Source organism: Schistocerca piceifrons, chromosome 7, assembly GCF_021461385.2.
Source record: "Schistocerca piceifrons isolate TAMUIC-IGC-003096 chromosome 7, iqSchPice1.1, whole genome shotgun sequence".
Classification (NCBI taxonomy): Eukaryota; Metazoa; Arthropoda; class Insecta; order Orthoptera; family Acrididae; genus Schistocerca; species Schistocerca piceifrons.
In genome coordinates, this window is record NC_060144.1 from 85,250,826 (window position 1) to 85,322,914 (window position 72,089).

The window sequence follows — 72,089 nt, forward strand, 5'->3', positions numbered from 1 at the left end:
CATCTCGTGTCTAGCGGGTGCGACACACAGGAAGCTCAATGTACTTTAGACAACTAGAATGGGCACAAAACGCCCGATTGGCGGAAACGCACTAGGAAGGAGAAAAATACTAAAGTTTCGACGCAGATCGATAGAAGGGACATGGCTTGGTTCCCCTTGTTTGTAACGAATACATTTTTGACATATGTACAGTAATTCACATCAGATGGGATATAACTGATAAGTAAGCCATATTTTATAAACAATTTTCTACAGGCATACATAAATGCATCATGTTTATTAGAGTAATATGGAGAAAGTAATAATTTCTTTTTTGTGTTCTGTTCTAGAGTGCAAAGGCTGACATTATTGTCAGTGATGTGACGCCACCAGTACTTTGATGGCTGGAGCAGTCGAAGAAATGGTGTACAGACATTGTTAGAGGTTTTGCAATCACCTGCTAGAAACAAAATAATACTAAAAAGTTAAATAAAGAAGTATAGATGTATTCCTTTGTTTTTGTATGATTTTTACCCTCTTATGTTTTGTCTTGAATATCACATTCAGTTCATGTCCATACCTTAATGTGAACCAATATTCACTTGTGGCAATGTATTTACATCATTCATGGTCACATGGTCATCTCACAGCTGACCTTTTCTCAGGTATTCTTTGTTTCATATTTTCCATATTGAAATTTTCATTATGACTGCAACCTTTTTATCATTCGAAGACTCCAAGTACTTAGAATCTAAGTCGAATGAAACCATATTCATTTTTATATAAAAAGCACCACAGACGTTGCATAAACTGTCATAAGTGTGAAAATGATTTCCTTAAAGACTGATTGCACGTTTACATGATTAACTAACATATGTAAAGTTATATGTAATATGTACTTGTACAGCATTTGCTTAACATCACATTTAATATTTTAGATTACTTACACTCTTATTCAGAACTGTAGAAGAACTTTCTTTTTAACCAAGACTGCAATACAGTTTTAAATTTGTCTGGTAGCTCATTTACATTTTAGAGAAATATTTCTAATCAAGTTACCACAATGTGCACAAAATGCTTCTGATTCTAGATGATCTTGTCCAGGACACACACACACACACACACACACACATATATATATATATATATATATATATATATATATATATATATATATATATATATATAAAGTTTCTGGTGTTGTGTATATTGGTGTTGATCCAAGTTAAATATTTATGTGCATTCTTTTTGACATAGCTAGAACAAGGAGTATATACAAGTTAGCAACATTATGTACTCATATTTTGTATTAAGTAAAGTCTTTTGTGGAAGCAACAGAGCTCTGAAATTCAAAAGTACATCCCACGATACCATTCTGACAGTAAAGTAACAGTTATGTTAGTTCATAATTCAGATAAGTATTAAAAATGCCACAACAACACAATAAGTTGTAAAGAGGAGGTAATGAATGTCACTATTTCTAATATTCCGCCAGAAATACGCTACCACTAATAATTTATCACACATCTCTTCTGTTTGTTATTTTGTAAAGCTTACTATTGAGATGGGAGTCCAGAAATTTGCCGACTCTTCCGTATGACCATGTACACCAGTATCAACATTGCTGGGGAGACCGGTGGGAAATACAATAATGGTCACTTTTATCATTTAGCTTTAACTGATGAACCATGAACCAATCGATTGGCTCTTTCATTGTGACATAAATTATTTGAACCACAGATTCGCAACTGTGACAGATGTGATAAAAAAATTATCTTATACATGCATCACCATTTTTAACAATAGACCGAAAAGCCAAATCATTAATATACACAAATAATGATCAATGTCCCAGTATAGACTTCTGTGGGGGCAAGTGCACTGACTTTTATTCTGTAGTGATCAGTTATATCTGTTGTATATACTGAGTAATAAAGTGTCAGTGGTCCTGTACTTTGTTACATAATGTTTAAGGACTTACTAAGGTTTACTAGAGTCACAAGGTGTTTCATTATTTTGGATAAAATACGTGACAGATAGAAAGATGTCTTGAGTTGTCTTACCCGCACATATATAGAATGTACATACACTTCTATATCCATACTAATTTTTTATGGAAGTACTTAGATTGGTTTATCATCACCATTTTTATTAAGTTATTTACTTATTTATTTTTGAAGTGAGATTCTGTCTCCTTTCTTATGCATCAGCTGTACAGTGGTTGATCTGAAATTATCGTTACTTCCGACATCCGAATTGTGAGGAAAGTCAATCTAATCGTAACTAGTATTTTTAGGGATAAAATTAAAGAAAAGATAGATATCCTCTGCTCTAAAGTTGAACCGTTTGGTGAGTGTATCCGCTATGATCTTTGGATAGCTAGTTTTCCAATGTAAAATACCTCTGTTTACCATCATTCTCGTGAACCACTATAAACACTAGGCTGGATTTTATTTTCGATGGAAGCTTCTGAACAAAGCTATAAAGGAATCGGCGATTATACACACTAGGTAAACACACTTGATGAGAATGCCATTTTAGTTAAAAAGGGTGGGAAAGACCTCAGAACATGAGATGAAATTACCAAATAAATTACTTTCCTTCTATTAAGATACCGCATCATGTTTGAATGCTGCAGAACAGTTTAAACACACACAAGGCATATTAGATATATACATTGAAGATAAAACTACTTCTTTAATCTCTATAGAAGGAAAGTAAGAGTCTCTTTATAAACAAACATTTAGTTTTGTACCACAATACTTCTCTATCTTCTGTGTAAATAGGAGGCACATGTTGCCGTACAGTACAGCTCCTTGAAATATGTCATTTCTGTTTCACATTCAAACTACTACATGAGAAAAACATTTGGATACATATATTGGGCTGAATAGTTCATGTTATGCAGTGAACACTGTACTTAAAATATATTGGTACACTACAGCAAAACTATTCGGATAATGGTTTACTTTCTAGTATTTCTTTACAGGTGCTTGATAGTGTAGCATAATCACTAAAAAGAGACATTGGTTACCAATTTTTATACATGTTGTTGTTGTTGTGGTCTTCAGTCCTGAGACTGGTTTGATGCAGCTCTCCATGCTACTCTATCCTGTGCAAGCTTCTTCATCTCCCAGTACCTACTGCAACCTACATCCTTCTGAATCTGTTTAGTGTATTCATCTCTCGGTCTCCCTCTACGATTTTTACCCTCCACGCTGCCCTCCAATACTAAATTGGTGATCCTTTGATGCCTCAGAACATGTCCTACCAACCGATCCCTTCTTCTAGTCAAGTTGTGCCACAAACTTCTCTTCTCCCCAATCCTATTCAATACCTCCTCATTAGTTACGTGATCTACCCACCTTATCTTCAGCATTCTTCTATAGCACCACATTTATACATTGAAAAATGAAATTGCTTGGTGTACGTTTCCATGTGAATCACTAATCAAGGATTTATACTTCTATGATACTTTTTCAAACCTTTTCTACTGAAAAATTCTTTAAGATACCTGGATGAGGAATTCTGGTAATCTTATATGGTCCTGTATACAATAAGTGTCATATGCTGTTAATTTTTTGTAGGACAGAAGATTTTGGGCGTGATTTAAGCAATATGGTTTCCCAAACTAAATATTCCTGCATGTGTTCTAACTTTTCGTCATAGTTATTCTCTTTAATGCTGTCATGTTTGGCGAGTGCAGTTACTGGATTCTTTACTTTTCTTCCTCCAGTGCACATTCTGCTTTATGTAGGCATGGCAGTGGTTTCAGCCAATTGGTGACTCCTTACTGTTAGCTAGTATCTCTGAAGGTGTATAATGGGTTGTGTAAATTGGCAAATTATTCACTACATGTTCAAAATGCTCAATAAATTCCACCCAATGCTTATGCTATGTACTTGCATATGTGCTCATAAACCGATTAAATTCTCTGAAAATATGTGCAATAGGATTACTTTGTGTATGAAGTTTTGATATCAGAATGTGTTTGATATTACAGTCTTGCAGAATATCTTTCCATTTTCATCATGAGTTTTATACATTAACTGTTACGAATCCAACAGTCTTGCAACTGTCAGCTGTCATGTCTAAGAATTCTCCTAATGAGGACCGATACTGCTCTTAACTATGTGACATGTACCTTGACATATTCTAAAAAAAAGATCATAAAGGGTATCAAGTACTTAAGTCCACTTCATGCAGAGAGTACTGAACTGGCACCACTGATGGCTACCATTTGTGAACGTTGTGTTGACAATATGTAATGTACCTCTGTGTAGCTGCACTTGTTTGTGGGTTTTGTTTTCTACCATATCAGAGAAGGTTTCAACACCTGTTCTACATATATGCTATTAAGTTCTATGTTCTTGTGTGAAAGCCATTGCAAAAAGTCACTAACAAAGTGCTTCCACTGATCATCAAATTGTTTCTGAACTTCAGCTCAATACTCTTTGATGAAAGTACCGACTTTGTTTCCTAACTTTTCTACATTATCTTTTAATTATTCTTGTTCCATAGGCAAAGAATGTACAGCTTCCAGAAGACCATTGTAGGCCATCTTTAGTTGTGAAAATTCACCTCTTAAAGCATTAAACTGTGTTGATAAACTGTTAAAACTGTAGTCAGTTCTGTTAAATCGTTGAATGGTTTTCTTAGTTCATCCAACATTCTTGTTGGCACATGCTTTGCTTACATAGCTGCCATAATATGTTGTTAAAGTTTGTTTGTTGTACAGTCTTAAGACTTTTTATACTTTCTTCCATTGCTTGAAAACTTCAAAACAGTAGTGTTTGGTTAGTTATTTGCATGCTTGATTAACATGAAGTATTGTCCACTGGAACATTTACTTCACTTAAATAAATACATGACCTAAGTGTGTATGTTGTTGTTGTTGTTGTGGTCTTCAGTCCTGAGACTGGTTTGATGCAGCTCTCCATGCTACTCTATCCTGTGCAAGCTTCTTCATCTCCCAGTACCTACTGCAACCTACATCCTTCTGAATATGCTTAGTGTATTGATCTCTTGGTCTCCCTCTACGATTTTTACCCTCCACGCTGCCCTCCAATGCTAAATTTGTGATCCCTTGATGCCTCAAAACATGTCCTACCAACCGATTCCTTCTTCTAGTCAAGTTGTGCCACAAACTTCTCTTCTCCCCAATCCTATTCAATACCTCCTCATTAGTTACGTGATCTACCCACCTTATCTTCAGCATTCTTCTGTAGCACCACATTTCGAAAGCTTCTATTCTCTTCTTGTCCAAACTGGTTATCGTCCATGTTTCACTTCCATAAATGGCTACACTCCATACAAATACTTTCAGAAACGACTTCCTGACACTTAAATCTATACTCGATGTTAACAAATTTCTCCTCTTCAGAAACGATTTCCTTGCCATTGCCAGTCTACATTTTATATCCTCTCTACTTCGACCATCATCAGTTATTTTACTCCCTAAATAGCAAAACTCCTTTACTACTTTAAGTGTCTCATTTCCTAATCTAATCCCCTCAGCATCACCCGATTTAATTCGACTACATTCCATTATCCTTGTTTTGCTTTTGTTGATGTTCATCTTATATCCTCCTTTCAAGACACTGTCCATTCCATTCAACTGCTCTTCCAAGTCCTTTGCTGTCTCTGACAGAATTACAATGTCATCGGCGAACCTCAAAGTTTTTATTTCTTCTCCATGGATTTTAATACCTACTCCGAATTTTTCTTTTGTTTCCTTTACTGCTTGCTCAATATACAGATTGAATAGCATCGGGGAGAGGCTACAACCCTGTCTCACTCCTTTCCCAACCACTGCTTCCCTTTCATGCTCCTCGACTCTTATAACTGCCATCTGGTTTCTGTACAAATTGTAAATAGCCTTTCGCTCCCTGTATTTTACCTCTGCCACCTTCAGAATTTGAAAGAGAGTATTCCAGTTAACGTTGTCAAAAGCTTTCTCTAAGTCTACAAATGCTAGAAACGTAGGTTTGCCTTTTCTTAATCTTCCTTCTAAGATAAGTCGTAAGGTTAGTATTGCCTCACGTGTTCCAACATTTCTACGGAATCCAAACTGATCTTCCCCGAGGTCCGCTTCTACCAGTTTTTCCATTCATCTGTAAAGAATTCGTGTTAGTATTTTGCAGCTGTGACTTATTAAACTGATAGTTCGGTAATTTTCACATGTGTCAACACCTGCTTTCTTTGGGATTGGAATTATTATATTCTTCTTGAAGTCTGAGGGTATTTCGCCTGTCTCATACATCTTGCTCACCAGATGGTAGAGTTTTGTCATGACTGGCTCTCCCAAGGCCATCAGTAGTTCTAATGGAATGTTGTCTACTCCCGGGGCCTTGTTTCGACTCAGGTCTTTCAGTGCTCTGTCAAACTCTTCACGCAGTATCTTATCTCCCATTTGATCTTCATCTACATCCTCTTCCATTTCCATAATATTGTCCTCAAGTACATCGCCCTTGTATAAAACCTCTATATACTCCTTCCACTTTTCTGCCTTCCTTCCTTTGCTTAGAACTGGGTTGCCATCTGAGCTCTTGATATTCATACAAGTGGTTCTCTTCTCTCCAAAGGTCTCTTTAATTTTCCTGTAGGCAGTATCTATCTTCCCCTACATCCTTACATTTGTCCTCTAGCCATCCCTGCTTAGCCATTTTGCACTTCCTGTCGATCTCATTTTTGAGACGTTTGTATTCCTTTTTGCCTGCTTCATTTACTGCATTTTTATATTTTCTCCTTTCATCAATTAAATTCAATATTTCTTCTGTTACCCAAGGATTTCTATTAGCCCTCGTCTTTTTACCTACTTGATCCTCTGCTGCCGTCACTACTTCATCCCTCAGAGCTACCCATTCTTCTTCTACTGTATTTCTTTCCCCCATTCCTGTCAATTGTTCCCTTATGCTCTCCCTGAAACTGTGTAGAACCTCTGGTGTAGTCAGTTTATCCAGGTCCCATCTCCTTAAATTCCCGCCATTTTGCAGTTTCTTCAGTTTCAATCTGCAGTTCATAACCAATAGATTGTGGTCAGAATCCGCATCTGCCCCTGGAAATGTCTTACAATTTAAAACCTGGTTCCTAAATCTCTGTCTTACCATTATGTAATCTATCTGATACCTTTTAGTATCTCCAGGATTCTTCCAGGTATACAACCTTCTTTCATGATTCTTGAACCAAGTGTTAGCTAGTTATGCTCTGTGCAAAATTCTACAAGGCAGCTTCCTCTTTCATTTCTTCCCCCCAATCCATATTCACCTACTATGTTTCCTTCTCTCCCTTTTCCTACTGACGAATTCCAGTCACCCATGACTATTAAATTTTCGTCTCCCTTCACTACCTGAATAATTTCTTTTATCTCGTCATACATTTCATCAATTTCTTCATCATCTGCAGAGCTAGTTGGCATATAAACTTGTACTACTGTAGTAGGCATGGGCTTTGTGTCTATCTTGACCACAATAATGCGTTCACTATTCTTTTTGTAGTAGCTTACCCGCATTCCTATTTTCCTATTCATTATTAAACCTACTCCTGCATTACCCCTATTTGATTTTGTATTTATAACCCTGTAATCACCTGACCAAAAGTCTTGTTCCTCCTGCCACTGAACTTCACTAATTCCCACTATATCTAACTTTAACCTATCCATTTCCCTTTTTAAATTTTCTAACCGACCTGCCCGATTAAGGGATCTGACATTCCACGCTCCGATCCGTAGAATGCCAGTTTTCTTTCTCCCGATAACGACGTCCTCTTGAGTAGTCCCCACCCGGAGATCCGAATGGGGGACTATTTTACCTCCGGAATATTTTACCCAAGATGATGCCATCATCATTTAATCATACAGTAAAGCTGCATGTCCTCGGGAAAAATTACGGCTGTAGTTTCCCCTTGCTTTCAGCCGTTCGCAGTACCAGCACAGCAAGGCCGTTTTGGTTAATGTTACAAGGCCAGATCAGTCAATCATCCAGACTGTTGCCCCTGCAACTACTGAAAAGGCTGCTGCCCCTCTTCAGGAACTACATGTTTGTCTGGCCTCTCAACAGATATCCCTCCGTTGTGGTTGCACCTACGGTACGGCCATGTGTATCGCTGAGGCACGCAAGCCTCCCCACCAACGGCAAGGTCCATGGTTCATGGGGGGGCTAAGTGTGTAAGGGAACGTCAACTTCATATAAATTATTATCTGTTAAAGTTTTTATTGCTTTTAGAGTCAAATTGTAGATCATGTTCTGAAATGCATGAACTTTTGGTTTCTGTGTTAGTGAATTTGCTCTACTCTGTGTTAAGCTCCATGTTACTATTTTCTTGCATAGACATTTTAGTAACCTTCCCTATTTTCGCGATAACACTAATATAAGTAGAAAATGCTTAAAAATTTTGAATGAATTATGATCTGAAAGGCCATCTACTCAGTAACAGTGTTTAACATTCATGCTTATCTGAATCAATAATTGACATGCATACAAAAATGCAACATGACTTCACCATTACTTATTTCATATCACTAGAACAGCCATCTTGTGACTAAAGAATCATTGAATAGTAAAAATTATATTATTTGAAGTTCTTAATATTAAACACTGCACACATGTGAAAGACAAGCAAAAGAAAACTGTCATATATATCTTACATAGTGATGTGTTGTAGATTCTGGAGAACAGTTCCCTTTACTTCTTTTTTTAATTTCGTCATAAATTATTTTCTTTCCTTTTATTTATTGTCTGCCCTATTCAGTTGTTCTTTAGTATTTATTCTGCAATAAACTATCTCCATCAATGTATTGGACTTGAAACATAGAACAGACAATGTAAGATATCTGTGATGCCTCTTGCTTTTGAACTGAATATTAAAGATTGGTTGTATTTAACTACTATCAGGAAAAACAGGGTGGTAACTGGCAAAATGAGTGACTGTTGGTTTGTTGCTAGTTGTGACCATTAGGGTGAGAATAATGATCAGTAATTCAATGCTACGATTTGGTCTGCATTGCTGTATTTCTTTAAAAGGTACCAGACTTTGTAATTCTGATTTAGAGTAAATGCAGGTTCTTTTAGTGATCCTGTGATGTATATTCAAGTCTGGAGCAAATGTGGCTGATCAATAGCACCACCATTTTAGTTACATCCAGCTTAATTTGATGCTCACCGTTACAAGAGGTTGCAAAAACATTTAAAAATCAAATTTAGCAAAAGGTATTATGAGAATACCAATTAGAATCTTTCAAATAAATATTATTAGTGAAATTAACACAAATAAAATTCGAGACAATCTTATAACAACACTTCAGAGAAAGAAGGCCAACAAGAAAACGTAAAGAGGAATGTGACCAAGATTTTCGAATTGGTTTTTAAATATTTCAACCGAAATTCCGATCAACTATCTATATATTCTACAAAATTTTTTAATACTGTCAGAGAACTTACTAATTTTACATTTTTTGTATATATTGTTGTATTGTAACATGGAAGATAAGGTGGAGTGCATGATCTTCGAGCATTCAGAGGGAGTGGTAAGTGTTTGGTGGATTCGGACTCTAAACTACATTGGCATGAGAAAAGGATTGGTAGGATAGAGTCTTTGTAGGTGTGCAGTGTGGTGGAGGATGCAATCTTGATGTTGTGTTTTTGGTAGGTGAGGTTCCCATCTCAGTTTGATGTTAGGGATTAGTCGGAGGAGTTTTGGTGTGTTATTTAGTCGGATAAATGGGTCGTAAATGTTGATGTAGAAATCATGAGGACGGAAGGTGTGGATATTTCGTCCTATAATTATCTTTGCATGCGTTTTGGAAAGCTGTGTTACAGGAACCACTGTTTTGCACCAGCGAGTGAACTGGATGAAATGGAGTTGCAGGGATTGGTCGGGTTCGTAGTGGGCAGGGTTTAGGGCTATGAAGGCGGTGTCATTGCGGCACTGGAGGAAGTGGGCAGGAAGACTGGGGTTAGGTTTATTGGCAGTGTAGGGGCTACACAGGAGTGGAGAAAGGACTGAGCCTCAAGCTACATCTCTGCTGAGTACAACTGAGCCTTTGTACGTTTGTTCGAAAGTAAGGAAGGCCATTAAGTGGTAAACTTTTGCTTCAGAAACACAGCAATTTGTTTCTTCTGTCAGTGTCTGTGTAAACGTATTAGTTATTATCTACGAAAAGGTTAAAGCGTAACAATGGAAAGCATTAAAAATGCCATATTCTGGCGCACAGTACACCTGTGTGTGGCGAATGCATACACAGGAGCATCGCAACTGCATATGACCGTGTTCGCCGAAACTGGCTGCAAGCTCACGGAGAAGAGACTACGTGCGAGCAAAAAGGAAGCTCCAAATGACGTCATCAGCGTACGGAACTCCGCACGAGGAGACAGGCTTTTATAAAGAGCAGGTGACGCTACAGCTACCGCAAAGCGCAGTGGCCACCGCAGCTATGAAGTCGCACACACTGGCTGTCCTCGGTAAGTGAACATGTCCTCTCGTTAAAACGTAGCAGTACGTCTCTAGTGCTGTGTAAAGCGATAAACAACACACGGCATGGAAGTTGCTTTTCTTTGCTGTTCGAGTTCGATATTCTGCACCAGAATTTCGAATGACCCTGGAGAATGATTCACAATAAAACAGCCTTCAGTCAAACTTCAATTATTCTTTTCGAGCACTCATTTCTTTATCTCCAGACGGCGGTAAATTCTCACAGATTCATCGATTAAAAATTCCTCCTGGAGATACAAAACGTAGCCGTTAATCCTCAACGTGAAAGTGACTAATGGCAGTCTAATTGTGATATTACACGAGATTTGTTTCCCCCTTTTAGCTTAAGATGTCTCCTCTTTACTCCAAATAACACATGAAATATCCACTCATACATGCTTATGTATACAAGATAAGAAAAACAACACAAATGCTTAAGATCATCTTTAAGGACGCCTTTTGAATTCTTCTATTGAAAAGACGTCTAGTCTCTAATTGAATTGCGTGTAGTGTTTCTGGATGTACTGAGTGACTCATCATATGACGGTGATAATAAGATGCTAAATGATTGTAAGCCCCTGCGTGTATAGCTGTCATGAGTTTTCTTAAGTGTGGCAACTAGAATGTTTTTGGTGAGTATAATTTTGTGAGCAAACTGTCGCAGTTCATGGTTCTGCTGATATCTCCTTGCGTGTAAAAGTAATTTAAATAAAAAGGGGCGTAGCTATTGATAATATTCCCGTTAGTTCAAATACGATCTAGAAGACGCATCACCTCTGACGTAAGAAATGTGTCTCATCGCGTTTCTTGCCAATTAAGATTCATTTTCCGTAGGGATTGCTCCGTAACAGAATTCAATTTGTTGAGTGGTGGTGGAAAAAGGTATGGCATCTACCGAAGAACATCTCAATACATTTTTGGTGTTGTAGCTCTCACTGATCCGGTGTCCGTATCAGTCCCCCATTAGATGTAGAAGTTGGTAGCTTTATTATCCTCCAGTCCCCAGCCCCTCCCCCGCGCCTTCGTCCAGTATGAACTACTGTAAACGTATTGTTAAATCCACGGTTGGAAGCCACGCTGCAGACACTCTGGAACAGAGGTGACACAAACTAAATTCAGTGACACGAAATGATTGGACTCGCTGATGAAATGATTGAAATGGAATTACACCATACGATACCAGTAAAGTACGCTCGTAAAATGCCGATCGTCATGAATACGTCATGACTATCGGTCCGACACATATTTCCCATACTCAGGACATATTCATTACAATTGCCATGATGCATGGCTTTGTGAATTTGGATGAGACCACTCCCTAAGTTAAAGTAAAACTCTTGTTTCGTCATCACAAGATGTTAGCAATTTATGAACATTCCTCTCGTATCGAACCAAAAGTGCATGTACAAGTGCCATGCTTTGTGTTTTGTTCTTCACGGTCATGTTGCACGAAGTTTTCATTAAATGACTGATTCGGTAACTATAAGGTACAACGTTACTCGGGCGTCATTGGTGTTTTATAGGCTTTAGGTCGCGATTCAAGGTGTGTTTTCCTGCCTGACTTTAGGTCTGCCAGTGCTAGACAAATCATCGGAGGCTATAAACACTGAGAAAGCAGGATCATCAATGAAAAAATTCAACAAACTGAACTGCTTACACATATCCACGAAATAGTCGGTTCGTGACGTCATCAATGGCTCTCAGAAATCACGTAGTCGTGCCGGCGAGTGTTGCGAAGTTTGCAGAGGCGGAGAGTTGGCACTGTTTGCTTTATTTAGCACTAAGAGCCACAATTCGTTTAATTTCATTTCATCTTCATTTCTATTAAAGTTTGTGCTTCTGAGTTCCTATGGCCTCTTGTATGTACTGGCATTGTAAGGATCAGATCTCGAAAAAACCGTAATATAGGAGAAACGAATTTGTTGGTTCCCTGTTGCCAGTGCACGATGTGATACTGCCAATTTGTCAGTATTTCCCAGAGAAACAGCCTTCGGAGTGCGACCTAAACCTATAAAAGAAAAATGACTAATGATGCAAATACCGACCGTGAAAGCCTGTATTGATACTCAGCCATCTATGTAAGTTCCAGTGTAAGTTGAGGAATTGTGAAACCAGGATTATGTAGAAGCTTTTCACTCCTACGACCAACTCGTAGATCTTTTCCCTGCAGGCTAGGCTCTTCCATTCTCTCTTCACACGTCTGCGGGCTTTCCCAGTTTTAATCGTTTTCTTTACGGTTCCTTCGCTCGTCACGTAACGGCATAGGTAAATAGAACACAGTGGCGTGCTGAATGCGAACTGGGATGTATTTCATCATAAGTCATACGAAACCCAATTTCCGCCTTCTCCCTGAAAGACGTGAATCAATGCAATCAGACGGATGCAGTTTTTACTGACTTTGAAAAAGCATTGACACGAACCCTAATTAAAGACAGTACGTTCATATGGCATATCAAACTAAATTCGTGACTGGACTAAGGATTGCTTGGCAGGGCGTACCCAGTACGTTATCTGGGGCACAGAGTAATCGACAGACGTAGAAGTAGCTTCAAGAGTGCCTCAGAGAAGTCTGTTGGGACATTTGCTTTTCGTGTTGTATGTTAATAACCGTACAGGCAATAACAATACTGTGGTGTAACCGCCAGACAGCACACTTGCTAGGTGGTAGCTTTTAAATCGGCCGCGGTCCTTTAGCATACGTCGGATCCGCGTGTCGCCACTATCAGTGATTGCAGACCGAGCGCCGCCACACGGCAGGTCTAGAGAGATTTCCTAGCATTCGCCCCAGTTGTACAACCGACTTTGCTAACGATGGTTCACTCACAAAATACGCTCTCATTTTCCGAGACGATAGTTTAGCATAGCCTTCAGCTACGTCATTTGCTACGACCTAGCAAGGCGCCATATTCAGTTACTATTGATATTGTGAATCATGTACCGTCAAGAGCGACGTTCATCATTAATGGATTAAAGTTAAGTATTCCACCAGCTACGTCCGTTTTTCTAAATTCTAATTTCCTTGTCCTGTTCCAGACCTCACGCCAGCCTGCGTGAGCTAAAACGCGTGCCTTTCGGCCTCCTCTAGTAACACGGTATTGGCTCTCCTGCCAACCACAACAAATAGTAATCTCAGACTTTTTGCGGCTGATGCAGTTATCTATAATGAAGTACTGTCGTTAGATGTTGACAAGATTTCAAAGTGGTGGAAAGATTTTCAGTTTGCTTTAACTCTTAAGAAATGTAAAACTGTGCACTCCACAGAACGGAAAAACGTATCAGTAACTTAGTTTTGGTATCAGTCAAGCCATACAAATACATGGGTAACAATCTGTAGGGATATGAAATGAAGTTATCACATAGTTCGAATCATAGGTAAAGAAGATGACAGACTTCGGTTCATTGTTAAGATAATGAGTAAATGCATTCAGTGTACAAAGTGGATTGTTTACAGAAGACTGATGTGTCCATCCTCGAGAATGTGGCCCCATATCAAACTGAAGAAACAGGACATATTGTACATGTGCAAACAAGAACAGCACGAGTGGCCTCGGGTTTGCTCGAACAGCGATACAGAGATGCTGAGAAACCTGCACTGGCAGACTCTTTAAGACAGACCCCAGACATCCAGCGAAAGGTTATCAGAATTACGTGAAGATTCTGGGTATGTACTATGGATCCCTATGTATCGCTCGTGTAGAGGCTGCGACGACAGGTTTAGACTAATTACTGCGGGCACAGAGGCATTTGAGTAGTCATTCCTCCTATAATTCCTAAGCGAATAGAATGGTGAGAAAACCTACTACTTGGTAGAATTGTAGGTAATTTGCTACGCTCCTCACAGTAGTTTGCATAATGTTGACCGTACGAAAATACTCTCGTCGGCACAACGATGGGGTCTTTGGTTTGCTACAGGAGATGATTGAGCGGAACTTCAACATATTAAATATTAGTTCACTTTATTACAATATGGATATGAAGATTTACTTAACTTTGTACAATCCATTTCCTCAGGCATGTTCTAAGTATTTACAACTGTCTCTTAGTGTTAAAGTATCACGTGATACACACAAATTTACAAGACTCTCCACTTGGGAACAACTGACATGCACGTTAATGTTCTGCCAAAGACATTTGACACACTGACGGCCTACCTAAGACGATGCTGTCCACTTGATCACTGACTGCCAACTGGGCCCAGCGTTCCTCTGATCAGTCTTAAGCAGACCGTCGACTGCGGCGACATAGCGAACCTATAGCGCAGTAGTCTCCGACGTGGGTGTAATTACCCCCTGAGGGGTAAAATGAAATTTTCTGAGGTGTAAAAACCAAACCATTCGATTCTGTTTCAGTCACGAAAATATATGACTTACAGAAGATCATTACTATTATCACAGTTTTGAAACACTCTAATACTGATTGTTTAGGTCATCAATAATTACTTTTTTCGATGAATAGCATTAATGCGGTGGAGGTTACAGGTTCCTCACAAACTCCATTCACTACACACATGTTGTGATTTGTCCTCTACATCGCTGATGATAAAAGTGAGTGGCCAAACAGGCAGAAATTTCCAAATTAGATTCCGAGAACATACCATAAACAGCGACACAAACCCATACACAGTATTTAACCATGTAAAAACTGAAAATCACAACATAGACAAGAATGAAAATTCGATGCAAATTCTCCACATAACACAAAAGGCCCAATGTTGAACTTTCTGGAAGAGATAGAAATATATATACACACAGAAAATATCCAGAAAATTTTTTAAAAGAACAAACCGATTTAAAACATATAAACATTTTTGATAATTTTGTTGAAATTATTGACCACGGATAATTTCATAAAACGAACACCAATATACAGCTGCAAAGATTGTACTATCACACATCTTCATAGATTTATAAAAACGAATCTGTAGCCATGTAACATCGCTGACATAACTCATATAGTAAATATCTCTGGAGTGAGTATTGCGTTCTGCGCATGTTGTCAACATTAAACCAGGATTGTCACGTGATCTCGGGACTTCGCTGTGCCTGTGTGCTTTCTGCAGCGTTTGAAGTTTATAATACCAAGAGTTTTTGTTGTGTTTCACAGTTTGTTGATAGTGTAATAGCGATAGTGAATTACGTTGTTGCTACGGATGCAAAGAAAAATATGTGAAAGGAGGGATAGTAACTTTTCATGGGTACATTCCATATAGCTCTAATTATAGTTTTCATTTTAGTAAGAGACACTGTATACGTTTAAAAATTTCGAGACGCATTATAATTAAGACTTGATTCTGTAGACCTATTTTTCTACGATTTTATGACTATATAATAGATATTACGGCTCGTACAAAAGCTTACAAATAATCGCTTCCTCTCGTAAATCTGCTAGTAGAACAGGAAAGGGAAAGGTTAGTTGATTCAGTAAATACTATCCTCCATGCATTTATCAGTGACTTGTCAATTATGTGTATAGATTACTCCGTCTACTATTTATTTAATGAACTGGGAGCAAGTACTTAAAATGCGTAAAATAAATACCTCAAAGTGCCACCAGTAAGAAAAATTGTGCTTTAGGTCGCAAAAACGAGAAAATAAATACGCAGATATACAAGAAAAATGGACGAATTAGCAGGGATATAATCTAATGTGTGGTAAATTCGGTGTTTTTCGGACACTTGCGAAAGTACTAACGTACTGTCAAGTCGTTTTGCAGGACCATCACTGCAAAAATGTACTTCAGGCTCTGTAATACTATAAAGTGCGGTATCATACCAAAAACTACCAAAAATCGAGTGCATCTGAACTATGACACCTATCGCAAAGAAGCTGAATGTAATATCACTTGCCCTTAAAAGTTACGTAACTGGTTTATTCCCGGTATCAAATGGATACTGTTAAAATGTCTGCGCAACATATATAAATAATCCACGACACGTACGAAAAGAATCCGTCTGTACTAGGGATGTAGTGACATTCTAAATATACAGGGCGCTATACGAACAAACACACGACGTCCCGAGATTACGTGACCAGGCCGGCAATGTGTGTTGACAACACAAAATCTGTTCTGCGCATGTGAGTGCTCACTCCAGAGATATTTACTCTATGACATAACTCGAAGCTGTCAAACTTACAAAATGTTAACAAGATCTTAAAGATACTGGCCAACAAAGAAAAATTCCACTGCTCAGACATTAGTTGGCGAGGAATTTATAATTTCGCCTGTGCTTTGCTTAAAAACGCACCAAGTAAGATATCTGACAGCAAGAGCGTCAACGACGTAATATGGAAGTAAGTCTTACGTCAAATATACAGAATAATTATTTATTACGTAAACTCACAGATATATGATCTAAGTACCGTACTAATGTTGCAGAGTGCTTGAATATGGCCTTTGAGCCGAAATAGGCCTATAGCCAATGAAAATAAAGTCACAATAATAACTGCTACACAAAGCAGAGTTTTGGCTTAATGTACGCATAATGTCCTTACAAGACATATATAATGCTGCAAGCCCAGAAGAATTTAAAATTATTATTATTATTATTATTATTATTATTAGAGTGGTTACACGCAAAACATTAACAGCCTGAAGCCGAACAGTTTCTGCCAGTTCAGAAGTAAGGAGTGCAGCAATGAAGTGATTTACGAACAGTAGGTATAGTGCACGTAGCTGAGCTTGCTTAATTTTAAACGTGCAGTGTGTAGGCCAACCAAGTGAGCAATAGTGAGGAGTAATGCAGGGGAACTATATTTTGTAACAAGTGTGTAGCTTCACTGTGGGTAGTTACGAGGGTGCTTTGAAAAGTGCTCGGAGATGAATAGAAAAAAATTACTTAAATCATTGAAACTTTTTTTATTTTTCAATATTGTCTCCTTGTAGATTAATGAACTTGGTCCAACGATGTTCTATTGTCTTCATCCGATCTCGAAAATGAGTTTCATCCAGGACTGCAAAATAGCTGTCAACTCCAGCTATCAATTCTTCGTTTGAAGTGAATCTTCATCTACGAAGAAAAATTTTCAGTTTTGGGAAGAGACGGAAGTCTGACGGAGCCATATCAGGTGAATAAGGCGGGTGTGACAACAATTCATACCGTAGTTGGTGTAATTTTGCATTGGCGACGACACATGTGTGCTGCCACGCATTGTCTTGATGGAAGATGACTTTCTTCCTACCTAAACCTGGCCTTTTTTCGCGTATCTTGCGTTGCGATTTGCCCAGAAGGTTAGCATAGTGTTCTCCAGTAATTGTTTGCCCAGTAGGGAGATAATCTACAAACAGAATCCCCTTCGCATCCCAGAAACTGATGCCATGACCTTTCCTGCCGAAGGAATTGTCTTTGCTTTCGTTGGTGGCGGAGAATCATCATGTTTCCAATACTTTGACTGCTGTTTTGTCTCTGAGGTACAGTAGTGCACCCAAATTTCATTGGCGCAAAACATCTTGTTTGTACTCCTAAAATGGACAAAACATTGTTCCGATATGTTCATTCTCATGCGTTTTTGGTCCTCGTCGAGAGTCGGGCTCCCATCTTGCATATAACTTTTTCATTTCTAATTCTTCAGTTAAAATGTGATATACCCTCTCAGGTGACATCTGGCAAGCGTGAGCAATTTCACGCAATTTCGATCGGCGATCCTCCATGATCATTTCGTGCACTTTCGCAATGATTTCTGGTGTAGTGACATATCTTGGTCGACCACTGTGTGCATCATCATCAAAGCTCCCCCGGCCAAATTACATTTGTCCATTTGGCAACAGTTTAATATGAAGGAGCAGATTCCCCTAGAGTATTCTGGAAACTGGCATGACTGTCATTTTCTTTCGTACCTTTCTTTACAATGTACTTAATCACTGCTCGAATCTCGATTTTTTTCCGTCTTCGGAAATCACTACTCGGGAACAATAACAGAGCCAAGTCACTGCCACACACACACACATACACACACGCACACACACACACACACACACACACACACACACACACACAGAAACAAACTAAATATCATTCATCTTTCATCATTTTAAAAATAAAAGTGTCCCACGAAAAATCTTTCATTCCACAGTTTAGTTGGTACTGAAGTTGGTGATATTGTGGGGGAGGAGGCAACAGACGGTAGGGGGGGAGGGTGGGCGGGGAAGCTAGCTATTGTCTGATTGCACTCAGGGGTAATAGGGGTAATGGTGTAAGAAAGATCGGGAACCACTGTTCTAGGATACCTGGCTACGTCGACGTTTTTGATTGGTCAGCGCGGCGTTCATCAACTCTACTCTTTTGTGGTTTCGATGGGAGGAGCCAACCTTGCTTTGGGGGCCCATTCTTCAGACGACACCACACATAGTATGGATATAGACGATGCTGTGATTGTCTCACCGCGTTTGACAACTTTCAGTCGAAATATAAATTTTTCCACTCAGTAATTAAATCCATTACTGTGATTCACCCCATTCGTAGTCGCTAATTATAACAATATGTTTACTTTTGTGCTGTAACATATAGCTATAATAATCAGCGGTGGAAACGCTGACCGTGTGCGGCTGTTTCTTGTTGGATCGTCTGATCAGTCGGAAGTTGCATTGCAGAGGAGAGTAAATGCCTATTCAAAATATAATTATTTTTGGATAGCTCAACATGAATTTCCTAAGGGACCGTAGTTTATCATGCATTTACCAGTAGAATATGGCGCGGAGAAAATATTTCGCCGCATACAACTTCCGTCCGATTTCGACGAAAGAATTCGTGACTGTGAACTCTCTATTTGGCAGAAACATAAAGAAAATTAAATAACTTCATGAAGGAGTGAGACATAGATTCTATATTAAATAAATAGTCCATACACCAGTTCCATTTAACTCTGAATTTATGGCAGTTAATAGACGAGCTTACACTGCAATGAAGGATTTAACATGGATGCCGTTTTGACTGGCACTTCTCGTAATGAAAACAATTCCTTTGACGTATTCACATACACGTCGCACAATAAATCTACTGCTAGGCACTTTTAGTATTACACATTTACTTTACACTAAAACAATATTATTTTTAACGATAATAATACAGCGGCAAGACATGCGCGTCCGACACAAGTTACAGGAGACAAGAGAAGAATGAGTAACTGTTCATCGAGAATATCTCGTACATAAAAAAAAAAAAAAAATGTGTAAAAGTGTTCTTCTTCTGTCCGTTTTTCGCGCCGCGGTTTTCAAAGTCAATAACTCACTGCATCTCGACGGCGCTTCGACAATAAACAAGTTACGTCACAGGTCGTTCACCTTTTATATTCTCGCAACATTATTTGCTAATTGTAGCTGTTGCCGAGCGACTGCTCGATTAGTGAAAGATTTTAAATGATAAGGCAATCACATAATGTTACAACAGACAGCCATGCCCGAGGGAGAACTCGAATCCCCGATGGGGGAAGCCGCACGAACCGTGGCAAAGCGCCCTTAGACCGTGCGGCTACTCCGCGCAGCAGTGCTTAAGTCAGCAGAAATAAAACGAAGTACTCACGTCTGGGCAACCAGGAAGGCGGCAGAGTTATAAAGAATGGGAAGAACCCAAGAAAGGCAGATATTGTCAAATATGTGGCAAGTAATGGAAACTTGGAATCTGGATGGAAGAATTTCAAAAGGACGTCTGGATTTATCTATTACAAAAATGTAAATTTCGAAGGCAAGAGGAAGACCTATAAGACAATTGCAAGGCCAGAATTGTTGTCTTGGGGCAGAGGCAAGGGCAACAACCAAGAACCATTGCAACTGGCTTTATGTAGCAGAGATGGAGATATTGAGGTCGATATGTGGATAGACCGGATTCCAAATGAGGATGTGTAAAAGTTGTTGAAGTGCCCGTGAAAGTGCAGGAGAGGTGACTCCAGTGGTGTGGGCGTATTGTGAGAAGAGACCAAATTCATCTTGCAGGGAGTGATATGGAAATAATTGAAGTTTCCGGGGATAGAGGAAGCCCTAAAAAAAGAGGTGGGTGGACTGCATTCGAGAGGACTGTAGAGACAAACAACTGATGGAAGACGATGTGCGAAACCGGAAAAAGTGAAGAAATTTACCAAACACGTACGCCCCGTGTAAGGCAGGGAAAGACGCTGTAGAAAAAGATGAGATGCATGTTAGAGACTGTCGTAATTCGAGTAGTGGCCGAGCGGTTCTAGGCGCTTCAGTCTGGAACCGCGCGATCGCTACTGTCGCAGGTTCGAATCCTGCCTCGGGCATGGATGTGTGTGATGTCCTTCGGTTAGTTAGGTTTAAGTAGTTCTACGGTCTAGGGGACTGATGACCTCAGAAGTCCCGTAGTGCTCAGAGCCATTTGAACCATTTGAATAGTTGTTGAGATGTTTATATGTGCATTTCAAACAAGTAAAGAAGAATTCTTTGTTTTCGACAGTAATAACACTTCTTGCTTCGGAAAAGTATGGTATTCATGGTCGTACGATGTGATCGTGACCGCATTGAATAATTTGGGGCATTGTGGGCAGGGCCTCCAACCATCTCGGGAGTTTGAAACTCTAATACACCAGTTGGACACCATTTGGCATTATATCCCTCTTGAGACCAGATCGAATAACTGCTCGCAGAAGAATCAGAGGCGGACCAACACATTACTGACTTGCTCGATTTGTGAAGCTCTTGCTTTTGAATAAATCATCCAACTTCTCTGAAATTACAATCATTTGTTTGTCTGAACGTATATATCACATCTACCGATTTCCGTCCCCTTCGGATAATTCCTTTTTTTTTTTTTGGCTTAGAGTGTATTTTCTTAGTGAGATCAGGATGTGGCAGAATATGTGTACCTCTTTGGTGTTGTTCTTTCACAGTACTGGCGGCGCTCGCAGGCTGTGCCACTTCAGAGGAATGCCCTACCTTCTGCGCACAAATTTACCAGCCAGTGGCAGCCCTGTGTGGCTCCGAAATCAGGGAGTTTGGAAATCGCTGTGAATTGGAAGCACACAACTGCCTGCACAACAACGGTATTTATGTATTATTGAGCCTTGTGTGGCTCGTGTTCCTGCCATCATGTATTTTACACCCTGTTTTTAACGTACTTCCATCTCACTACGTTAATTTAAATTACTACTGTCACTGAGTTGCTGCTTTGCCTGACCGTGAGCGGTATTGGCAGCGCGTATCGATATATCCCTCTCATAGTATCTTTGCTCGACTGCTATTATTTCCCGGTCGTTTATCGTAAGCAGCTCGGATAGCGACTTCGGGTCTGTCAGTCAGTTGGAACGTGTCTGCAGTCCGGACCTGCCAGTCTGGGAGTTGCAATGCGGCACTAGTGCAGCCGGGTTGGAGCAGCAGTGAGGTCTGCGTCGACATGGCTCGCCCGACCATTGCCCCCACGCATCACGTGAACCGGGCGACGGTCTTGGTGGATCGTCGGTCGGTCGTCCTACCGAACGACGCGTTTTGGCTCGCCGATCGTTCATGAGTCGGCTGTGTGTGTGTGTGTGTGTGTGTGTGTGTGTGTGTGTGTGTGTGTGCGCGCGCGCATCTACTCCGATTTGTCTTCGTGCGTGCTTAGTTACTGTGGAGTGCCGTTCAAGTCTTCGTGTAAGTGTTTGTCAAACTGTGTGTGTAGTTGCTGTAGTTTCAACTGACAGCTTGTTTTAAGCGCTGGCGTACTGGCAGTGAATCAGAAAGTGCGAGGAGGAGAGGTCATGGCGGCAGGCAGTTCGGGTCGTGAGCTGGGCCCTGGCAGTCAGTTGCAACTCGTCTGGAGCGCAGCCCGGGCCAGCCAGTCGCCGGCTTGCAGTAGCAGTGAGTCCTGCGTGGACCGACCGTTGCCGCCACGCATCACGTAAGCCGGGCCTGACCTTTGGTGGGAGCGCGGGATTAGCCGAGCGGTCTAAAGGCGCTGCAGTCATGGTCTGTGTGGCTGGTCCCGGCTGAGGATAGAGTCCTCCTTCGGGCATGGGTGTGTGTGTTTGTCCTTAGGATAATTTACGTTAAGTAGTGTGTAAGCTTAGCGACTGATGACCTTAGCAGTTAGATCCCGTAAGATTTCACACACATCTGAACATTGGTGGATTGTTGGTCGGTCGGTGGGTCCGAGGATATCTCCGTGCGGCGTAGTCGACTGGGCCGCTGGCGGTCTCCGTGCAGTGTCGGAGTCTGCCTGTAGCTGTCCGATCGGTACGAGCATCGTCGTTCGCCGACCCAGGACGTGAAGGTTGAGTGGTTTTGAGCACTACGTTGTTGGTTCCGGCGTTGCTGTTGTGGAGGTTTTCCTGTGAGCAACAACGAGTGAAGTGTTAGAGATAGCCGCCATCAGGTGGAACTGATCAAATTAATTTATCCATAGTCAAGTGCACCAGCGGAATTTTCTGCCTTGTGGCCGTTAGTGTTCTGGTGTCCTGCCCTGGCCACTAACGTAAATTCAGGCAGTGTTCATTTTGGGTGAAGTTAACCGTATTATCTTGGTTCGTAGTTAAGTGAACCAGTGAAATTTTCTGCCTTGTGGCTGTTAGTGTTCTGGTTACCTGCCCTGGCCGCTAACGTAGTTTTTAGACAGTGTCTTTTCCTCACCTGTTGTTGCTGCCCAACATGGTGTGTAGTTTTGGCAGCTCAGTTCACATACGCGTTTGTATGGGGATTGTGATACTTGTAATTTTCTTTTGGAGCCTTGAATTCTCGTGTACTCCGTCGTGGCAAGAAAGTGGTTGGTCGGTCGGTCCGTCACTGTCCCTTGGTTGGGTTCCCATGAATTAAGTGTAGTTGGACTCACCACCTGTCTCGCCTAAGTCGCCGGCACGGTAGCTAGCTCAGCGTGTTCGGTCAGAGGGTTAGCAGCCCTCTGTAATAAAAAAAAACTGAGCTAATTGATCAACAACCAACTTAAACGGATGTCTTACGACGTCCGAAAAAAAAGTGAAAGAGGGCAGACCGATTCACTGGAGACTACTGAGTGCCGTTCTCTTAATTATCCTTTTGGCAGTGATAATGTTGGTGTTATTTACCAGTATTTTATATTTTTAATTTGGCAAAGATAGTTGTGGGCCTGAAAACATGTTCTCAGAGTGTCCTTTAAGTCCAAACATTATCGCCTTCTGCTCTTGAAAGGCTATTGTAATTTCCTCTGAAAGATTTTACAAGTTATTGAGAGCCTTCCGCCGGCGTTGGTGTTGCAAAAAGGAAATTTTTAAATTTAATGTATTGTTTTACCGACTGTTGCAGTATATATATTTCCTTACTTTGCAGAATTTAACTTTGCGGCCTTCAGCCATCCTATAGTGTTTGTCTCTTTCTGTGCACCTTGGGGGCCATCAGCCCTGTTAGAATCCTAAACATTGTGGCCTTCTGCCTTCAGTAATCATCATAATATATTTGGAATTTTGAAGATTTTATCTGGCGGCCTTCAGCCGCTCCGCATGCTGATCTCATATATGTATACGATTTATCTTATTCGTAAATTTAACTGTCATGTATTTTCAAAATTGAACTTACTCTAAAACATCTGTTTGGATGTCTTCAGCCGCGAAGCAAATTTCTTTCAAACGTGTATTTGTGAACTAAATGATAAGTTACAATTGTGAAATGAATCCGGCCTAACTCCCTCGGCCCTTTCCACAATCCTAATTACCTGTTAGCCCTGCGTGATTTAGCGGACGTTTCAATTATGAGCTACTGATTTCAAGTAAAAACTGTTCCGTGCAGGACTTTCCCATTCGAAACCCATTCTTACATTCTTACACTTCTTTGCCTACAGTTTCTTTAACTCTGTTCACGAGGGATTTTCAATATGTTTTGTGTGCCATTGTAGAAGTAACACCTCTTTATCAGCTTTGTTTGTGTCCCCATTTATGTAGTGTAGTGTTTTCCCTACTTCTAGAAAATTTTATATTTTCCAAATGTTCTCAAAAATCAGAAGTAAAAGCATTTATGGTTTCTTATTATTACTATCATTATAAATGTTAGTCACTTTTATTCACCTACTTGTCCAGCATACTCTTCTGCTCTGAAGAACAGGGAACTGAACCTCAGGCGGATCGGCTCAGGCTTGACGAATGTTAGCCTTGGCCATCCGTAAGTGCAAGTGTGGCTTTTAGACCGTTTGCCACATTCGTTTAAACGCCCAGTACAGTGTTTTCACTTCTGGATGTGAAAGAGTGATGGTGAGAAGGAATCGAAGGAAAGCGTCAATAGAAGAAATGGTGGGATGGGAAGACGTACTTGTTTTGGGACGAAATGGTGGTAAAAAAGGAAAGACAAGACGCTATTATGTAGATGCAACTGAAGAATGATACAGCAGGAATAAAAAAAGAACTCGACGGGAAACCCTTATACAGCTAACTGCGCTCGAGAGATAGGTTGTTTTAGTGAATCATCTTATCTCTCTCCCCCCCCCCCCCCCCCATACCAGAGTAGCTTCAGAACAGAAACCAAAAACCTTTGACTAATAGTTACTATTAAAATCAGTCTTGATGACATTTATTTATTTTGGTAACTGGTTTCGACCACGCCTGTGGTCATCTTCAGACCTATCAGTCAAATACAAAGTCTGATCAGATACATTGACGAAAATTATATAAAACTACAAAATTCCCTTTACTTTCTGACTGATTATATATACACGATTTATATTTCTATATTTGTGTTATAAACATTTTTATATACTTATGTGCAAGTGATCTTATTCTATGATAACATAGTCTGTCTCATAAGTTTTAGCCACTCTTCACTTTTTCTTTTTCCTTTACATTTTACAAAGTAGCAAAAGATAATATAAACTGTTATTATATATGTAATGTTGTGCATATATTTTGTCACCTGCTTTAGTGTTTGTCACAGGTACCTGTTAATTCCGTACATTACACTGTCATTGTTTTATTCTTAGTCTTCTAGTACCATTTTTTATACTTTAAGTATATTCTTGTTTATAAGACTGGCATGTAAAATAAAACATAGCATTGCCGTTTAATATTGTCACATGTAAAATTTGAAATATATATAGGAGCGTTATAGGCAGTATTTCAAGAATATGCACAAGTACTGTGCCCTCTCGATTATTTTTTCTTAGTTTTCATCTGCAGGAACTAATTATCTATAGAATAATCTCTACAAATGGATATCTTGTTACACCTTGGAATTGTAAATGTACAGCATTTACTAAAACACATCAGTCAACGATTTTTGCACCTTCCTTAAGGGAAAGGGCCCTGGTTTTCATAACGACATGGTGCCGTTAATGTTACGTCGTCTGACGTGACAGCGTTTACCTATCGATATTAGAACAACCTCGTTGGAGAGTAGCCTGCCGCCACTTCTTTGGAATGGCGTCTATACTTGCCGTGGTAACCAGTAGCTTCTATGTGGTTCTCAGACAGTCCCAGAGAGGGCAACCCATGTACTGTAGAAACAATTTTTATTTGTCATATGGTTAATATTTTTACATACGTTGTCTAACAATAGCTGTTCAACCAGCTACTTTCCATGTATTTTTCACATTCTTGTCATTGTTATTTTAATTACGAAATTTTACGTTATTTGACTTTTAATCCATTGGTTAGCGCTGACATCATTCTGTCAAAAGTGGACGGAGCCTCCAGTATGTAAGTAAGACGTGCACTGCTCTATCTAGCAGTGATTACCACCAGAACGAGGTTCCTGCGCATACAGAATTTTGGTAATTCATAGTTTTATAACTTTGTATTTTTATATAATTTTCTTCCGTGTATGTAGCCCTCTGATCAGACTTTGTATTTGACTTGGTCTGAAGGTGACCACGGGTGTGGTCGAAACCGGTTACCAGAATAAATTTCTGATCAAGACTGATTTTAATAGTAACTATTAGTAATAACATTGATCGCTGTCTGCTCCCGCGATGTATTCAAAAATGAAAAACCTTTGAGCAGTTATTTTTAAATTGTCTCAGCATCAGCTCGCTCAAATGGTTTAATTAAAGACTAATACTGATTACCAAGTCATCGTCCTTCGATCTGAATAAATTACATAAGTAACGAGTTGCTATGTAAGGTGCTCAAATCATGTGGTGATGGCTTGGCAATGAATCGAAACCGATAACGAATCATCTGAGCGACCTGAGTCTGCAATATAATGTGTAATGCATTTCACTATAAAATGTTCACTGTATTTCTCTAAAACAGTGTGCCTAGACAGTATGAACACAACGCTAACCTCTGTCGTCCCATGAACCTTTAAATATTCAGGCACAGTGTGGCTGCTCTGAAGCACACATGAAACGCAACGTGAGTAGGCTTGCAATTAATGAAGATGAACATGGTCTTGCGGCATCTTTTTCTACTACTGCTACTATTGTTGCAAACCTAGTCAGCACTAGGATTTCAGTCCGCCGTTTGGGAGAATCTTGTGTGCTGAATTGCAGGTTAACCAGCAGCGTTCGCGTAGGGAAATGTGTGAATTCCTAAGGCACCAAACTGTTTAAGTCATCGGTCCCTAGACTTACACACTAAACTAACTTACGCTTAGAACAGGCCGGCCGGGGTGGCCGAGCGGTTCTAGGTGCTGCAGTCTGAAGCCGCGCGACCGCTACGGTCGCAGGTTCGAATCCTGCCTCGGGCATGGATGTGTGTGATGTCCTTAGGTTAGTTAGGTTTAAGTAGTTCTAGGTTCTAGGGGACTGATGACCTCAGAAGTTAAGTCCCATAGTGCTCAGAGCTTTTTGAACCATTTTTGAACAACACACACGCCCATACCCGAGGGAGGACTCGAAGCTCCGGCGGGAGGGGCCGCGCAGTCCGTGACATGTCGCCTCAAACTGCGCGGACACTTCGCGCGGATTCTCGTACGGTTAAGAGTTCTCCGACGTGACCTACCGGTGGGTGCGCTCGCGTTATGTTTTACAGGGAAGTGCGAAGCACTGCCCACTAACTTAATAGCAATGCTTGTCCTGTGCTACTCCGCTCTCTTAATGTCTGCAGTTTTCTTTTCCTTAAAGAAGCAAGAAGAATCCGTTTGTATTTGTCTTGGCCATTTTTCCAGTATTAAAATAAGATTACATCCTTCGCTTGCAAATAAAGTTTTAGAGGTATTTTCTATGATTGTACGGTAAACCTAGAAGTTAAACAATATCTTTCTGTGTTGTTTCCAACTTCCACTGTTCCAATGAAAGCCGACTGTTATCAGTCTGAGAATAAGGGTGATGTATATCGAAGCTGATTGCTACTGGCAACTTGAAAATAAGACGAAGACGAGGAAAATAATAAATTATGTTGTCAGGCACACTCTTATAAGCTAAAGCATTATGACCGCCTACTTAGAAGCGTGATTCTGTGTGCCATGGATTCGACAAGTACTTAATAGGTTTCCATGAGTTTGTGGCACCACATATCTACGTACTGGTCACACATTTCCCGTAGCTGACGGGCGAATGGTTTCTGGACGTGGAGCTGGCGTCCGATAGTGTCCTACTTGGGTTTCATCGGATTCGTTGTTGTTGTTTTGGTCTTCAGTCCAGAGACTGCAGAGACTGGTTTGATGCAGCCCTCCATGCTAGTCCATCCTGTGCAAGCTTCATCATCTCCCAGTACCTACTGCAACCTACATCCTTCTGAATCTTTAGTGTATTCAATTGTTGGTCTCCCTCTACGATTTTTACCCTCCACGCTGCCCTCCAGCACTAAATTGGTGATTCCTTGATGCCTCAGAACATGTCCTACCAACCGATCCATTTTTCTAGTCAAGTTGTGCCACAAGCTCCTCTTCTCACCAATTCTATTCAATACCTCCTCATTAGTTATGTGATCTACCCATCTAATCTTCAGCATTCTTCTGTAGCACCACATTTCGAAAGCTTCTATTCTCTTCTTGTCTAAACTATTTATCGTCCACTTTTCACTTCCATACATGTCTACACTCCATACAAATACTTTCAGAAACGACTTCCTGACACTTTAATCCATACTCGATGTTAACAGATTTCTCTTCGTCAAAAACGCTTTCCTTGCCATTGCCAGTCTACATTTTATATCCTCTCTACTTCGACCATCATCAGTTATTTTGCTCCCCAAATAGCAAAACTCCTTTACTACCTTAAGTGTCGCATTTCTTAATCTAATTCCCTAATTATCGCCCGACTGAATCTACTACAGTACATTATCCTCGTTTTGCTTTTGTTGATGTTCATCCAATATCCTCCTTTCAAGACACTGTCTATTCCGTTCATCTGCTCTTCCAAGTCCTTTGTTGTCTCTGACAGAATTACAATGTCATCGGCGAACCTCAGTTTTTGTTTCTTCTCCATGGATTTTAATACCTACCTTTAATACCTTAATACCAATTCAGAGAAGCCAAATTTGAAGTGCAAGACATCAACGTGAGTTCACTATCATGCTCCTCAAACCACTGCAGCACGATTCTGGGCTTGCGACGCGGTCAGTTATACTGCTGGAAGATGGCATCGCTGTTGAAGTCAAGCTAAGGGGTTACAGCTGGAACCTAATATGTTCATGTAGTCTGTAGCTGTCACGGTGCTTTCGATTACTGCCGCAGGTATCATGGAAGCCTAGGGAATGTCCCCTATAACATAATACTACTCCCACAGACCTGCGTGCGTGGTGCACTGTACGTTTCGAGCAGACGTGCCTGGATGACAGCCTATCTGGACTCGACGATCGACCTGGTTTAACAATAAACGGGATTCGTCCGACCAGGCGACACGATTCCATTTATCCGCGGTCCAATTTCGATGATCCCCTGCCCACTGTAATAACTGACAATTTCGTTGGATCAGCATGGGAACACATAGGGGCCCTCTGCTGTGGAACGTCATGTTCAATACTGCACGCTGATGGGTGTGCTCCAAAACACTCGTACCTGCGCCAGCACTGTACTGTGTCGTCAGATCTTCCACATAACGTCGCCTATCCTGCTTTAGAGAGCGCACACGCCTCCGATTTACACTACTGGCCATTAAAATTGCTACACCAAGAAGAAATGCAGATGATAAACGGGTATTCATTGGAAAAATACACTATACTAGCGTTGACATGTGATTACATTTTCACGCAATTTGGGTGCATAGATCCTGAGAAATCAGTACCCAGAACAACCACCTCTGGCCGTAATAACGGCCTTGATACGCCTGGGCATTGATTCAAACAGAGCTTGAATGGCGTGTACATGTACAGCTGCCCATGCGGCTTCAACACGATATGACAGTTCATCAAGAGTAGTGACTGGCGTATTGTGACGAACCAGTTGCTCGGCCACAATTGACCAGACGTTTTCAATTGGTGAGAGATCTGCAGAATGTGATGGCCAGGGCAGTAGTCGAACATTTTCTTTATCCAGAAAGGCCCGTACAGGACCTGTAACATGCAGTCGTGCTTTATCCTGTTGAAATGTAGGGTTTCGCAGGGATCGAATGAAGGGTAGAGCCACGGGTCGTAACACATCTGAAATGTACGTCCACTGTTCAAAGTGTGTCAATGCGAACAAGAGGTGACAGAGACGTGTAACCAATGGTACCCCATACCATCACGCCCGGTGATACGCCAGTATGGCGATGACGAATACACGCTTCCAATGTGCGTTCACCGCGAGGTCACCAAACACGAATGCGACAATCATGGTGCTGTAAACAGAACCTGGATTCATACGAAAAAAAAATGACGTTTTGCCATTCGTGCACCCAGATTCGTCGTTGAGTACACCACCGCAGGCGCTCCTTTCTATGATGCAGCGTCAAGGGTAACCACAGCCATGGTCTCCGAGCTGATAGTCCACGCTGCTGAAAACGTCGTCGAACTGTTCGTGCAGAAGGTTTTTGTCTTGCAAACGTCCCCATCTGTTGACTCAGGGTTTGAGACTTGGCTGCACGATCCGTTAAAACCGTGCGGATAAGATGCCTGTCATCTCGACTGCTACTGATACGAGGCCGTTGGGATCCAGCACGGCGTTCCGTATTACCCTCCTGAACCCACCGATTCCATATTCTGCTAACAGTCATTGGATCTCGACCAACGTGAGCAGCAATGTCGCGATACGATAAACTGCAATCGCGATAGGCTACAATCCGACCTTTATCAAACTCGGAAACGTGATGGTACGCATTTCTCCTCCTTACACGAGACATCACAACGTTTCACCAGGCAACGCCGTTCAACTGCTGTTTGTGCATGAGAAATCGGCTGGAAACTTTCCTCATGTCAGCACGTTGTTGGTGTCGCCACCGGCGCCAACTTTGTGTGAATGCTCTGAAAAACTAGTCTTTTGCATATCACAGCATCTTCTTCCTGTCTGTTAAATTTCGCGTCTGCAGCACGTCATCTTCTTGGTGTAGCAATTTTAATGGCCAGTAGTGTATGTTCTGTGATGAGTTATGGACGTCCAGCTTCTTGTCGCGTACTCGTGGTTTCAGCACTCTTCAACCACCTTCCATAGCTGCTCACAACAGTAGCACGCGAACAGGCGACCAGCTTCAGTTACCGAGACGCTCGCTCCCAGACACCGGCCCACAGCAATCTGGCTTATGTCAAAGTCGCTTAAGTCGGCAGATTTCCGCATTTGCACCACTTGTCATCGCTAGAATGATTCCCCATCCGTCTCTGCTCCGCTAATGTTCTTTTACCGCGTTATGTGCCCTCAGCGCTACCATGCAGCGCACAACCTCGCGGTTGGCAGTGGTCGTAATGTTTTGGCTCATAAGTGTATGTGGCTGGTCTACATTTAATCACAGATTTCGCAATAAGGTTTTATACATCAGTTTTCGAAACATGCCTAGCAGCAAACCAATAGTCACCTACTTTGTAAGAAAGAATCATTTCAGTACATGTTCCAGGTCGCTTTCGTCATCTAGCCAAAAGACACAGCACCGACATTTATTATGCAGTATGTCCTACGTAACTACACTTTTAAGTTGAAAAGTACTACAGACATCCGGCATGTATGCTGACTAGCGACACAAAGTGAATGGGTCCACTATTGAAACTCAGCTTTCACGGGCGATGTTCATGCTCGTGGGCCAGAGTGGAATATTAGTTTGAGATGGGAGCCGCTGATGTAAGACTCCGGAAGCGTTAAAAAGTGAAGGTCATTGGGAGTGGCTGGCCGACAGAGATACCGTGCCGAAAAATATGGGAACAGTGAGAATTGTACTTAGAAATTAACGGCGTTGGAGCAGTCTCTTGCTTTGGAGATGGCATAATCATCTGAGCTTAGTATTTTGGTGCTTCTTGAACTTCCTTTTTTAAAAAAAGCGGCTTACGATTATGCTCTACTTACGTAATGCTTGACAGTGTGCCATTCCCTTGGGGACTGGCGTCTCACTGTCGTGCCAGAGGGTCGTGCAACTGACGGGGAGAACACACAGCTATTGACATCACCTGATTTCATATAAACTTCACTCATTGGAGGAGGGGTCAGAATAAGCGAACGCGCGTCTCGGCATATCCGTAAGTATACGACAGTTTCCGAGAAAACGTCGTTCAAAGTTTTCGAGGTACTTTAGGTACTTCTAGCCCATGATAAGTTTAACCGCTGCGGTGGCAGAATGGCTTTACAGTTTTGTGCCCCGTGTTCGAAACATGATTTCTTTTGTTTCTGTTTTTTTTTTGTCTATCAGTCTCTGTAGAAGATTACTAAACGAATGTTTTCTGATGTACGCTACTGGCCACTAAAATAGCTACACCACGAAGATGACGTGCTACGTGCTACAGACGCGAAATTTAACCGACAGGAAGAAGATGCTGTGATATGCAAATGCGCCGGTGGCGACGCCTGCAACGTGCTGACATGGGGAAAGTTTCCAACCGATTTCTCATACACAAACAGCAGTTGACCGGCGTTGCCTGGTGAAACGTTGTGATGCCTTGTGTAAGGAGGAGAAATGCGTATCATCACGTCTTCGTCTTTGATAAAGGTCTGATTGTAGCCAATCACGATTACGGTTTATCGACTCGCGACGTTGCTCCTCGCGTTGGTCGAGATCCAATGACTGTTAGTAGAATATGGAATCGGTTTGTTCAGGAGGGTAATACAGAAGCCGTGCTGGATCCAAACGGCCTCGTATCACTAGGTGACAGGAATCTTATCCGCATGGCTGTAACGGATCGTGCAGTCACGTCTCGATCCCCGAGTCAACAGATGGGGACGTTTGCACGAACAGTTCGACGACGTTTTCAGCAGCGTGGACTATCAGCTCGGAGACCATGGCTGTGGTTACCCTTGACGCTGCATCACAGAAAGGAGCGCCTGCGATGGTGTAGTGTACTCAACGACGAACCTGGGTGCACGAATGGCAAAACTCCATTTTTTCGTATGAATCCAGGTTCTGTTTACAGCATCATGATGGTCGCATCGGTGTTTGGCGATATCGCGGTGAACGCACATTGGAAGCGTGTATTCGTCATCGCCATACTGACGTATCACCCGGCGTGATGGTATGGGGTGCCATTGGTTACGCGTCTTGGTCACCTCTTGTTCGTATTGACGGCACTTTGAACAGTGGACGTTACATTTCAGATGTTACGAGCCGTGGCTCTACCCTTCATTCGATCCCTGCGAAACTCTACATTTCAGCAGGGTAATGCACGACCGCAACTGGTTCAACTGGCTCTGAGCACTATCCGACTTAACTTCTGAGGTCATCAGTCCCCTAGAACTTAGAACTACTTAAGCCTAACTAATCTAAATACATCACACACATCCATGCCCGATGCAGAATTCGAACCTGCGACCGGAGCGGTCGCGCGGTTCCAGACTGTAGCGCCTAGAACCGCTCAGCCACTCCGGCCGGCGAAAATGTAATCACATGTCAGTTCTAGTAGAATATATTTGTCCAATGAATACCCGTCTGTCATCTGCATTTCTTCTTGGTGTAGCAATTTTAATGGCCAGTAGTGTAGTTTAACCGTTGCGGTGGCAGAATGGCTACATAGTTTTGTGCCCCGTTTTCGAAACAAGATTTTTTGTTTTTGTGTTTTATTTATTTACCAATGTCTATAGAAGATTACTAAAAGAGTGTTTTCTAATATATGTCCAAACAACGTTGTCCTTATTCGTCTACTAACTGTCTGTCTGGTGAGTGAAGAAAAAAAAGGAATAAATGAAAAATACTTGAAATTGTTTACGGTGAACAGTGGAGCGCAGTGGTTGGCACAGTGGATTCGCATTCGGGAGGACGACTGCATGAACCGCTTCCGGCCATCCTTGATCTCCCTAAACCGCTTAAGGCAAATGTCTCATTGGTTCCTTCGGAAGGACGCGGGCACGTTCCTTCTCCATCCTTCCCTAATCCGGGCTGGTGCTCCGTTCCTAATGACCTAGTTGTCGACGAAATGTTAAACACTAATTTCCTCCTCCTCCTCCGAAAACTTCATCAGTGTTGTTGATATTTCTATGGCGAGTGAGGTACGCTGTTCATTGTTAGAAATTTCTATATTTTCAATGTTTCTACGATCGGAATCAGTCAAGGGAATGCACCAAATATCCCTGAAGACTAAACAGAAGAATGAGAAGAGTTAATATAAGAAGAGTTAATATAAGAACTGATAGAAAAATTAAATATAAAAATACGAGAATTTTTTAAAAAAATTGTACGCTTGAAAATACCATGGACACGTATATTACATAATAAACGAATGGCGATTGTTGTGGAGCCCAGATGGTCACTTTAGAATTAATATTACGCCTTGATACCCGCTAATATGATAAACATCCGTGTAGTAATGTTCTCGAGGCATCGGTAGATAAACGGGAAAAATAAAATAAAACCAATAATCGGGATTCGAACATGGAGCGCAAAAGTGCGTAGCCTCGACGTAACCCATTATGCCAACAAATCGGCTGAACTTACCGCCTGCTAAAAGGTATATAAATTACTGAGGAAACTGCGTTTTCTCACAAAAACGGTCGGGTATCTACAAATGACCTGAGACACGTGCTCGCTTGTTTTGACCCCTCTTCCACTGAGCGAAGTGTTTGGGAATCAGCTGATGGCACTCACCGTGTAGCCGTCGTGATGGAGGAAGACTAGCTTGTGGTTAGGAGAAATAAGTTGCGGCCGATGAAGCCAAACACCCGTCTCGGGCGTACTTCTTCATACTGGCCACTCCGATGGGATGCGGTCACCCTCACCCCCCCCCCCCCCTCCCGCCTCTCCCTGCTCCCCCATATTATTAGGACGCTGCCCACTGACACGCGACCCCATTTTCCAGATGCAGGAATTCCCAGTTCATAATGCTTGTGGTGCAGATATTACTAAATGCAACCATTTCACAGAGTACATTCCATATTTTGAAGAGAGGGAAGTAGAAAATTTAAGTGGGTACTTGCTTTCTACTTTAGCCGACTACGTGACATGCGTGCTGAAACTTTTCAAATGTTGTGCAGAATTTTGACTCCGGGTTAAGCATTTATAAGCTGGAGGTTTTAATGTGTTACATAGTGACTCGTACATCCTTGATTATTCCAGTGATCATGATCACATTTATTCGTCATATTAGTCATAATGATTTACATTTAGTCAATCACATTTATCCGTCGTAGAGTTTTTGACTTTTCAATTCTTTAATTTAAAAATTCATTCTAGTAATGATGAGAGGTATGCTTTGTCTCTCTCTCTCTCTCTCTCTCTCTCTCTCTCTCTCTCTCTCTCTCCCCTTCCTTTCAAGGGCGCAAACATGACTGTTCCAAGTTCTACATTGCGCCTTGTCAACAAGTTAATAAGTGGTGGGAGAGATGTGGGTTCGTAGCACTTAAAAATATCGTACAGAAATAATGTTGGCTTTTTCGTTTCTATTCTTCCTCCTTTCGAAAGTGCTCTTTCTGCACTGAAAAAATCTTGTTCTTCAGTAATTTGGCATATGTTTCTGAGGTCGGATTCTACATCATTTCGTTAATTTATTCTACGGAAGGAACTGTAATGCACACCATTCGCCTGCGTATCTTTTGGATAGCTGAGTGTTTTCGTGTGGTGACTACTTGTGGCGTGTGTTTCTGCGTCGAAGATTAGAAATTGTCAGTATTAAGGATATGACTGGAACCATCATTCAGAGCGCTGAAGTCTAGTAAACATGAACTCTGAAATGCATACCTTATGAACTACCAGCGCTTGTTCATCTTCGCGATTGTGAAACACATCTCTTCCACTGAACAAGTTCTCCTAACTGTAAAAGTATAAATTTTAGAGTCCATATATACTAGACAGTTTTTCCATATTTTGATCCATACTGCCTCCTCCCAAAATATGGAAAGCAAACAGCTCGCAGTAGAAGAGATTTCTTTCAGAGTATCTAAGATGAAGAATTGCTAGTAGCTCGTAAGATGTGCATTCCAGAGCCCATGTTTACTGGACATTTTTGCTCCGAATTCTCGTTCCTGTCATATTCTTAATGTTGACCATTCCTTTTGGGGCACCATGTATGCTTTGGATATTTACGCTGTATACTTTCCTCTCTAAGAGTAATTTAGCAAAAAAACTGTTTATGGAAAACTGAAAATGATTACCTGCTACTTTTGAGCCATACAAAGCTGCGAGGAAACTTACCATCAAACTTTGCAAACAGCTTCTTATGCCATTTTTTACCTTTATTATTACCAAGTCTGTGTCGTTTGCCAGCCATGAATGGATAGACTGAGTTACAAAACTGATACATTACAGTAGAAATAATGTGTAACTTAAAAACAAATTTTAACAGATTAACCATTTTACTCTGGATATATTTAATCTACTGCTGAAATTTGAGTTCTCTGATAGTCACTAGTTTTGGAGGAAGTTCAGTAGATCCATTCATTGCGAAGAAACTGGAGGAGACGATATTTGGAAAGTCTCATGGTAATTAGTCGCCGTCCAACTTTCGTTCTGCTTTGTGCAGCATTCATAATGGGCCAAAGAAAACTCATACAGTCGTATGTACTTTTAAAAATTCTAGACTTTGAACTCGTGAATAGTCAAATAATGATGCTGAGAATGATGATTACGACTTAACGTCAATTTTTGCAGCACAAGATTTGTTCTTCTAGTACTTAACGAATCAGTTTTTTGACAAATGCACTTCACAGCAAGCCTGATATTTTAAATTGAATATTCTACAAGCGTAAACAAACGCATTGTTTATTGCATTAATATGGAAATGTATTTAATTTCAGCATTATGTTCTGTTTCAGAATGCAAAGGCTGACGTTACCAGGAGCGATACGACGCCAGCAGCACTGTGATGACTGATGTATCAGTCGAAGAAATGGTTGACAGATGTTTTTAGAGGCTTTGTGATTTGCTGACGGAAACAAATTAATTGTAGAAATTAAATACAGACATGTGGGCGTGTTATTTTCATTGTGTATTTTTTCATGTTTCCTGCTTCGTCTCGAGTATTTTATTTCACTTATGTACCACATTTTAGTGCGGATAGGTATTCGATGACGTCGGCGAACTTACAACGTCCACGGTTCGCTCGTTCATTTCACAGCCAACCTTTTCTCGGCTACTGTTCGTTTCATATTTTTCAGTTTGGAATTTTTATTACAGCTGAAATTTTTACAGCATCCCAAGCCTCTGTAGAAGTTCTTAAATCAAAGACAAGTGAAACCACAGTGAAACAGCATTGCTGTTGTATGAGACGTCGTCACTGTAAAAATGACTTTCGTAAAAGCTGATCGTTGTCTTACGTAATTAAGTAACGCACGCAAATTTACATTTAATATTAATCCACTGACCTTACACAACATTTCACTTACATTATGTTTCAATTGTTAGCTCATTTACAGTCTTACACACAGACTCCTCAGAATAATAGAACAAATTCCTTTTCATCCGTGATTGCTGTATTATTGTGAGTATGACTGGTAGTTGCTTTACACTTCCGAAAAACATTACCGATCAAGTTACCACAATGTTCGCAGATATATTTTTGATTATGGGTGGTCTTGTCTAGGATATATTCATCAAGTTTCTATTTCTAGTTTCGTAAATATGGACGCTGGCCCAAGTTTAGTACAAATAGGCACTCCTTTTGGACGTTGACAGAACAAGGAATACGTACAAGTTGGGAAAAGCAAATATTTTGCATTCATTGAAGTCTTTTTGTACAAGAAATTGTGCTCTATTATTCAAAAATGCATCTTACAATATTTTTCCGAAAGAAAAAAATATTATTAGCGCCAGTAGAGTTTCCCAGGGGTCTTACATTAGTTCATAGTTCATCCAACCGACTAATAAATCAGGACATCATTGTCTCCTGAGGTATGCTATCATCATTAACTTATTACACATCTTTTTTGTTTAGGTGTTCCGTACATACAATGTGACCAAAAGTACCCGGACTTCTGTTAGTGGACATTATTTCTGTTGCTACTGCTTCTCAGCTGACGTCACTGTTGTCCCCACCTCCTTTTATACTGGCGGATGCGTCTCTTGTGACATCTGGTGGTCGACTGCGCATGATACACACTGATGAAGCAAAACATTATGACCACCTGCATAATAGCTTGTTCGTACACACATACATTAATACTTGTTCCATAGATCATAAATACATTTCGTAACGATGTGAAACGTGTGACTTTAATGTGAGTTTTCTTTACACAAAATAATTGGTTTTTTAGTTACTACTTCATACCTAAAAACTCGTCTATTGAGTAGGAGTTGTCATTCATAAATTCTTTTAATGTGTTTTTAAATGTTGGTTGGCTGTCAGACTTTTAATGCTATTTGGGAAATGACCAAAGATTTTTGTGGCAGTATACTCCAACCATTTCTGTGCCAAAGTGAGATTTAATCCAGAATAATAAAGATCATCCTTTCTTCTGATGTTGTAGCTATGCACCTCGCTGTTATTTTTGGAATGGGATGGGTTATTAGTAACAAAACTCAAAACTCAAAAAATGTTCAAATGTGTGTGAATTCCTAAGGGACCAAACTGCTGAGGTCATCGGTCTCTAGACGAACACACTACTTAAACTAACACTAAGGACAAACATACACATCCATGCCCGAGGGAGGACTCGAACCTCCGGCGGGAGGAATAACAAAACTCATAAGTGAATACACGTATCGCGAAGGTACTGTGAATATTCTGAGTTCCTTAAAATAAATGTGTGCAAAGTGATCTTGGATGGGCTCCAGCCATTATTCTGATTACACGCTTTTGTGCAATGAATACTTTCTCTCTTAATGAGGCCCCAAAATATGATGCCATATGAAAGGAGTGAATGAAAATAGGCATAGTAGGCTAATTTACTGATATATTTATCACCAAAATTTGCAATAACACTAACAGCATAAGTAGATGAACCTAACCGTTTCAGCAGATCATCGATGTGTTTCTTCCAATTCAGTTTCTCATAAATGCATACACCCAGAAATTTCAAATATTCTGCCTTAGCAGCAGACTTCATAGACTATATTTATCAATGGTGTTATGCCATTTACTGTACAGAATTGTATAAACTGCTTTCTCAAAATTTAGTGAGAATCCATTTGCAGAGAACCACATAATGATTTTCTGAAAGATATTATTTGCAATTCCCTCAGGTGATTCTTGTTTGTTAGGTGTGATAACTATACTTGTATCATCAGAAAAAAGAACTAGCTTTGCACCTTCATGAATATAGAGTGGCAAGTCATTAATATATATTAAGAACAATAAGGGATCCAAGACTGAAACACGTTGAACACCATTCTTGATACTTCCCCAGTTAGAGGACTCTGCTGATTTTTGCAGACTCTGTACTATTAATTTCAACCTTCAACCTTCTGCATTCTTCCAGTTATATACGAATTAAACCGTTTGTGCGCTGTTCCACTCATACCATCATACTTAAGCTTATCTAGAAGAATTTCATGATTGACACAATCAAAAGCTTTTGAGAGATCACAAAATATCCCAATGGGTGATCGGATATTCAATGCATTTAATATTTGAGAAGTGAAAGCACATATAGTATTTTCTGTTGAAAAGCCTTCCTGTAAGCCAAATTGACATTTTGTTAGTACTTCATGTTTACAAATGTGATACTCCTATTGAATACATTACTTTTTAAAGAATTTTGGATAAAACTGCCAGAAGTGAGATTGGGCGGTAGTTGTTAGCATCAGACCTATCCCCTTTTTATGCAATGGTTTAACAATAGCGTATTTCAGTCTACTGGAAAACTGCCCTGTTTCAGTGATCTACTACATATGTGGCTGCGAATTCTACTTACTTGTTGGGACCAAGTTTGTCCGTCCTTAGAACGAAATACATCGCTGATTCTGCGTATCACGGATCCGTTAGTTTGTTGGTAGGTTTGTGGAGGTATGTGGCATTAGAAGTCTATGCACAGGTCATGTAATTCGCGTAAATAACGGGCCGCTGACTTGCGTATGCGACGATGGCTCCGGATGTCGACCCTTATGGGTTTGCTAGGATTTACGTCAGGCGAATTTAGAATTTGGAGTCTGAGACATCAACGTGAATTCACAATAATGCTGCTCAAACCACTGTTTTATGGTCAGACGCCGAGACACGGATAATTGTACTGCTGAAAGATATCAAGCATGAAGTAATGCAGGTGATTCGCAGCTGTCAGCGTGTCTGCCATTGCTACCACAGGTCCAGTGCAAGCGCAGGAGAATACCTTCCATAGCACAATACTGCTTCCACCAGTCTGTGTCCGTGACGCGCTGTACGTTTCGAACCGCCCTTTAGGTCGGTGACGACGTTTGTGGAGGCGACCACCGACCTAGTGTAGCAAAATTCTGATTCACCCGAAGAGCCGACCCGTTTCCCTTGATCGACGGTGCCCGCAACAGTCGTGAATCACTATGTCGTTGGGTCAATATGTGGACACGTAGGGGCGGTCTGCGATGGAGCTCCCTGTTGAACAATGAAACACTTGTGTGTGCACCAGCGATGTGTTCGTTCAGCAGAGATGCCGCAGATCACCACCTATCCTACTTCGCAAAGCAGACAAGCAACTGAACCCCACTTTCTGTGAAGAGCCGTGGGCATCCAACCATTAAGTGCCTAATCGTAGTTTCAATATCCTTTTACCTCTTTCTGTAGATGCTCACGACAGTATCACGTGAACATTCGACTTGCTTCGCCGTTTTCGAGACACCTGTTCGCAGGCTCTGAGTAATAATAGTGTGCCCTTTGTCAAAACTCTATCTGAATGGATTGCCGCATCCGCACCATCTTCGCTTGGGTGATACCCCATCTGTGTCTGCTCCGCTTGCTACCGCGTCACTTGCCCGCAACGCCACCAAGCGGCATTCAACGGCGCGGTGGGCAGTGGTCGTAATGTTTTGGCTTATCAGTGTAAGTGTGCCCCTATACTTCTGATCACGCACTCTAGCTTATCGTTGAGATGAATATACAACAATCTCAATGACTTTTTCGCAAGACCTGGCACGCCAATTTCAACATTCCATGACGTGAAGGGAGGATATACAGGGCGAAAAGTATTTAAACCGACAAACTCTGGGAGGTTGTAGGGGACATAAAAACATATTTTTCCCTAATGTCATTTTTTCCTATGAGGAGTATTTAAACCGGTGGAGGCCGTATTACGATCTTCTGTTGTAGGCAACTACTGTCCACCAGTAATAGTGCGTTGTCTCTGTTTACTAATGGAGCGATACACCTGGAGCGAGTACACTGATATGGTTGGTGCGTACTACGTAGCACACCGCAACGGACGAGCTGCACAGCGGGTTTATCAACAACAATATCCTAATCACCGTATCCCGCATCATACGACCTTTGCTGCAGTGTACCAACGTCTGCGTGAGACCGGGTCATTTAGCAGGTTACCTGGACAGGGACGCCATCGCACGGTAAGAACGCTGCAATTTGAGGAAGCTGTCTTGCAGCATGTGGAGCGACATCCTTCAATCGGCACTTGTGCAATTGCACGTAACACGGGGACGAATCAGACGAATGTACGAACAGTACTTCGAGAGCAATCGTTGCGCCCATTTCAGTTACAGCGTGTCCACAACATGGAACCAGTTATTTATCAACCCAGAGCACAGTTTTCGCAGTGGTACCTGGAACAGTATGAAATGCAACCTACATTTCCATCCTCTGTGTTGTTTACCGATGAAGCAACGGTCGGGCGTGATGGAGTCTTCAACATGCACAATTCGCACGTATTGAGTGAGGATAACCCACACGTCACAGTTACTAGAGCTCATCACGTGCGGTTCTTCATTAATGTGTGGATCGGTGTTGTTGGGGATTGTTTAATTGGGCCGTATCTGTTACCTACGCCATTAAATGGCAGGGACTATTAAAATTTCCTCGCCAGAATTGCTGGAAGGCGTCCCGCTCCCTACAAGACAACGCGTGTGGTTGCAACATGACGGGGCGCCGGCACATTTCCGTCGTCGTGTGCGTCGATTCCTGGACCGATGGTTCGGCATTTTTGAAAATCTACTGTAATTGAAATTGGGTTGTGGTAATGTGTTGTCTCTCGGTCATAAAAAAATGGAAAAGTGTTTGTTGGTTTAATTAAATAGCCGCCAGAGAAATACTCCTAATAGGAAAAAATGACATTAGGGAAAAATATTTGTTTTGATGTCCCCTACAACCTCCCAGAGTTTGTCGGTTTAAATACTTTTCACCCTGTATACAGTACGTGCAGTTTTACCGTTTACCTGTTAATCGTTGAACTATTACGGTACCTCCCTCATTACGAGGTAAATTATTTGAACCATAGCATTCATATCTGTGAGAGATGTAATAAAAAAAGTGTCATCTGAATGCTTACCGCTTTAAATAACTCAATAATCTGTCAGATCATTTGAAACCTCCCATTAGAAAAATTATGAATGACTGTGCTGGTAAACCTCTTACATTATTTGATGTTCAAACAGTTGCGCAAAACTGAACGTACTCACACATTTCTCTCTTTACTTATTCTGAAAATCACTAAACTGACATGCAATATTTTTTTAGCGCAACGCAATCTGACTTTCAATAATCCCTAAACAACAATGGCCCTGACCAACAATAACCTATACCTTTCATGAATCACTTACCCCACAAAAATCTTCGTTACTCGAACTACTGCAATACAGCGGACGTCAATACTGCCAGCTAAATAAAAGATTCTAACTACTGAAGGCACTAACTACTGATAGGCACAGTTAGCAAATGAAACATTTTGATAGAGAACAAACAATGTATTTACCTTAATAGTGTTGAAAAGTCATCATCTACTCTGTAGGAATCAGCATGGGTTTCGAAAAAGACGGTAGTGTGAAACCCAGCTCATGCTATTCGTCCAGAAGACTCAGAGTGCCATAGATACGGGTTCACAGGTAGATGCCGTGTTTGACTTCCGCAAGGCGTTCGATACAGTTCCCCACAGTCGTTTAATGAACAAAGTAAGAGCATATGGACTATCAGACCAATTGTGTGATTGGATTGAGGAGTTCCTAGATAACAGGACGCAGCATGTCATTCTCAATGGAGAGAAGTCTTCCGAAGTAAGAGTGATTTCAGGTGTGCCGCAGGGGAGTGTCATAGGACCGTTGCTATTCACAATATACATAAATGACCTTGTGGATGACATCGGAAGTTCACTGAGGCTTTTTGCGGATGATGCTGTGGTGTATCGAGAGGTTGTAACAATGGAAAATTGTACTGAAATGCAGGAGGATCTGCAGCGACTTGACGCATGGTGCAGGGAATGGCAATTGAATCTCAATGTAGACAAGTGTAATGTGCTGCGAATACACAGAAAGATAGATCCTTTATCATTTAGCTACAAAATAGGTCAGCAACTGGAAGCAGTTAATACCATAAATTATCTGGGAGTACGTATTAGGAGTGATTTAAAATGGAATGATCATATAATGTTGATCGTCGGTAAAGCAGATGCCAGACTGAGATTCATTGGAAGAATCCTAAGGAAATGCAATCCGAAAACAAAGGAAGTAGGTTACAGTACGCTTGTTCGCCCACTGCTTGAATACTGCTCAGCAGTGTGGGATCCGTACCAGGTAGGGTTGATAGAAGATATAGAGAAGATCCAACGGAGAGCAGCGCGCTTCGTTACAGGATCATTTAGTAATCGCGAAAGCGTTACGGAGATGATAGATAAACTCCAGTGGAAGACTCTGCAGGAGAGACGCTCAGTAGCTCGGTACGGGCTTTTGTCAAAGTTTCGAGAACATACCTTCACCGAAGAGTCAAGCAGTATATTGCTCCCTCCTACGTATATCTCGCGAATAGTCCATGAGGATAAAATCAGAGAGATTAGAGCCCACACAGAGGCATACCGACAATCCTTCTTTCCACGAACAATACGAGAATGGAATAGAAGGGAGAACCGATAGGTACTCAAGGTACCCTCCGCCACACACCGTCAGGTGGCTTGCGGAGTATGGATGTAGATGTAGATATGGGGAAATCCATTCAGATAATCGACTTTTATGAAAGGGCAGATTATTATTACGCAGAGCCTGCGAACGAACATCTCGAAAACGGCTAAGCAAGTCGAATGTTCACGTGGTAATGTCGTGGGCATATATATATATAACATCCATCTTTGGCCGGCCGCGGTGGTCGTGCGGTTCTAGCGCTGCAGTCCGGAACCGCGCGATCGCTACGGTCGCAGGTTCGAATCCTGCCTCGGGCATGGATGTGTGTGATGTCCTTAGGTTAGTTAGGTTTAAGTAGTTCTAAGTTCTAGGGGACTGATGACCTAAGATGTTAAGTCCCATAGTGCTCCATTTTCTGGCGGACACATGCCCAGATCGTCCTCTTATAGCGAGTGATCTCTCAAGACTCTGGCGTCTCTCTCCCCACATCCACCACTGCTGGCGGCTCACCTCCAACTGCCCAACGCTACGTGCTGTTCGCATCCTATTGCCCAACACTACACCAGCGAATATTTCAACAATGAGTCCAACCAGCCACAGACTGCACACAGCACAGTCAGTGATTTTCATACAGAGCGCTACGTGGCGTTACCAACATAAAAACCTAAACAGCCCACTTACACATTTCATACACATGTCAGAGTATAAGATCTTGTGGGGGATAGTACACGGGCATTTAATCTATGGTGGTCAAGCATAGTTATTAAGATACTCTGTGATAAAGTATCAAAGGCCTTGTACGTCGTGATGAAATGTAGTATGGCATGGGTTATTTTGAAAACATAAGATCGAAAATATGATACATTGAATTGTCTTAATGGCAGGCAGCTCATTTCAATATCCTTGCCAGCTTTTATTTAAAGATGGCTCCGATAGTTTTTGAAATTACTGGCACTATTACAGTAGGCTCTTTTCTTTCAACTGAGTTTCTGTCTCCTTTCTTATACCTCGGCAACACGGTAGTTGATAGGGAACTGTGTCTGCTTTTCACATCTGATGTGTGACGGAATACAGAGACCAGCTAACTGTAATTACTTTTTTTAATCATAAAGTTAGAGAAACTGTAGATATCGTCTGCTCTAGACTTGAGCAGTTTGGTGACTGCATATGCAATGTTCGTAGATTAGTTAATTTTCCAATGGAAAATACCTACGTTTACCAAGATTGTGCTCGTTATAGTTAACCCCAGTAGCCACTGGACTGGGTGTTATTTTGAATTGTAGCCACAGATTACGTCAAGTACAATGCAATCCACAAATTTTATACAAAATGACTAGGTATTCTGTTCAGTCTATTTTTTTCCAATCATATGTTCCTGAAATATATAGTTTCATGTCTCCTACCGTGATCTACACATCGAGCATCAATGACAAGTGACAGAAAACAATTTTTACAAACCACTGAAAGTGATTAAATATTTATTCGTATCTTATCGACCAGGACGCAATGTCTTTGATATTAAGGATGTGTCAGAGACGAAAAAACAAGGGATTAATGAGTAGGAGGTGTGTATCATGCCAGCACTGAAGTAATTGGGACTGCAGATGACAGCTACAGAATAAGATATGTAGCTACTCATGTGGGCTATCAGAATGTCATGTTGTTTAGTCTTGGGGGAAATCGAAAGGGACATTGTTACTGACATTTCAATAAGATTTTGTCCAATTCAGTGCAGGACACCGTAAGAGAAACTTAAACTAACTCCAATCCAAAGAGAATTCATCATGTAAAATGGACTTAAGTGTATGACGTGGTTTTGCGATTATCAGTGCCACATCCTTCACCCACAAGACGTTATTACAGCAAAGTAATCAATACAGTCTGAAAAGTGGGAAAGAGGTTGTAAGCTAATTATGCTTTCCTAATTCTATGAATACATGTAAATATAGATTTGCAAACATGTACTGAATAATCGCCTTTTTTGGTGTGTATAACATCGTACACAAGAGTAACGAGAGGTGGGCTAGAGAGGGATGCAGTAACTGTCAACATAGGGAAGCTGGTTGGGAGCAGAAATGATCAGCAAACAAGTTAATGAAGTAACAGAAAATTTATTTAACTTGTACTTCTCGAAGGATATGAAGACTAATTACAAATATGGCAGCAAGAAACAGAGTCCAGCTGACACAATAGAAACAAGGATGAGGCTAAACTAATGCATGAATGACAGTGCTGGAGACGCAACGAGGCAGCACCTCTGTAGCGTCACATAATGAAAAGGCTCCCAGTGTGAATGGGCCGTGCCGCTACTGCCGGCCGTTCTAGATCGCAGCGGCAGAGGGAGCTCGTGGTTCGGAGCTACGTGACGTGTGGCTCAGTGGGCACGCTCCATTGGGTTCTCCGAATCCCACACGACTGATGTTAGCATCTCATGCCAACTTTGACACCCGAGGGATCGTACCGATACATGATGACACATTTTTCACGTAAAGTTTAGATCCACAATTTTCACGTAAAGTTTAGATCCAAGAAATGATACCTAACGCAAGTTGACTCTATTTCAAAAAGTGGAAAGGAACATATTAAAGGTAGTTACTACTTGCTTTGCACAATGAAAAGAATAGTGGGTATAAGTGAGTATTTAAGTGAATTTGATTATTCAACTTCATTTCTACAAGCTAATAATCTAATTTCAAGAATGTGGAGTTAACATCCCTTATAGCCAAGTAACATGCAATGAGCATACGTGGCTCAGTCTGTTACCTGAACACTTTGTACCTATAAACGTGAAGCCTAAAGAGAAATAGCAGTCACATCACACATAATAAGACATGCAGCCAGTTCTCTCAGAATTTTCAGGCCGTCACTTACCTTCTGACCTGTAAGGCATACAAAGACCTATAAAAGTGTGTGTTTGCTGATAACATTAGCGCCTCTCATCGACTACTGTGTCTGCCGAAGGCAGAGAAGGTGTAAGGGTTCATGAAGTTAAATGCCTATTGCGCTGTGCACACAGTAGCAAGACAGTAATAGAATCCTTAAACATGAACTTTTCGGTGACAAGGAAACAGGAATAAATTGGTAATTATTTAGTCCAAAACATAATCATTGGTACAAGAATGCATACGATCGTCTATACGTGAAACACATACCGTAGTAGACTACTAAAAGAGAAATATGCGATGGGTAGTTTTGGAAACATATATTTTGGATAAATCAGTAATACATTAAGAGACAGAAATATCTAATTCTTTGCCTAATTTTATCTCAGACACAGACATGTCAACGCAAAATAAATTATAACAGCATGCAGAGTGAAGTCTCCTTTCCAAGGGATTCACAATCAGCTGTGCTGACAGGATCATATCACCACGCAACCTAGAATAAAAAGTGAAAAACAAGTTAAGTATTGCAAATGCAATCATTAGAACGATTTGTTTTACGAATTTCAACATTAAGTTCTCTTCTTCAGGAACGAATGGAAATATAACGGATTTTTAGTATCTTATAACTGTGCACTACGCTCCACATTCCAATTGAGTTTGTTAAATTTCGGAATTGCTTAATTCACTCGCTCGGAAGGCCGCACAACTTGCAAAGAATGTCAGTTTAGCCAAGAAAACATGGGAACAGGCCGGCCGGAGTGGCCGTGCGGTTCTAGGCGCTTCAGTCTGGAACCGCGTGACCGCTACGGTCACAGGCTCAAATCCTGCCTCGGACATGGATGTGTGTGATGTCCTTAGGTCAGTTAGGTTCAAGTAGTTCTAAGTTCTAGGGGACTGATGACCTCAGAAGTTAAGTCGCATAGTGCTCAGAGCCATTTGAACGTGAGAACACGTCGCTGCACAGGTAGCTCCCTTCCACCTCAGGAGAAGATAGGATATAAAATGCATACTGGAAATAGCCAGCAAAGCATTTCTGAAAAAGAAGAATTTGTTAAAAACTAATATAGTGTTAGAAAGTATATGCTGGGAGTTTTTATCTGGAGAGTAGCTTTATACAGAAGTAAAAAGTGCACGATAAGCAGTTGAGAGGAGAACGGAAGAGAATCTTTTGAATTGTGACTTTACAGAAGAGTGCTGAGGATGAGATGTGTGGATCTAATAACTAATGAGAACTGAATAGAATTGCGGAAAAATGAAATTTGACTAGAAGTAGGGATCGGTTAATAGCACACATCAAGAAATAGTCCATCTGGTAAGGCAGGAACGTGTGTGAGATTGCAATTGTAGACAGAGATTTAGGCATGAGTGCTGTAGACAGGTTCAAAAGAATGTAGGTTGTAGTGGTGACTGAAAAATGAAGAGAGTCGATCTGCCTCTAACCTGGAGAGCAGCGTCAAACCAATCTTTGGTCTGAAGATCACAACAACCCCAACAATAACAATAACAACAACAATAACAAGCATTGTAACCATTATTATAATAACTCTCGCAAATGTTGTGAAACACCCGGTCATCAATATTTCATAGCACATTTGGGAGTGATATTTTTGGGGGTGAAGGTGTATCTTCAATTTGATTTGTAGTTTCTTCAGTTGATGCACACGGCTTTTCGGAACTGTTGGAGCTCTCATACCCATGTGCTATGTCCCTACGCATTTCTGCGTATGATATTGCATAATATGCATGCAAACAGCACATCTTGCACTTCAATTAAATCAACATTATCCAGCGCTTAAATTCGACGTGCGTTTCACGCAGCAGGTTTAAAACGTTCACAGGACTTTGATGAGGAAACTAAAATTCAGACATTAGCTGGTGTCGGGCACTGAAATAAATTCAGTGGTGACAACTCAAACTTTGACTCTAACACGGGTTTCAGCCTTACGCGAACGGTCGACTTCAGTTCTTCGGCTATCTGAGCAAGCTTCATGTCCAACCCAATTTTCCGACTTGTCACACTGTACATACGTAGCGTCTCCTGTCCATTACCCTCATGGGTCGCAGTCCCACTTTGATTCCCGGAAAAGGTCAGATGAAGAGGGCATCTGAACTGAGTGATCGTTAATTGCCGTCAAGGTGTATATACTATGTGATCACATAGTATCACATGTGTGATACTATGTGACCTGGCTGAAAATGACTTACAAGTTCGCGGCGCCCTCCATCGATAATGCTGGAATTCAATATGGTGCCGGCCCACCCTTAGCCTTGACGACAGCTTCCACTCTAGCAGGCAGGTGCTGGAAGGTTTCTTGGGGAATGGCAGCCCACTATTCACCGAGTGCTTCACCGAGGAGAGGTATCGGTGTCGGTCGGTGAGGCCTGACACGAAGTCGGTGTTCGAAAACATCCCGAAGATGTTCTATAGGGTCCAGGTAAGGACTCTGTGCAGGCCAGTCCATTACAGGCCGTACATTATGAACAGGTGCTCGATCGTGTTGAAAGATGCATAGATTGACATATGATCAAGTGCCAATATTATAGATTAATGCATTAACTAGATAATCTTGTTCATTCACTGGTACGTTTTATCATTCTTTTCTTGCAACGGCGTGCCGCAGGGTACGAGAGGTCCTCTGGTGGTCACGTTCCTCCAACCACTTCTCTCCTATGCGTAATTCTGGCGTTAGCGCTAACACAGGGCGCTGATTATGTGCGGAAGTACGTTTTCTTTCATTGCTTCTGTAGCCATTTGAGCCGGCCGCTTTGGCCGAGTGGTTCTAGGCGCTTTAGCGGGGAATCGCGCTGCTGCTACGGTCGCAGGTTCGAATCCTGCCTCGGGCATGGTTATGTATGATGTCCTTAGATTAGTTAGGTTTAAGTAGTTCTAGGGGCTGATGACCTCAGATGTTAAGTCCCATAGCGCTTAGAGCCATTTGAACCATTTTTGTAACTATTTGTTTGATAGTTTTTTGTTTCATTCTGTGTATTATGAAAGCTGTTTACTGTTTATGTCATTACCTATAATATTGGCTCTTGAGCATGTGTCAATTAATGCCTCTTAACTCTTCCTATTTTCAACATTCTATGTTTTGTCGTGTTTCATTTCATCGCTTTTTGTTACTGTAATGCCTCTTATAAGCTCATTACAGACTTTACCGATTGTACGCCCCCTCTTTATTTTACGTTGTTCAATTAGTCATTGAAGACTATGCGTATACCTACAGTAGCGATATCTGGTGGACTTAACAACACAAAAGTGGCTACTGTACGGCAGTTTGTTTTGAACAATAGTGCTGCTGACAAAATGATTCTTGCGTATGGTGTTATTTATATATACGTGACGACGCTGGTGCTGATTTTGCGTTTAACATTTGACGATGCCACAATGACTGCAGTACATTAAACATGTTTTTATAAATTAAGTATGCCTCTTCATACATAAAGCGCCCAAATGTATATGTGTGCCAGTAGTACTTATCATTATGGTCTATTTTATTGTTTTAAGGTGTAGACAATCTGCTCATGTATTTATGTTTTCCCATATTTTGCTGCATATCTGAAGATGGTCATTATAGTCCGAAACCGATGGTCTGATGCCAAAACGTTTGTGATCATAGACGTAACATAAAGGAAATTTACTTATCAAGTCTTTTCCTCAGACCTTAATGTAATTTCAAATTTTCATCTCCTGATGACATATGAAGTCCTCATTGATCCTATTTCCAAGATATTTAAATGCTCAGCTTCAGCCACGGCATTTTAATAGCTCAGCGTCAGTCAAGGCATTTTAATTTATTATTTATTTTCTACAAACTGTTCTCAACACATTTGCAGATGGTATCGCATATACCACTGAGTGTACGTGCAAAATTAGATCATTATACGATACACAGTTCAGGAGATATCAGGTCATGAAGACTGTGTTGCGTGAAAAACTAGTTTTTGTTAAAACGAAGCGAAAATTATCCCGACTATACTCATCAAGTGTTTGATAATGAGTGTGCTTAGTGACTTCCAACTAATTTTAAACATATGTAGTCAGGCGCATGAAGCTGTTTTTATACCTGTATGTTCGATTCTTTAAAAAAATTTGGGGAAGGGCGATTACTGGTTGGTAGCTATTCAGATAGATACAGCTTTGTATTTTAAGCGAGTTTTTATCCAGTGGAGACCTATGGAGACCAGACAAAATTACCGTCTTTCTGCTGACAGTTGTGCACTTCCATGAGACAGGGGTTGTTGAATTTCTTGGTGACGCCTCCCTTGCAGCGTGCTCTAAGCGGCCTGAATTCTCGGGTGCAGATGGATGGGCACTGCGCCTCACAGCTCGCCAGCAATGACAACAGCACTGCACAAGAAGAAAACACGGGAATAGCACCACATTATCGTGTAATTCTAAACACGGCATTATCAGTAAAAATATAAAAACCCTTCAGATTCCACCATTTGCTAGCGAACATAAAATCATACCTCTCGTAACAACAACAGTAGTGAAAATCGTTTATATAATAGCTCACTGCAAGCAGTGATTCACTGAAGAGCCAAAGAAACTGGTACACCTGCCTAATATCGTGTAGGGCCCCCGCGAGCACGCAGAAGTGCCGCAACACGACGAGGCAGGGACTCGACTAATGTCTGAAGTAGTGCTGTAGGGAACTGACTTCATGAATCCTGCAGGGTTATCCATAAATCCGTAAGAGTACGAGGGGGTGGAGATCTCTTCCGAACAGCACGTTGCCAGGCATCGTAGATATTCCAAATAATGTTAATGTCTTGGGAGTCTGGTGGCCAGCGGAAGTGTTTAAACTCAGAAGAGTTTTACTGAAGCCAATCTGCAGCAGTTCTGGGCGTGTGGGGTGTCGCATTGTCCTGCTAGAAATGCCCACGTTCGTCGGAATGCACAATGGACATGAATGGACGCAGGTGATCAGACAGGATGCGTACGTACGTGTCACCTGTCGTATCGAGACGTATCAGGGGTCCCATATCAATCCAACTGCACACGTCCCACACCATAACAGAGCCTCCACTGGCCTGAACAGTTCCCTGCTGACAAGCAGGGTCATGGGTTCATGAGGTTGAAACTTCCTGGCAGATTAAAACTGTGTGCCGGGCCGAGACTCTAACTCGGGACCTTTACTTTTCGCGGGCAAGTGCTCTACCAACTGAGCTACCCAAGCACGACTCACGCCCCGTCCTCACAGCTTTACTTCTGCCAGTACCTCGTCTCCTACCTTCCAAACTTTACGGAAGCTCTCCTGCGAACCTTGCACAACTAGCACTCCTGAAAGAAAGGATACTGCGGAGACATGGCTTAGCCACAGCCTTGGGGATGTTTCCAGAATGAGATTTTCACTCTGCAGCGTAGTGTGCGCTGATATGAAACTTCCTGACAGATTAAAACTCTGTACCGAGCCGAGACGCGAACTCGGGACCTTTGCCTTTCGCGGGCAAGTGCTCTACCTCCGCTGCAGAGTGAAAACCTCATTCTGGAAACATCCCCAAGGCTGTGGCTAAGCCATGTCTCCGCAATATCCTTTCTTTCAGGAGTGCTAGTTCTGCAAGGTTCGCAGGAGACCTTCTGTAAAGTTTGGAAGGTAGGAGACGAGGTACTGGCAGAAGTAAAGCTGTGAGGACGGGGCGTGAGTCGTGCTTGGGTAGCTCAGTTGGTAGAGCACTTGCCCGTTAAAGGTCCCGAGTTCGAGTCTCCGCCCGGCACACACTTTTATTCTGCCAGGAAGTTTCACATCAGCGCACACTCCGCTGCAGAGTGAAAATCTCATTCTGGGTTCATGAGGTTGTCTCCATATCCCTACACGTCGATTCGCTCGATACAATTCGAAACGAGACTCGTCCGACCAAGCAACATGTTTCCAGTCATCAACAGTCCACATGAGCGGGCCTTCGGCTACGAAAACCCATATCGATGACGTTTCGTAGAATGGTTCGCACGCTGACACTTGTTGATGGCCCAGCATTGAAATTTGCAGCAGTTTGTGGAATCGTTGCCTTTCTGTCATGTTGAACGATTTTCTTCAGCCGTTGTTGGTCCCGTTCTTGCAGGATCTCTTTCCGGCCGCAGCGATGTCGGAGATTTGATGTTTTACAGGATTCCTGATGTTCACTGTACACTCGTGAAATTGTCGTACGGGAACATCCCCCACTTCGTCGCTACCTCGGAGATGCTGTGTCCCATCGCTCGTGCGCCGACTATAACACCACGTTCAAACTCATTTAAATCTATTTGATGACCTGCCATTGTAGCAGCAGTAACCGATCCAACAACTGCGCCAGACACTTGTCTTATGTAAACGCTACTGACCGCAGCGCCACATTCTGCCTGTTATTTGAATACGCATGCCAATACCAGTTTCTATGCCGCTTGAGTATAAATGAGACGCTGGTGTTATAGGACAGGTGGACGGGAAAGGCTCTTAACTACACATCTGTGGGCTGTGGAGGAAGGAAGGGGCAGGGGACTGGCCTGTTAACACGATGGATTGTCAGGAGAAATGAAAGCGACAGGAGATAAATGGTTTACAGTGGTTGTCCCACGTAATTGCACCAGTAGTATTTCGTAAACCATCCAAGGGACAAACTTTTAGACAAATGGAAGAACACAAAACTCCGAATATTTATTTATGTGCCATATGCAGTTTAGCATAGAGTTTTGAAAACTACTAGTCTTTTTCAATGTGTTTTGAGAACTAAATTAGATTGCTTTTAAGAATTACACTACAATGATCAAGCAAGTGTTAATATTTTATAAGAGCTTTAACTGAAGTTGGCGTTAAGGCTGAAAAGGAAGGCTTCACTTTCCAATTTTTTCTAGTGACAGATGTAAGACTGTACTGTTGTGGTGCTTTGTGCCTTCACGTATACGCATCGTTTTAAATCCATCATGCAGTAAATGTGTGTTATTTACCAAACATTTTTTTTCTGTTTCTTTCAGACCTATCTACTGTATGTGCAAAGATATTATGTCTTTCATTTTTGCTTATTAAATTGAAACAGACGATTTTCTCAAACATTGCAGTGTTGTCATCCGATAGCGACTTCACAACCAAGTATCAACGTGTCACCTGTGGACAGGAGAAGTCATCAATGAGCCGTGTGCTCTCAGCTGTCCTCCGGGGTTTCACTCGTGAGTCCATCTCGCTTTTCTCGCTTTATGTCAATGACATTTCATCTGTGCATCACTCTTGTGACTACCACTTATTCGCTGATGATATCCAGTTGTACCTGACTGCCAATCCAAAGAACCCTGCTGTGGCTGTCGTAGGTATGAATGACAATTTGTGATCAGTATTATAATGGGCACAAAACCCATGTTTTAAAGCTACAACTAAGACGTCACTGATCATCCTTGCTGCGTCGTCCGAAGAGCGGTGTGCCAAAGCAAGGCATGGCCACACCTGCTCCAGATTCTCCTCCCCACCGCCACGGCTCCTCTACTGCAGCTCGGCCCAATTTGGGGTCAGTGATCAAGGCGACAGCAACGTCTTAGATAGGCCACCAGTGTGTCAAATGCCCTATGCGGAACATTATGTCCATTAGCCTTCAAGTGAAGAGTCTTGTAAATTTGTCAGTATGAAGTGATATTTTATTACTCAGAGACAGTTTTAAATACTCAGACCTTTCGTGTGGAAATGGATTACACAAAGTTATGCAAATCTTCACATCTTACACGTTATAAGCTCCACTCCATCTCCTTCCGGAGCAAACCAAAGGACCTACCAAGGGCCAGCGAGTGCACTTTCACATGGCAGAACAATCCTCATACCAAATTGAAAGTTGATCAGCTGACATTTTGGGGAGATACTTCTTAATTGTATCCAAATATACATATCACAAAACAGTAAAAGACCTTGCGATAATCTTAGAAGAGTATCTAAATTGCGAAGGAAAAAAAGCTGTTTCATCGTGCAGGAAAGATCTTTCCTTTCTACATGAAACGCAAAAATTTAGAAATATTCACCCACCTCAAATTAGACAAAAACTAGAACATTCTTTGGTCCCGCGAAATCTTTATTATTGTGATGTCGTTTTGCATGGCACAAATGCTGTAGTAAAAACTGCAAAACTGCAGACGACGCTAGCTAGCTGTGAATAATTGCGTAAGATATGTCTGCAACATCTGGTTGTTTGATCACATCAGTCCTTCCTGTACTCAATTAAGTTGGATGTGATGTTCACAAGCTCAGTATACTCATCAGTTTCTTAGTCACTGGGTCGGTAACACCTCTACTCACATACAGATATTTGCCATCATTCCATAGCTGCTGTACCAGGTGGGATACTTCCAGCATCTGGGCTGTACCTTGCATAAAACTAAGTCTTTTTCGTTACGTTATCCGTTGCAGCTATAAATCTTTGGAACAAGTTACGCTGTGGCCTGCGCCTTGCCGAAAAGCACTCAGCATTCAAAAGGATACCAAGCTTTTCTTTTGAGGATCGGCGTAGGTGGAACCAATGTCCCTGTAACGTTGTAAACTATCTATGCCTTTCTCATCCATTTCTGTTTCTGTTTTTTATCTCTCCATCTCATCTGCTAATATTACCCTGTCATTTCTCGCTCTTCCTCTGACTGGTCAACCTTTTCTCCACACAGATTCCTTCTGTGCTGTTGCCACACATTCTTGTAGTATCATTATCCACGTTCGACAAGAACCTAATAAGGAAGTTGTCTAATTAAATGTTAGTAAGAGTGACTTCTCTCAAATTATATGCATTCATTATTACATGCTGTCATTATTATTATTGTTGTATGTATAGCTCACATACTATACAGATTGTAATGTTTATACACTGAGGAAGTCTGACTGAGGGCCTCAAGGCTTTAATTTTGCCAGGTAAAATAGAGGCATGGATAAATAAACAAATAAATGTACTGGGTGCAGCAAACAAAGTCTTCCAGAATTTCAGAACACACTTCCCATACCTATAAAAATGCTCACGTAGTGTACAGCTATGATATGGTTGGGAAACTTTTCAATATGATGCCTCTCGTCATTGGTTTACATCCCATTTTGTTGGCTTCTTTACTGAAATTATAACACGATATTAGCAGTGGTGGTAGTTCTGCAATAAGAAATGAGGCCGCATCTACATTATAATTATGCTACTTAAATACACTGCCTAACAAAAAAAAGTAACAGATCCGAAAGACATGGTCGGTTATCAGGTAACTTCGTACATGTACACAACAAAGGCAGGTATTTCAGATGATTAGAGTTGCAATTTTCTGTGGCTTGGTAGAATGACTACCGGGGACGAATTAGCGCTGTTCGTGTTTTGTGTTGTTACCAGGACTGGTAGGATGATCAAGGGGCTTGAAGAGCGTCAGATGTTGAATGACCAGTCTGAAGGAGACGGAGACGCCGCACACTCGTGTGGGCGGTGTTGTCAACATCTGACTGCTTTCGAAAGCGGTCTCATCGTGTGTCTTCATTTGTCCGGCTGGTCGAATTGAGCAACATACAGTTTTGGGGCATTGGAATGTGAGGACAGCATGAGCTTTGACTGCATGGGAACTTGAGGGCAGCCGTACTCTTCGTTTAGGTTCCTGTCTACCAGTTTTGACCACCACGAGGGAGGATCGCTGTTTTTTGCTCCAAACACCTCATAAACAGCTATACATCTGCGCCTGCCATCCGACAAGTAATGGTCTCCCTGCAACACACCGTGACATCACATACCATGAGTCAAAGACTTGCAGCAGCCATACTAAGGAACTAACATTCCATGCTTACAATTACATTTTCCCTGAGACATTTCAGTCACGTCTTTACGATAATGTTGGAACCCGAAGAAATGAATTAAAACTTGTCCCGCGGCCGGGACTCAATCACAGGTCTTCTTGCTTACTAATGCGAAAATGCTGACCATTACACCACCGCACCACTACGGTCCACTGCGCTGCACAAACTATCCAAGTCGAATGACCTCCCTAACAAACTTCAGTTCATCTCCAGCTTATTTCCCTCTTACATTGTCACTGTTACCAGGGCTCTCCGTCATTGGAATAGCATCCCAGCGTTGGACGTAGTGGGAAAGTCCTGTACTACATGTGATCGTATAGATCTTATAATTAAATTTTCCCTGAGACATTTAATAGTGACAATTAAAGGGGGAAATAAACTGGAGATATTAACTGATATTTGGGAGGGCATTCGACTTCGGTAGTTCTTGTAGGAATGTCGACCGTAGTCTTGCGGTGGTGTAATGATCAGCATTTCTGCTTAGTAAACAAGAAGACACGGGTCGCGACACAAATTTTATTTAATTTCTTCAGCTTCCAATATTATCGTAGTTCCATGCTTAGATTACCGTTACCACCACAACACAAACGGCTGCGTTTGGAGCGAAGCCGTGGCTGGAAAGCATGGACGATATCAGCTATCAACTGCAGTTCTGCAGTGCAGTGTATCAGATGCATCATCTGCAGCTAGCATTGCCAACACCGACTCAAAGGAAGGCCTCGGCGCTTGTTCGTGACGTCACGTCAGCTAGGCACGGCGAACGCTCGGTCTGTTGCAGGCATAGTCATAATGGTGGTGTCTGCCTCTCTGACACAGGAAAATGTGAAACTATTGGAGGTAGTTGACCAACACACATTGTTCTGAGAGATTTCTGCAACAATTAATTGTGCAATTAGTTACACTTCTTAACAAATAGTGTACTCCTGAACGTAAATTTCCACCTGTTTTAAGGCTTGACATACAAAAACAACTTCATGGTCCAGCAGCAACAGAATTCGTGCTTATTTACCCTATTTGTAAATCTGAGGAAGTTACGTTTGTACTGGGTTGCTCTTACAAGAAACTGTGAACATATTGGTGCTCTTCTTTCGGTATCTTGGTTGACTATGGGGTCAGGAGCGCTGAATGTTAATGAAATATCTTGCGATTGTACACGTTGGGGGAGGGGGTGGGGGACAGAAGAAGAGGCAAAAGAGAGATACTTGTTTTATCAAATAAAATTTTTTTATCTTATAAAGTTTCTCATTTCAGTTGCAAGAGGGGCATATTTATCTTTTCTAATGTGCATTTTTAAAAAAGTTTAAGCTCAGCAGTATTTTCGATCTATGAAGCTATTTTGTTTCCTGTTTAGGATTCCTTTCGTTGAAAACGACTGTAATCTAATGACTGGCAACAGTTGGACATTTACACATGTAAATTGGTTCACATTTCCAGTGTCGATGTCAAACGAAATAAATAAATAAATAAATAAAAAACGAGTTAATTGTAAGGGGGTTGGGATAAGTTTCGATAACAAAATGGATGAAGTAAATATAGTTACTTGAATGTAAAATTTCCGAAGCTTGCAATGGGGCAAAGCATCTTCTCATATCGATCTACGTTTGTTTCGACAGGATTCAGTAATACAGAACTATGATCTTCATTTGTAGCTTTACGATAGTAAGAAAATCTTTCATCTAACTAAAACTGCAGATTCCAAAACAATACCAAACATTTTGTCCAAAAATAAGATATTTACAGTGATAAGCACGCCCAGGCGTTTCTGCCTGCAACAGACCTGGCGTTCGCCGTGCCTAGCTGACGTGACGTCACCAACAAGCGCCGAGGCCTTCCTTTGAGTCGGTGTTGGCATTGCTGCCTCTGACTCACAGAGTCCCGGGTTCGACTCTTGGCCTGATTGTGGATTTGCTCTGCCCAGGGACCGGGTATTTGTGTTGTCCTTATCATTTCATAATCATCATTCGTGACGGTGGCTACGCTGTACTGTGTAAGAATTGGAACTTTGTACGGGCGATGATGACCGCGTAGTTGAGCGCCCCACAAACCAAACATCGGTGAGTACGTCAGTGTCCTGGGAAGAGCTCTTCCAGTGTTTTGGAGAGGCGCAGCGGTGTTATTCCGCCATGCAGAGCCATCAGGTGTGGCTGGTAGTAACTGGGGGAACACTGGTGACGCAACAGCACGTGACAGATAACGTCCGCCCTCCCGCGTTACTTCTCATGCCACAGTTTCGTGGTGCCCTTTAAAAACATGACAATGGTGTCCAGACATGGCACGTGTCTCTAAGAACTGTCTACGTGATGCAAATCTTCACATTTATATTGTAATAAAGTGAACTAATATCTTACACGTCGTAGCTCCACTCCATCTCCTTCCGGAGCAAACCAAAGAACCCACCGTGGGACCGCGCAGTTGAGCGCCCCACAAACCAAACATCGGCGAGTATGGCAGTGTTCTGCGAATCGAACCCGGTACCCTGTGAGCCAGAGGTAGCAACGCTAGCTGCGGTCGATGCATCTGATGCACTGCACTGCAGAACCGCACTTGATAGCTGATACCGTCCATGCTTTCCAGCCACGGCTTCGCTCCAAACGCAGCCGTTTGTGTTGGGGTGGTGACTAACATGATGTTCAGGCCTGTCCCCGATAGAACATGTATGACAGACCAGCTCGGAGAGGATACTAGGGCCTGATGACACCCTCTCCAACAGTAACAGTGCAGACACCGAGGCCAGAGGGTGTGCGACCTCATGTGCGTAGTGGCCTCATACTGCCAAGTTCTACGGGAATCCTATCGATTTTGCAATCACTGAAGATAATCACTTACCCTCTCAGTAGGGCGTGTCAAATATTTTGACTTCTTTTTTAAAAAATGAGACAGCATAAAGTGATGTTTTGGTTAGCAGTTCCCAACTATATTTACGACAAAAAGGTGAATAGCTACTTCAATTTTGCGATTTTTCGACGTTTCATGTAAAATTCTCAGCAAACTTTCTTCTTCTAAGAAATGCCTTCTTATTATTAATTCTGTCTGTACTTCTGCTCTAAGGATAAGAATATCTTTGAAACGTACAAACTCTTTTTATGACACTTGTAAAAGTTTTTAACTACTAACACTCGTTCGTAGTGTCGTGTCTTTCTGTTAATGTCATGCAGGTAGTGACATTTTCTTGTCTGTCGTTTCTTCCACTTGCAAAATCTGATATTTCAGAAGAATGGGTCGTAAAACGAAGACGAAACTGGTAACTACGACTCAAATCAGTAACTTCATTGGAACTGGTGGAGAAATGCTGCCTTCCGAACTGTGCGTGAGATTATAAGATATGGGCGTCTGCTAAGAGACCAGTACGCGAAGGATATTTATCAAAAACAACTTGAAAAATGGGGTCTAGCAAACGGCTTTTGTGTGAATTAAAGCCACAGTCCTGAAGAAGACAGTAGAAAACTTGGAAAAGGCCAAAAACATATCACTTAGCAGAGGAAAACTGGAAATGAAAGAAGTTTTCATAGTAACGGTAGACAAGCCTTTTCATATCCTCAACTGCAAGTGTGAGATCATGCTGTATTCAGAATTTGAGGGTCCACGTCCAGGTGGTGTTGTCAGTAAACGTGAAGTGTACATCTCCTGCTCAGAACTAGTGTTTATTAAAGAACTAGTGTTTATTAAAGGTTAAAGAAAGAAGGTAGGATCTATTGGTGGGCATAAAATTGGATTACCAGAGGTACTTGAGCACAGAAGACAAATTAAAAATCGGAAGAGGCAAGAAGATGAATTAAGAAGAATTTCTGAATATAAACAGAAAATTAAGGAAGGGTTAACATTACAACCAAATGAAATTCTTTTCTCCAAAGAAAATGGAGGGACAACTGATGTTAAAGAGGAAGATTGTGAAGATCCTTTGCAGACACCATGTCATGATTCTGATGTTCCTTTTACTTCCTTTACTTCAAGTGCATGTCAGTAAATACATCATAATTGCACGTTGTTGTATTGTGCAGTAGTATGGCATGGTGTTGGTGTACATGCTACAGCTACTATTGCAACAGCTCCATATTTGGATCCTGGATTACTTATTGAAGGAGACAGGAAACTTGCTGTTGATCACAATAAAGTAAAGTGGACCCAAGAAAAAGCATGAAATCACATGACGAAAAATGTAATACTCGATGCGACAGGAAATTTGCTGTTGATCACAATAAAGTAAAGTGGACCCAAGAAAAAGCATGAAATCACATGACGAAAAATGTAATACTCGATGCAGGATATGCAACATTGAATCTATCTTCTTTAATGAACGCCAAGATGCAACAAGCAGCTAATTCAAGTCTTCAGTTTCTAAGTACGGTGAAAGAAGAACATTACATTGTATGCAGTGAGCAAGGAGGAAGATATCTTTGACATTTTACTCCAGAAAAAGACTTAACGAAAAGGAAACTCGCTGAAGTTATTCGTAACCACTTGTGGAGTTTCTAAAGAATTTCAGCACTAATGAAAGTTTGCAGGCTACTGGTGATGACTTGACGGATTTTAACACTGATTGGGAAGGAGGGATCACGCACTGTGTTGAGACAAAGCTGAATCGTAAACTCATTTAGTTGGTTTGTGCTTTTCATATTAATGAGCTACCTTTATGCCACTTGATCAAACAGTTGGATGGGGAAACTTTGTCTAAGAACAAGTGTAGTGGTAACATTGGCAAAATGCTTGATTGTGCAACAGAACTTGAAATCAGTCTCTCATTCGTCAGAATATCCTTTCCAGAGCATTTGGTTTTACTGAGTGACAGTGTTGTCAAAGTCGTCTACAGATCAGGCTTATGGTTGCGGACAACTCAGGCTGTTAAGACAAGTCCGCTTGCAACTGATCTGACATTATTAGAAATTGGTCCTGCAAGCCAGTCTCGGAAGCTAACAGCTGCAAGTAGGATATGTCGCCTATGGGTTTTAAAACATTGCCCTAATGGTGACAACTTGAAGGCGTTACAAGTGATGGTGGAATGCATTGTTGGCGTTTACTGTCGCTGCTGGTTTACAATCAAACCGAAAGTCCCTTGGCTGGAAAGATCCCACCACATTCCTGATCAACTGAAGCTCCTCAAATCCTGAAAGAAGCAGTAGCAGATATTGTTTGGCCAAGAATCCTACATTCATCGGGGTTCACATTTAGTGGAATGGTGCTTCAGATATTTCTGTGCTCGGAAGACCAAGAAGAAAGAAAAGCAGGGCTCAAGAAGATAACTGAACTGAGGAATGAAGACGATGATAGACGTAAATCCAGCTTCACTTTTGGAACTGATTGACTGGTCAGAAAAAGTATATGACCATCCACTTACTTGTGAGCTCAAAACAGCAGAAATGACAAAATTCGTTCAAGGCGAGATGTGTAAAACGTGTAAGAGAGGCTTCTGGGAAAATGTATACACATGATAAGCGAGAAGGCTACACTGGAGGCCAGGAAACAACCAGAACAGTGAGGTGTAGAAATGAATCGAAGCAAGATTTGATGAATACGTCTTTTTTACAAAGTGTTTTGTTTGTGATAGAAAGAGAATATAAAGAAAATTGTTTCAGTTTGTAAGTAGGTTGTTTAGGTTTTTATGTTGGTAACGACACGTAGCGCTCTGTATGAAAATCACTGACTGTGCTGTGTGCAGTCTGTGGCTGGTTGGACTCATTGTTGGAATATTCGCTTGTGTATTGTTGGGCAGTTGGATGTGAACAGCGCATAGCGTTGTGCAGTTGGAGGTGAGCTGCCAGCAGTGGTGGATGTGGAGAGAGAGATGCCAGAGTTTTGAGCGGACGATCTGGAAGTGTGTCCGTCAGAAAAGGAAATTTGTTTAATTGGATGTCACAAAATTATGTATATAATAACTTTTGAACGCTATTAAGCTAAATACATTATTTTTTGTCTATCAAAATCTTTCATTTGATAACTATGCCTATCAGTAGTTAGTGCCTTCAGTAGTTAGAATCTTTTATTTAGCTGGTAGTATTGGCGCTCGCTGTATTGCAGTAGTTCGAGTTAGGTTATTGTTAGTCAGGGCCATTCTTTTGTAGGGATTATTGAAAGTCAGACTGCATTTGTAGACTTAGAGAAAGCTTTTGACAATGTTGACTGGAATACTCTCAAATTCTAAAGGTGGCAGGGGTAAAATACAGGAAGCGAAAGGCTACTTACAATTTGTACAGAAACCAGATGGCAGTTATAAGAGTCGAGGGACATGAAAGGGAAGCAGTGGTTGGGAAGGGAGTAAGACAGGGTTGTAGCCTCTCCCCGATGTTGTTCAATCTGTATATTGAGCAAGCAGTAAAGGAAACAAAAGAAAAATTCGGAGTAGGTATTAAAATCCATGGAGAAGAAATAAAAACTTTGAGGTTCGCCGATGACATTGTAATTCTGTCAGAGACAGCACAGGACTTGGAAGAGCAGTTGAATGGAATGGACAGTGTCTTGAAAGGAGGATATAAGATGAACATCAACAAAAGCAAAACGAGGATAATGGAATGTAGTCGAATTAAGTCGGGTGACGCTGAGGGAATTAGATTAGGAAATGAGACACTTAAAGTAGTAAAGGAGTTTTGCTATTTGGGGAGCAAAATAACTGATGATGGTCGAAGTAGAGAGGATATAAAATGTAGACTGGCAATGGCAAGGAAAGCTTTTCTGAAGAAGAGACATTTGTTAACATCGAGTATAGATTTAAGTGTCAGGAAGTCATTTCTGAAAGTATTTGTATGGAGTGTTGCCATGTATGGAAGTGAAACATGGACAATAAATAGTTTGGACAAGAAGAGAATAGAAGCATTCGAAATGTGGTGCTACAGAAGAATGCTGAAGATTAGATGGGTAGATCACATAACTAATGAGGAAGTATTGAACAGGATTGGGGAGAAGAGGAGTTTGTGGCACAACTTGACCAGAAGACGGGATCGGTTGGTAGGACATGTTCTGAGGCATCAAGGGATCACCAATTTAGTATTGGGGGGCAGCGTGGAGGGTAAAAATCGTAGAGGGAGACCAAGAGATGAATACACTAAGCAGATTCAGAAGGATGTAGATTACAGTAGGTACTGGGAGATGAAGAAGCTTGCACAGGATAGAGTAGCATGGAGAGCTGCATCAAACCAGTCTCATGACTGAAAACCACAACAACAACAACAAGTCATAATTTTTCTGAGGGGACGATTAGAAGAATTTTGAGCACATTTCCGTGGAGTTTATATTAATTTATGCACTTTTTCCGGAAATTTCGATATACATTACAATCAAGAGCAAATTCACCAAGCTAACTGTATTTTTGACCTCTAAAATGGCACGCCCTACCTCTTAGCCTATGAAATCTTATTTCGTTCCTCCTCTCCTTGTGGGTCCTTCACTTTTTGTTACACAGAGTAATTCACAAGTTTATTTGGAATGCTGGACTCGCTAAGTTCGCTTTATTTAATTTTTACGTTTTTATGTTTATACACATTGAATTTCAGAACAAATTGTAAATATTTAATCTGAACTGGAGTGTACTTTAACGTTACCTCTCTCGAGCTCCACTCAAGCATTAGAAGTCTTGCCGTCGGTTTTTTAAAACCCAAATGATAGAGGGAATCAAGTTTCATCTCCTTGGCATGACACTGTGATCCAGGTGCGACCGTCCCGCTTACCTTACAGCAGCGCGCCTAGCGTTTAGTGAGCCACACTTTAGAATACGATATCTGATGAAAGCGAACAGTATCGTTTATATCGATCGTAACATGATTTTTACCAAAAAAAGAACCACCTTTGTCATGTTTAACGTTTCGTGAAGACTGTGTGAGGTATGTCTTGTAGCCTACAGACATTTAACGAAGGTTAATGTATATCTTTAAAAGTAAACAGTACGCGCGTATTAGACCACAGTCTCTGTAACAAAGTATGATTGAATAAATGGCCTCTAGCATGGAAATCTTGCATTGCCGGACGTAAGTTCTTTAGCTCTTTTTTGTTCCTTATCCTCTCATCGATCAATTGCTAGGCTTTGTACACGATGGGAAAAAGTCACCCTGTATGTCTTAATTTACCCTAAGCTATACATGTTTATGTATATAATATTAATAGATTTAGCGGAAGCTGTCCAAACGGTACGAAGCCATATTTACTCACAACGCTGAAAACACCAGTGATGAACACTCTCCTATTAATCGGTGAGCCATGTAATCGTAACGCAGTCCACTTCCTGCTTTCCCCTCCCGTCACACCATCTCACGCGAGTTCTCTCCACACAAGTTCAAACTGTATTTTGGTGGTCTGTTAAAGTAGCTCCAAAGACAGTAAAAATTGCCCTGAAAGTCAAAGTAACGTCGTTTTACGGAATGTCTCTGAAGATCTTCAATACTTTCGAAATTGCGATCTGCCAACTCCACATTTTTGTACAATTCCATTGAAGTAAACTGGAAAACAAGTCCATAGTTATGAGCCCGCCAAGTAACTGATGATCACTTGTCCGGTTGATGCTGTGAGTACAGTAGGTAATGAAGTGATCGCATGTCAACTTAAGCGGTGACGTACCTCCACTGTTTGTCTCAGCATCAGTCACGTGAGGAGGGTAGTCGAGTAAAACATTGAAAACTTTATTAACATCTGTTGTTTGGATAACTCACAAACTGCATTACAGTATATTGATAATTTTTACTTATGGACTGTCTGACAGCAACTGAATAAAACACAATTTTAGTACCATACACGTTTCGCCTTTATTTTCTGCAAGGCATCATCAGTGGCAGGTTGCGTGGACAATTTCTTACATATTACGCTCCTGTTGCATTTTTGGCGTTGTTCTTCTTCTTATGAATGCCAATTTGCGGTTTTTTTCCACATTCCACAGCACTATGAACTGAACGCTTGTTTCAATGCAATGCCTTGCAGAAAATAAAGGCGAAACGCGTATGGCGCTAAAGTTGTGTTTTATTCAGTTGCTGTCAGACGCTCTATAAGCAAAAATTATCAATATACCGTAAAACTACATGCAACTGAGGAAGATAGGACGACAAAAGTTGAAGATGTCAGAAATTGCACTTTGATTTTGTGGTACAATGAACAATGAACATCAGCTCAATAACACGAACATTCGAAATGGAGAATAAATCGCATGTTTAACACTAAATTGTTGGTGAAGCACACATCGTATTACCCACAACTGCAAAATACACGATTCACGTATGGAAAAGAAGACCGACATGTGATGGTCAGTAGCACTTCTTAATTACATTAAGCAATCTTGGGAAATGACTATTAGTGTACTACTGACCCAGGACAGCATATTAAACAAACAGCATGTAACTGGCATACATGTAAATATTTTTATTGCTGACTGATGACACTGAACCAAACAACATTACATTAGTATTTACTTAATTTGTAGATTAATAATTATATTAGAAGAACGTTTTTAGGTTGGTTAGTACCTTCAAGTACATGTGGAAAGAACAAGCGATTAATACGGCACAGCAGATGAAGTGCTGAAGCATGGAAGCGAGAACATAAAACATTTAGCCTATACTAACAGATGTAGTCTACTTAGTTGTGCGGTTACGACGGTGCAAAAAACATCAGGTAGTAAATTATGTGACGTGTTTGTGCAAAGACTATTCGACTCAGAGAAAAACAAGCAACACTCTGATGTGTGGACATATTAAGGTATCATATACAAAAATATTTGCACTTACGTCCTGTATACGGCACACGAAAGTTACAAAAACCTTACTCGTCTCATAGCACAGAAAAACCGACCTCTCATCATGTGGTCCAGTACAAAAAGAAAGTAGAGTGAAATAGGACATTTAAATACGGCAGGTAATTTATAGGAAATCAGTAACCAAATAGTTCCCAACATTTTCAGTGGTGAAAGAAACTAAACGAAAATAGCATGACTAAACTAACCTATAGTGATGTGGTCCAGCACACAAAAAAAGTGGGATGGAATTAGACAACTGAATACTTGCGTAATATTTACAGCAGTGGGAAGAGAACTACTGAAACGTTTAATCGTTTTATAGCATCACTAAACTGACCTATGGCCACGTGGTTCAGTACACAAACGAAGTGGAATATAAACAAACACTTAAATCGGTGATATACAGGAAAGTAATAGGCAAAACTATCCTGTGACGCACGTGGAGGGAACGACAATTTCATCAAAACATTTACGTAACACTCATAACATATGTTTATGAGGAAGAAATGTAATTACTTCACACGCCTGACCAGGTATACATGAGTGGACTAAACCTGATGTGTCTGTCCCCAAGCACCAAGAAAAAAGTCCCCTTTGTCCGTTATTGAGCACACACGATTTGAACATCTGTATGAATAACCAAATCATTAAATATGGGGATAACCCTCGGTATCCTGGAGTAAGGCTTTGCTGGACTCTAACGCACAGAGCCCACTAGAGGATACAATACAAAAATTGAAAACTAGAAATAACGTCCCTTCCAAAATTATTTGAAAAACCTGGAGGTGTGTTCTTTCCGAACTTCAGCGATGGCACTGGCACATACCCTACCCGAGTATCGTGCGCCTGTATCGGCCAGAAGCGCCCACCTAACGAACATCGATACTCAGCTAAGAAAAGCATTGATGATAGGTGGACCGCTTAGTCCTGCACATGTTGATTGGCTACACGTATTAACTAATAGAGGACCACCAGAAATCGGAATAACTAAGTTACTATTAAGAGAGAGTGTACTGTGAACATTTCAGTGACAGGCTTGTTCTCATCAGAATCGACAGCAAACCAACACCGACAACGATAGTTCAGGTATACATGCCAAGGTCGCAAGTTGAAGATGAAGAGATGTAGGAAGTATATGAGGATGCTGAAAGGGTAATGCTGAACGTAAAGGGAGATGAAAATCTACTGGTCATGGGGGACTGAAATGCGGTTGTAGCAGAAGGAGCAGACGAAAGGGGTCACTAGAAGCGTCCGATACCACCCGTCGGCTTTGACCCGTGACGTAAGTCTGTTGTGGTATGTGACGTCACCACGGCGCGAAGTTTAGTTTGCGAGTGTCGCGTATTTGTACATGTCTTGTGCTGTCGGTGGTGCTCTCTGGTGGCGTGTTTGTAGGTTGCGGGTAAGGTTTTGTTGTTGATTTAGTGTGCGCTTGTGACGTGTTTGTAGGTGGCGTGTCGTTGAGGTTCGGTGGTGCTCTCTGGTGGGTTTTGTGGGTTGTGTGGCGTGTGTCGTATTGGGTTCATTTGAGTTGTTGACGTTGTCGGCTGTTGTTATGGTTAGAAGTGAAGATCAGTGGCATACTGTGCAGTGAGTTGATGGTTTAATTTTTTTTTTTCTATGGTTGTATGTGGTTTGTCGTGTTTGAATTTTTGAGATTACTTTTTTATGTCGTTGTTAGGAATGGATATGACCGACAAAGTGAACAGTTTTCGGCTGTGGGGTACGATGGATGACATTGCTATGTCGCTCATCAAATTTTTGCAGCTTTTTAGATTACTGGCCGAGCTGTTGAAGTGCTCTGTATGTGGCGAGTACATGAAGTTAACGGAAGTTCCGGTGTCTCGGACCAGGGACGGCTATATGTGGAGGTGCCGGCGTGACAACGTTTGGCGCTCCATTCGCCGGCGTACCTGGTTCGAGAAGTCTAGGTTGGGCATGCGTGAAATAGTGTTGATGAGTTACCATTTTTGTTATCAGTCCTCACACAATTTTTGCGCGCATGAGGTGGGTGTGAGTGAGCGAACAGTCCGTGACTGGGATTCTTTTTGTCGGGAAGTTAGTTCGGAATACATTACATACAGGGGTAAGTTGGGTGGGCCTGGAGTAATGGTTGAGACTGATGAGTCACAGTTTGGTAGGAGAAAGTATGGGAGGGGTAAGCCTGTGGTTGGTTTATTGGTGGGTGTGGCTGTGGTATCGGGGTCTGGTTCTTCTGAGCGCGTGTTTGGGGTTGTGGAAAATCGTACAAAGAGGGAGTTAGTGGGGTTGATACAAGATTATGTAGAACAGGGGAGTACTGTAGTTTCTAATGGGTTTGCCTCTTATAGTGGGTTCGGTCAGGAGGGTTACAATCATTTAGTTGTTAATCACAATCTAGAGTTCAAGAATTATGAGAGTGGGGCCTGTATAAATACTATAGAGGGTTTTCGGGGGGTGGGGCTGTTAAATCTGTAATAGGGAGGGGGAAGAGGCGCTCTTCCAGCCTTCAGGCTCATTTAGATGAGTACTGTTGGCGGAAAAATGTGCCTGAGTGGTACTGTATTTTTAGGGTTTTCTTAAGGGCTGTTTGTACAGGTCCAGGGTTGTGGGTTAGTGAGGTTTTGAGGTGGTGGGGGGGGGGGGGGCTGGGTGGTTGGCTGTGGCTCTGGGAGGGGGGTTGGTGAGGTTTGGGGAGGTAGATGAGTGGGGAGTGGTTGTGGATTTTTGTTTTTGTTGTGGAGGATTCGTTTTGTTGTGGTTTTTTTAGTTGTAGGCTGTGTGGTTTATTTTTGTTTTTGGTTAGTGTTTGTTTCTTTGGTTTTGATTTTTTTTGGGGGGGGGGGGTTGGGAAGTTTGTTTGGTTGTTGTTTATTCTGTTGGTGTGTGTGTGTGTGTGTGTGTGTGTGTGTGTGTGTGTGTGAGTGTGTGCCTGTGTGTGTGTGTGTGTGTGTGTGTGTGTGTGTGTCTGATTGTGGTGTCCGATCTAGTAGGCAGCGCTGGAGCTTTCATGTGGTGAATTTTCGTTTCTTTTGATCATGTTTTTATCTGGTTGGATGATCAGTGTCGGAGGGGTTGTGTTGCTTGTATTGGTGAGTTGGTTTTGTGCGTTGTTGTTGATCCTATGAGATCAAGGGAAGTGTTCGATTCCAGATTTGGTGTTTTCTTGTGGTTTTTGAGGTAGTGGGGTTTATGAATTAGTTTTGGGGTTTATGATTGGTACGGTATCGATACTTTCCGTTAACCTATATAGGTCAAGGGAAGTGTTCGATTCCATTGGATATTGTTTCTAGTTGATTTTGAGAATGTTGTGGTCGGTTTATTTTGCTGGTTTTGTCATTTGGTTTAATGGTGCATGAGAAAAACTTAGATACGCTGAAAGTAACTGCGAAGAGACCCTGGGTAACACAAGAAATACAACAGCTGATCGATGAAAGAAGGACGTACAAAAACGTTCAGGGAAATTCAAGAATACGGAAATTCAAGTCATTGAGTAATGAAATAGCTGCATGAAATATGTGAAGAAATTGAAAAATAAATGATTCTCTGAAGGATTGACTCAGCATATAGCAAAGTCAAAACAACCTGCTATAGCTGCAGGACAGGACAGATAGTTTAATTTGTGGAAAAGGAGCAAACTGAGTGGCTCTCAGTTGCACTCGAACATACTACTTTATTCATTTGGCAAACATTACAAGAGTAAAGAAAACATTAAAATCAGAGCAAGCCAAACATTAATTTTAGAACTTAATTCGCGGCTAAATGCGCCATTCAATCTCACGTCTCAAGGGCACAACAACATTAATTTAAAACCGGCTGAAGGTCAATCACTTAAGACTCAAAAACAAGAATTTGAATTTTAAAAGGCAGAAGGCCTCATCTTAAAACATATTATAAGCGCGATGCCAAAGATAATACAAGGGTGCGAATATCGATGCACGCTGCTGCTGCGACTAGCGGGAAGAGAGGATAACAGCATAATCGCGATAACTGCGGGAGACTAATCAAAGAATAGCAACCAAGGTTTAATGCAAAGTATAACACGAGCCACCCACGGCTCAATAGGATTAGACCTGGAAAAAGCGTTCAACAATGTAAAATGGTGCAAGATGTTCGAAATTCTGAAGAAAAAAGGGATGAGCTATAGGGAGTGACGGGTATATACAATATGTACAAGAGCCAAGCGCGAATAATAAGCGTGGACGACCAAGAAAGAAGCGCTCGGATTAAAAAGAGTGTAAGACAGGGATGTAGTCTTTCCCCCTACTGTTCAATCTGTACATCGAAGAAGCAATGACGGACATAAGAGAAAGATTCAGGAGTGGAGTTAAAATTCAGGGTGAAAGGATATCAATGATACGATTCGCTGATAACATTGCTATCCTGAGTGAAAGTGGAGAAGAATTACATGGCCTGCTGAAATGAATGAACAATCTAACGAGTGCAGAATATGGGTTGAGAGTAAATCAAAGGAAGACTAAAGTGACGAGAAGTAGGAGAAATGAAAACAGCGAGAAACTTAACATCAGGATTGATGGTCATGAAGTAGATGAAGTTAAGGAATTCTACTACCTAGGCGGCAAAACAACCAATGACGGACGGAGCAAGGAGACTTCAGAACCAGACTAGCAATGGCACTGTCATTCATGCCCAAGAGAAATCTACTAGTATGAAACATAAGCTTTAATTTGAGGAAGAAATTTCCGAGAATGTGTGTTTGGAGCACAGCATTGTATAGTTGAGAAACATGAACTGTGGGAAAACCGGGACAGAAGAGAATCGAAGCAGACGACTATTGAAAATTGGGTGGTAAGGAATGAGAAGGTTTGGCGCAGAATCGGAGAGGAAAGGAACACGTGGAAAATACTGTCAAGAAGAAGGGACGGGATGATAGGACATCTGTTAAGACATCAGGGAATAACTTCCACGGTGCTAGATTGAGCTGTAGAGGGTAGGAAGTGCAAAGGAAGATAGAGATTGGAATACACCCAGCGAAAACACAGGAGAGGAATTCGTGTCATCAAACCAGTCAGGAAGAAACAAGAAAAAAACCGCTGGAAATCAAGGTCACCCCATCGCAAACATATGAAAAGGTGTTTCCCCACGATCTGGAAAAGTAATACAAAAGCTTGTGGAGTAGAAGGAAAGTGAAGAATAGAAGCCAGGTTGATGATCCAAACAATAAAAAGGAGGGATTTAACTTTTCGAGAAGTATATCGACTATTCTAAGCCGTGTAAGGATAAGTGTCGAAGGATGCAGGGAGATGATGCCTCAAAAACGACCCTCAACGCGGGTGTGGACCCAACTAGTCGGTGTGCCACCTGATATAGTTGTCGTGAACTTGAGGGCATACATAAACTCGCGGACAGTGCCATTTACTGGCTTAAAAATGTCTTATTGTGTAAAATTTAGCAACACGTAATGCTGAGTGTTTTTTATTTTAAAGTGTAATCTCTTTTTTTAATATTCGCCTTGTAAATACCGAAGGAACAAATGAGTGAAATAAATACCTCCCCTGGCGATCGCCAAGCGGAGAGCTTTCTTGTTACGTTTTATTGCGAAGCTAGGTCGCAGTAAGCTTATAAGGCTTCTAAAAACTTCTCTGAGATAGAGATTCGTATGTGCAAACGCAGACTCAAAGTTACCCTGTGCTGTCGCTCTGAAAAGTTGGCGCCATTACTGAAGGGCGCTACGAAAGAACTCAACTGCGATTACCAGGCTGATCTTAAAAGAAGAATGGGGAACACACCTTCAGCAATCAAATCTTGGTGAGTTTAATGCGGCTCGAGCTGTAAAAGCTGTTGGTCGATTGCCGGCCGTCACGTTTCAAAATGAAGCACGTAACATTGGTGGGCCTCACCAACTGCGACATGGTCGCGTATACAAACAGTGATCCAATACTGTCAAATGTTTGTTTTTAATCAAGTCTTTGATCACAATATGAATTCTTAAGACGATGACCGGTTTCAGTCCGTAATGACCATCCTCAGATCTACACTCCTGGAAATGGAAACAAGAACACATTGACACCGGTGTGTCAGACCCACCATACTTGCTT

General features: G+C 41.5%; 1 long non-coding RNA gene across 1 annotated transcript; it reads left to right on the plus strand.

Moving 5' to 3' along the window:
• The first annotated feature begins 10,333 nt into the window (after positions 1 to 10,333).
• Positions 10,334 to 36,718, plus strand: LOC124805375. Its single transcript, XR_007017450.1, has 3 exons — positions 10,334 to 10,436; positions 21,282 to 21,434; positions 36,556 to 36,718. It is a non-coding gene; the product is annotated as an uncharacterized LOC124805375 (long non-coding RNA).
• Positions 36,719 to 72,089: the final 35,371 nt, after the last annotated feature.